Source organism: Pangasianodon hypophthalmus, chromosome 8 (genome assembly GCF_027358585.1).
Source record: "Pangasianodon hypophthalmus isolate fPanHyp1 chromosome 8, fPanHyp1.pri, whole genome shotgun sequence".
NCBI classification, from domain to species: Eukaryota; Metazoa; Chordata; class Actinopteri; order Siluriformes; family Pangasiidae; genus Pangasianodon; species Pangasianodon hypophthalmus.
Genome location: NC_069717.1, coordinates 5,906,754 through 5,967,689, shown reverse-complemented (window position 1 = coordinate 5,967,689; position 60,936 = coordinate 5,906,754). Strand labels below are relative to the sequence as shown.

Below are 60,936 nucleotides of genomic sequence, written 5' to 3'. Positions count from 1 at the left end.
TCTGTTGTGTTTTTTTCAGCAGGGGTTAACTCCAGAATTCAGCTGGAAAACAGTCCAGGAGTATAACCACTAACAAACAAAAATTTATAGTTTTTTTTCCTTCATGTGAACAATAACTAATGTGTAAAAGCAGTGCCCTAAAGTTAATATGAACTCATTTTCAGCAGTGACAGAAAAGGCATCACATACAAGCACCTAAACCGGAAACTGAAGTGTACTTTAATATTTTTCACTGACTGGCTAATATAAAAATGATATTTCTCGAATACTGTATACTATACAACCTAGTACTGCAATGATAGCATGTAGTGTGCATAGTGTCTTATACTAGTGCAGCACAGTGTGGCTTTCCTCAGTCACTGGCTAAACAGCAGTACACCGGAAGTAGAATTAGCTCATTGCTAACAGCGCTACGAGAATGTAAACAAGAGCGGTTAAGCTAGCTGATAATTCACTTGCTATGCTGTTCTAATTAGAGCTTAATTATACGGATTTTTCTAAGTATGAAAAGAAGAAATGGACATACACACACGGCCAACGCTATTTAGTGAAATAGGTAAGATATCAACTAGGAAATTGGTTGATAGCTATAACAGCTACTAAGCTCAAACGCATGCGCACTCCACCATTAAAAAACAAATACTTGCCAGTACAGTCTGTTAATGTCATGGTTAGGAAGTTTGTCTGTTTGGATCTGACACCGTTTTGTGGTTATTATGAGCCTATAAAATATAATAAGACTACTTCATAAAGTTCCTGTACTCTGTATTCTGCGTGTTTATGGAGAGTATAGTATTGTAGGTACATCTAGCTTGGTTCTGCATTGTTCATTTCATACAGATGTGAATGTAAATAAAGGATGCAAGTATGATGATTATACACCTACCATGTAAACTTTAGAGCTCATCTATTACAATGCACAATTTGTCAACACCCTTTTTACCACATCCATCAATGGAAAGCAGAACCACAGGCTCACTGCTGAGCGGGTGTTATTTAAACAGTGGATCTTTCTCAGTACAGCAGTGACACACACATTGTAGTTTGTATGGTCCTGGGATGAATGAGTTCAGCTGATGCTGGCAAACACCTCAGTGTCACTTGCTGAGCTGAGAAACAGTCCACTAAAAAGGAACAAAAGACTTCAGGACATGGTGTTGTAGGATAATAATCAGTGACAAAGTTGCTGTTATCATTTACATTATAGCAGAAAAAGATATACGATTTTGTATGTTATATAAAAAGTTATTCCCTCACCAGCGTCATCTTTTTTCTCTCTCTTAAAGTTAACAATAAAAAAGGCATCTTGTCACGCTACCAAAAAAAGAAAGTGCAAAGTCTTCTGGCAGAAAACTGAAAGTTACACAAACTTTAAAGTTACAGCTTTACATTTGACTCCCAAATTTCCCCTCAGGGATCAGTAATGTCCAATCCATCCATCCATACATCCATTCATCTACACATTCAGCCATTTATCCATCCATCCACCCACACATCCATCTATCCACCCATCAAGCCATTCATCGATAAATCCATCCATCCACACATCCATACATCCATCAATCCACACACACATCCATCTATCCACCCATCATTCAGCCATTTATCCATCTGTCCACCCATCAAGCCATTCATCAATAAATCCTTCCATCCACATCCACCATACGTCCATCAATCCACACACACATGCATCCATACACCCACCCATTCATACACACACACATCCATCCATCCATCCGTCCATCCACACATCTAGCCACCCAGCCATACATCCATTTATCCATCCACCCACACATCCATCAATCCATCCACACATCTATCCATCCATCCATCCATCACTTCAGACTGTTACTAAGTGTTGACACTGGAGACTCCTTCCAAATTGCTAAATATGTCTCCTGACAGAAAACGTCACCATATCAACTATTATACTCTTGTATTTATTAAATAACAACACATTTTAAAATCTGTTTACTATTACTTATTATTACTATAGAAACAATAAAATATTAGAACCTGGGTATATGTTGGGCTTAAAGGAGCTAAAAGATACTTTGTCAATGATAACACTAGAATATGCTTAAAATTGTAACAGTCTTGTACTATGTATAGATGTGCTGATATTATCATGCTATGAAAATAAGTGAAGCCTCTTCACCTTTAGAGCATGCTTCACTGTCATCATGCATGACTTCAGTATGTGTGTTGCCTATCAAGCTGCACTGCATAACTAATAACTGCCACATGTCTAGTCATATGCATTATTTCAGGTGTTTTCTCTGTGTGTTTAGCACATGGCCTGGGCTTCTGGACGGACCGATCAGCAGTGCACGAAGCAGCAGCTCATGGACGAGCAGCAGAACTGCAGCAGCTCATTAAAAATGGAGCTTTGGTCAACATTGTGGCTGTGGACTCCATAACTCCACTGCATGAGGCTTGTGTTCAAGGCCAAACACAATGCGCCCAGCTGCTGCTGGAGGCTGGAGCTCATGTAAGCTTTATTTATATTGGACATGTAAAGACTGGTGATGGTTGATAAATTGCTTATCCTGTTTGTTGACTTGTTTCCAGGTAAACGCCCGTAACATAGACGGGAGCACGCCGTTATGTGATGCTTGTGCATCTGGTAATCTAGAGTGTGTGAAGCTGCTGCTGGAGTATGGAGCCATGGTAAACCCTCCTCTCTTCACTTTCTCTCCTCTTCATGAGGCCTGTATGGGGGGTAAGAGAACCTGTTTTTCTCTCAGTCTCTGTAGCTTGAATGTCCAAGTCCAAGTTGTCATCTAGACAAAATACGCAGGGTCTCCATTATTATGCTAGTTACCATGGCAAGTCTTGCAAAGTCTCTAATACATTTCTGTTCAACTAGAATATTCAACTGACATGCAGTACACACAGCACTGCTAAATTCTTGATTCTGATTGGTCATACGCAGTTTATTATTTATCTGTAACAGCAGCTCTGACAGTAGTGCTGGATGCAAATCACAGATTTATATTAATGTGCTCATTTTAATACGTTCCCTTATTTTCTATAGCTTCTATAGCAACAACTGACACAGGGACGTCTACGACGAGCACTCCAAATAATCTAAACCTAACAGTAAACTGATTTTAAAAGGAAAACCTTGTTTCCTGGATGTTCCACAACATTAAATGTAACTGTAAAAGGATACAAAATATGACATTTAGATGGAATAATTAATGAAAAGATTGTAATTGTAAAATAATGAACTTTGGGTGGTAACAGTGACTCATCTTGATTATTTTCCTATAACAGCATGCCACGTTGTGTTTTATTCCTGAGAGACCTACGAGTGTAGCTTCTTATTTGATATGTGTATGTATAACATGTACATAAATAGTGTAATATTTGTATTAAGGCAGCTTTTTAACAGAGGCGAGGTTTCTGATTGAATGCAAAACAAACGAATACGCTATGTTAATATGTATTTGTCTACCAGGTAACCCTGAGTGTGTGCGGCTCATGATAGCCGAAGGAGCGCTCATGGAGGCCCATGACTGCCACTTCGGGACTCCTCTTCACGTGGCTTGTGCCAGGCAGCATCTAGACTGTGTCAGGATTCTACTGAATGCAGGTAAAGACTTTGCCTTGAGCTGGTAGAATTATTCACTTTGGTCAATGATATCCTCACTATGTATGATTTACATGGTTTGTAGAAGTAGATGGTGTCGATTTTTTTTTTTTTTTTAAAGGTGCAAATGTAAATGCTGCAAAGATTCATGAGACGGCCCTCCACCATGCTGCTAAAGCGAGCAATCTGGAGATGATCGAGCTGTTGGTTGAGTTTGGGGGTAACGTGTTTGCCAGAGATAACCTCGGCAAAAAGCCGATCCATTACACCAGCCCTGGCTCGGCTGCAGCGCTCTGCCTCAAGTTCTACGAAAGTAAGCTTCACCATGTGTTTTACGTAAGGAATAAAATAAGACAGGCCATGCTGTTATAGGAAAATAATCAGTGATAGATTGGTGTGATGCAGCGGAGCTACTGTTGTTACCCTGATGCTGATTAATTTCCAATAACAGCACATTCCGAAGTGTTTTATTTCTTATTTTTATTTCTTATACCTCAGCAATTTGTCAGCATTTACAATGTTTTGTAAATTAAAGAACGGCACCTCATACTTTTGAAGCATTTATAGTTACATTTAATGTTGTGAACGGTCCACGGAAACAAGTTAGTTCCTTTTATCACTTATGTCATAGCAGCTATAAACTAGCAGTCTAACATCCTTCGTCCTGAAGACTCTCCTGGGTCTGAAAATGTAAATTTACAGCCTTACATCTGACTATTACGAAGTGCTGACACTGGATACTCCTTTAAAAATTTTAAATAAATATTAAATCTAAAACAATTCCCTCTGAATTAGCCATTACTACAGAAACAGTAACCTATTAGTATGAGCGTATTAATTTAAACTTTGCAGCCGGCACTTGTCAGAGCTGCTATTGTAGAAATTAAACAACACCTTCAGACCAATCAGAATTGATAATATAATTGAGAATAAGCTTTTTAAAATACCTAGTATTTAAAATACCATTTGGCAAGCAGCTTCATTCTGAATTTTGTTTATGTGTAAATATAGCCAGCATGACTGAATGTAGAATGAAGCTAGATTTGCAGTATTACAGGACTGTTAAGTTCTGTTTTTTGTTTGTGTATGTTTTGTGTGTGTGTGTTTGTGTAGCTGAACCACTTAGTCTTCAGCAGATAAGCAGGCTTGCACTCAGGAGTGCGTTGGGGAAACGAGCGCTGGAGGCGGTGCCACAGCTGGGTTTGCCCAATCGTATGATCTGCTACCTCACTTACATGCCCATTCCGCCTCCTGAGCTCCTGACCAGCGCACAAGCCGAGCTGACCGAATGAAGCAGACCGATTTCCCCAGTGCGCCAGGAGAATAAGGGAAACTACACAGTTAATCATATCTGGAAATGTATCTTGTCTTATTATTAAAACTGCAGTGTATAAATAAGGTGCAATTCATGTTCATATCTAAATTCAGCATGAGTTTTTCTTTTGAGCTGGCCAAACAAGAAACAAGTGTGTGATTGCTAAAGTCAGGTGACAGAGTACCAAAAAAAAAAACAGTCCTGTGTTTCATTCTCAGTCTGTGCAGCATTTATTTGTAAGATATATTTACATTCTCATTTGTATAAAATGTAGCGTATATTGTAAATTGCATATTTGTAATCCAGATTTCATCTTAATATGTATTGTACATATTCTGTTCACGAAATAAAAAGTTTATAAATAATTAAATATCACTCTGTATTTGTTTTAAAGTATCAAAATGTGCTCTAATCTTTTTTTAACAAGTCCAAGAGTGTCAGTGATGCCACGTATCATAAAACTGGTAGTGGAAAAACTTGAATAATGTTCAGTATCTTGAAATTTTTGTCTTAATTGTCTTCTTTAGAAGCGGTAATACTGATAAATTATGGAAATACTTGAATAAATCTGTGAAATCAGTTTTCAGCTTTCAGTTTTCAGAAAGCAAGAGACAGTAAATGTGTTGCCGAGTGCAAATACCCTGAGCTCCCTGGTTAACATTCACACCTTTATGCAAAGTGCACATTGTACAGTGCTGCTGATGGCGGTGCTCAGTACGCTTCTCTGCTTCCTGCACTGTGGCTGGAGGTGGAAGAGAAAATGCCTTTTAATTTAGGACCAAGTCTTCAGATTTGCAGGTATCAAAGTCATTGCAGTAGAATTTCTGGTTAATTTATGAAGTATTTGTATTGCTGCCTGTTTACTTACAAGTTCTGTGTGCCTGAATAAATAAATAAATGAATACATATATATATATATATATATATATATATATATATATAAACAGTTCAACAAGGACAGTAGTCAATTTGTCTACTTTTTACTTTCACAAATAATCTGGAACATATGTAGAACATGCTAAAAACCATATATTATACAGAGGCCTTAGCAAAAGTGTATTAAGTTACTCAGAAAGTCCAACTGGAAAAGTGACTTCTGGTCTGGAATACTTGTGTGTCTGGATGCATCTCTTGTCAGTCATTTTATAGACACTCTCCAGGCCTCTGTAGATCTTGGGGGCGGAGCTTCATGAACATGGGTGTGAATGGAGGAGTGGGCTCAAGGAGTAAAAAAAACAAACAAAAAAAACATTCAAATGTCAAACCCACCTAACCCTGCGATGAGTTGGCACCCTGTCCAGAGTGTCCCCAGCCTTGTGCCCCGACTCCCCTGGATTAGGCTCCAGGGTCCCCACAACCCTGCGTAGGATAAGCAATAAAGAAAATGGATGGATGGATGGATGGATGTCAAACCCACCTAGCTATTAGAGATCTACTCTTGAAAGAAAGAAAAAAATTACTCTTACCTAATGCACCTTTAAGAAGTGTTGAAATTGATGGACAGACTTTCTTTGACTAATAAAAATATTTTCATCAATACTGTTTATAACTTTATTTTTGTAATTATTGGTATTGATGTATTCTCAACAACAATAATGATAATAATAATAATAATAATAATAATAATAATAATAATAATAATAATAATAATAATAATCATAATAATAATACTCCAGCAGTATAGATGGCAGTCTTCTTAAAAGGTACTTTAAAGTAAACCATTAAAGTGGGCCATCAAACAGCCGAAGAAGAAGCAGGACCCACTACCAGGAAGTACAACCGAACATTTAAGGGATTCGGGTTTTGTGTTTTCCACCCGTATTTTTATGAATCCCCGCCTTCTGTTCTAGGATTGGCCAGTGTTAAGTAATTTCCTGCGCTACGATTGGCCAGTAGTTCACGCGCACCACCAGTCTCGACTTCGGGCCAATCGTAACGTGGGAGGCGGGGTTTGGTAAATATGGGTGTGAAAGAAAAACGCTGCTAGTTCTGGGTGAAACCTGACCAGCCAACTTTAAACTTACAAACGAGCTTATTATTTCTTATACATTTAAATCGGTACACTAGTCTGTTTCATAGTGACAGTTAATTTATTGTATTAACCATATTACAACTACAAAGTCCTGTTAGCTAAGTGGAGAAAGATGATTCTTTGTAAAAAGATTAATTAATTAGCATTTAGCAGCTAGCTAACAGCCGGGAGTGGGAGACCTGCAGGCTTCACTGGTGAGTTGATTTCTGGACGATTAATGTGTTCACTTAGCTTTAAAATAAAACTCCCAGTTTATGATTTCAGAAACATGAGATCTGTTCCATCAAATCAGCACATTTTATTTAGCATATCAGCGAGCTAATGTGGTTCAATCGATTAGCTAGTGATTCACCTAGATCAGTTTTTTGGCCTTTGGCTTGCACTGGGCATTACTTAATAACTCCGGGCTTAATAATTATTTTCAACTCAATGGCATTTTAAACTGACGTTTTGAGAACTGTTGTTATAAGAGTTAAACGCTAGCATAATATTACAGCGGCGTTACAAAGCTAAACAAGCTTAAAGAGTCTATTAGGGCTGGGAGCCGATCCAAATGAAGAGTCGATTCTCTGATCCAGTCCTCGGAACCTAAGAGTCGACTCTTACCCTGTGGAGTCGATTCTGTATATAAAGTGAGAAAGTAGGAGATTGGTTTGTCGCTGTCTGACAAATGTCTCTCTGCACATCACAGATGTAAGCAGTCTGGAAGTATTTTACAAAATTTTCGCCAAAATACATGTTTTATAATGGAACAGCATATAAAAAAAAGTCGCAAATGATGATTCATCTTAAAGCTACACACCCAAAGGAGCTAAGTTAATTTAGCTAGCATGAACTCCCCAAGTTAACGCTGCTAAATAAAATGGCAGTCGTTAATGAATAACTAAATGGTAGCATATTAAGTTTGTGAATGTATTAAAATCCCTTGGTATTCATACTATTTATCATAATAGTGTGTTATTTGTGTTTTCCTGCTTTGTGGGTTTGTTTTGGAATCGAAAAGTTGCGTAGAGTCGATTCCTAACAGAGTCGATTCCTAACAGAGTCGATTCCTAACAGAGTCGATTCCTAACAGAGTCGATTCCTAACACGTGGACTCGGAATCGGAGTCGATTCCTCATTGCTTTCTGGTTCGGTTCAGGCAGAAAGAAATGACACTCTCATGGTGCTCGTGGCTGCCACATAGCACCTTTTTTCTTACTCAATAAACATTTTACACTTTTGGGTGTGTTATGTATCTCAACAAGGTGCACAAAAATAGGTACAAGGCATTAAATATAACATTGACAAATTTGTATATATTTAGAAGAAAGAAATTTTGAATACATCACAATGTAAGATGTGGGCAAAAGTCTTATACTTTGTACTGATGATGCATGCACTGTATGACCAACAATATGATATATATGATATAATATCAGGTATTTGATGCTATACAGTTCTAGTCTGACTTTTGATTGATTGTTAACAATGAGCCATCTCTATTATGAAGTTTTTACTTCATCGCAGTTTTAGAACTACAGATAAAACCCAGCTTACACTCAGAAAAGTGTACCATGATGAAATATCTTATAGCACGCCTCGAGGCAACATGATTTTTATTCTAAGTGAGAAGTCTTAGAATAGTCAGAGCTTGGACTAGTCCTCATGTGTGTAACAGAGGAAAAGCACTGAATTCATTTTACAAATCATACCACACAAGATATGGGCTAAAGCCAGTAGGAAGGAACATTATACCTTATACTTTTACTGGTTTGGTTGTTGTTTATGTGAATAATTATATAACATTATGTAATCCTTCCAGACATTACATTACTGAGTTTGCTGACATCCAACTTGAGCGAAAGTGGACTGAAATTCTGCTCTTGTCTAATCCTGTGATCTGGTTTGGTAGTTGCAGTTTCAGTTTCATACTGACTCACAACACACTCTGTTGAGCATCATACTTTTAGGATTCTAATGCCTGCTTTCATTGTTTCATACAGATGGGTGGAATGGAGTTGGGTAGATGGAGATAGAGATGGAGATAGAGATGGAGATGAGTAGTTGAGACAGAAATGTTGATGGATGGAGATGAAGGGTTTGTAGGGATGAAAGGATGGATAGAGATAGAGAAGGGTGGATGGAGAGGGAGATTGAGAAGGTTGAATGGAGATGGTTGATGGAGATAGATATGAAGATAGAAACAGTGATGGATAGAGACGAATGGTTGGGTAGGGATGAAAGGATGGATGGAGATACAGAAAGGTGGAATGAGATGGAGATAGAGATGGGTGGATGTAGATGGAGACAGAGGGAGACAATGATGAATTGAGATAGAGGTGGGTGGCTGGAGATGGAGATGAGTAAATGGAGACAGAGATAGAGAATGATGAATTGAGAGAGGTGGGTGGATGGAGATAGAGATGAAGAAGGATGAGTGGATGGAGATAAAGATAGAGAAGGATGTATAGAGAGAGAAGGATAGGTGGAGATGGTGATACAGATGGGGAGATGGATACAGAGATGGTGATGGATGGATATAGATGAAGGATGGATTGATAGAGATGAATGACTGGATAAAGTCATAAAAATGGAGATGGATGGGTTGAGATGGATGGGTTGAGATGGAGGGATGTAGATGGATATAGAAGATATAGAAGATAGAGATTGAGATATTGATGGAAATAGAGATGGCTGAACAGATGGAGAATAGATGGAATTTTGCTCTGGTGTTTGGTGGGAAGGTTTAGCATTAATGTGTGTGTTGTAATTTGGCAAAATACCCAGCAGGCACTTTACTGCTTAACACGTTTGTTTTACATATGATGAGATATTAGAATTCTCCTGTAAACACAGCTGAGACCATCAGGTTTAGAGTTCTACCACTTTTGGACATTAAGTCTGATATAAGCACATGACTAAAGATGGTAGGAAGAACTCCATGACCTAAAATCTCCACCATAATTTATTTTCTTGGTGTTACTATTATATAAGGCTTGTCATATGTCGCAGTACAACCCTTATGTAATCGTCATTCCATTGCTGCTATTTTAATTTGATCTCCAGTGCTCGCTTTGCAAAGCAGATCAGTGTCAGAACCCCAGCCCCTCTTCCCTACCTCCTCTCTTTTACTGGGTACAGTCTGAGGGGATCATTTACATCTAAGATGGTCTACTGTAAATAGATTGATGGGACTTTATGATCAGCATGATTCATAACCAGTTTTGTGTCCTTGTTTGTCCAGGTGAGACGACGGCAGCAGAATGACTGAGTATAAGCTGGTGGTGGTGGGAGCAGGTGGTGTAGGGAAGAGTGCGCTTACCATCCAGCTCATCCAGAATCACTTTGTGGACGAATATGACCCCACCATAGAGGTACTGCAAAGCATGGAACATCATAAACCATGAATATCAGAACTCAAAAGCTGTGTAATGCACTTAAGTCTAATGAAGACTTTCAGTTCCCACCCACTGGCTAGCTCCGACCTATCAAACGACAGCTACTAATGTGGGATGAGTAGAAAGCCTAACGTGAGCATCTTCTGAAAAACATGATGCCACCACTGTGTCTCTGCGAACTATGCCGCTGAACACAGTCTCATAGGAAAGCGCTGTCTACCCTCTTCCACATACATGAGCTCATAGATTGGTTAGTGTCATTATGATTGACAAGGGAGAGGGTATTTCATCCCTCCCACCCAGAGAGCACATCCAGTGGTGGTCTCTAGGCAACATCGGGATCAGAACACGCAATCTCTTGATGATAGGGTGTTTTTCTGTCATGGGGTTCTGAAAGAGAGGAAAGTAAAAACCGAAATGTGCACTTCGTTAAGCGCTTAATAATTAGCCAGTCAGGTGTCTTATCAGTAGGGAAAACTACAAACTGCAGGGTAGGAGTTAAGAACCCCTGCTCTAGTGAATTCCAGTAAGCCACGTGTGTGAAAAGACATGATGATAAAACTTTTTAAGCGGTGTGTCTATACATTAGCAAACCCAGGCTGCAGTTAATTAGTTCATGAGTATATGGTCAGTCTACACAAAGCTCATTTTTCCTCATTCGTGCGTGAGTTAATTAAATGGCTGGATCTCTGTTTGTCCAGGACTCGTACCGGAAGCAGGTGGTGATCGACGGGGAGACGTGTTTGCTGGACATCCTGGACACAGCAGGACAGGAGGAGTACAGCGCCATGAGAGACCAGTACATGAGGACTGGCGAGGGCTTCCTCTGCGTGTTCGCCATCAACAACACCAAGTCTTTTGCAGATGTGCATTTGTACAGGTAGGTGATTAACGTGGCACAAGTACAGCAAATCAGTTTGAATTTTATACTAAAACATAGAAGTTATAGCAAATTAGTTGAGACTTTTACGTGTAAGAGTCTCTATGCGATAATTATTACACATACCTTTGGTCAGAAGCAGAATTTATAAGATTATATCACAGTGAAACCTGGTTGAGGAGTTTTCCTCAACATACCTTACTACACCTAGACATTGATCGATCTATTCCCATCCTGATTATCATTCTTCCTTATATAATTCATTCTTTCCTTACTTCTGTACTTCCTTTCCTTAATTATCTCTGTAATTACTTTCATACTTCCATCCTCCCTTCCTTATCAATCTCAGTACTTTCTTCTTTACTTAAATACTTCCTCCCTTCATTGCTTTCCTCCTGTCATACTTAATTATTTCTGTAATATAATACTTACTTTCTATTTTCCTTCCTTACTCCCTTATTTTACTTTATTTCATATATCCTTATATACTTCCTTGCTTACTTCTATATTTCATTACATACTTTCATACTTCCTTTTTTTACTTCCATATTTACCTACTTACTTTAACATTTCCTTCCATTATTTTACTTTCTTACTTGCACACTTACATACTTCCTTACTTTCTTCATTACTTACTAATTATCTTTTTGAACTAGCTTCTCTACGAACTAGCTTTCGTACTTCCCTTATTCCTTCCTTCCTTCCTTCCTCTATTTCTTTCATTCGTTTCAGGCTTATTTACTCATTCTTTCTTTCTGGACTTCCTTATTAATTGACTTCCATACTTTTTCTTCCTTTCTTAACTTGCTTACGTCCTTTCGTACTCATTTAATTAATTTCTTCTTTCATTACTTATATTTTCCTTATTTACTTCCTTACTTGCTTCCTTCGTTTAATTAATTTCTTCCTTCCAGGGAGCAGATTAAGCGAGTGAAGGACTCTGATGACGTGCCCATGGTCCTGGTCGGAAACAAATGTGATTTGGCCAGAACCGTCGACACCAAGCAGGCTCAGGAACTAGCCAGGAGCTACGGCATTGAATTTGTAGAAACTTCAGCCAAGACCAGACAGGTAAGCAAAAATGAACAGATTTTGGTGACTACTTGTTTTTTTCCTGTAAGTTTAAAGTAAAAGATTACACAGCTGAAGACATGTCTTGCACAGAGGTCACTCTTGAGTGCTGATTGTTGTGTTTTTTTGCTTGTTTTTTTCCTCCCCCACGCACAGGGAGTTGAGGATGCTTTTTACACCTTGGTCCGGGAGATCCGTCATTATCGCATGAAGAAACTCAACAGCAGGGAGGACAGGAAACAGGGTTGTCTTGGAGTCTCCTGTGAAGTCATGTGATCAGGAAAAGCACCACCTCTCCAGAGATTCCTTGCAAGTTCATTGGCCAGCAGCTATAAACTTTACACCCACTCACTTGTGACTGAAAAGCTTTGTGAAGTGGTCCAATTTTTTTCATCACCTTTTAATCATGTGGCCTGAAATCGGCCATGACAGTGGAGTTTTTCCGCATTGGGCCCCCTGCTGGCTAAAAGGGATCATTTCAACCCTGCTCACTGTGTGGACTGTATTGGCCTGCTGTGATGGAAAAGAGGAGATTGATAAGCCTCTGCATATATCTCATCAATAAGTCATTAAGCGATGAAACCTTGCATCTTTCCCTGTTAAAATTTGACCTGACTATAATTTGTAAGTTCAGTACTCAGGAATACAGTGAAGGCAAAAGTGCCTCGAATTTTTTTTTTTTTTTCTGGCCCATTTGCATACCCATTTCACATTAGATTTTTATTATCTGTATATTCCTGCTCCCACTTGTATTATTTTCCATCTTAGCTTGTTGTAGCATCTGTGGTGTCAATGGCATTTTATTTACGAGGGCATTTGACGTGTTTTAGCCATGAGTTTGAGGCAAGAACACTTTGAGAGAGCAGTGATTGAGCAGTAGAAAGGCAGCAATTGCTTCCAGAGGGGAAAAAAAAACGTGTGTATGCTGCTGCAGTGAAAGTCTACACTCTGCATAAAACACTGGAACACCAACAAAAAAAAAGGTTAACACATTTTTTTTTTGTTTTTAACTTGCGTGCCTTATTCTTTCATAAAGGTCAGTCAGATTTCATATAGACAGGACATATGGCTGATGATGGCATCTGTTTCTTTGAAAATCATGCCTTTTAATGCCTTTACTCATCTGTTGTTCTTTTGCTTGCTAACTTACCTCGATTAAGTTGCAGATTGCATTAAGGTTTGAGAATGTTGTGGGTTTGGTATTCAGCAATGTTTAGAAAGAAGTATTTGAGGAAGTTAAAGACTTGCGGTTATGTGCCCTAATGCGCTCACTGTATTTCTGTTTGTGTTTAAATTTGGCCAAAAGTATGCGCTGCCTTTAGAAGTTTCCCACGGGACATTTTTCTAGGAATATGATCCTCATTTGTTTTCAGATTGTGGTGCCAGTGATGACTTTGTCTTACTACAAAGACTCAACAGCTTCATCTGATCATTGCCTGGTGCTAAAACAACTGTTTTATTCCCAAGAATGTATTTCAACATCAGTTTTCTTTCCCAAAACGGATTTCTTGTTTACTGGAATTTTTTTCTCAACCTTTGCTGATGCTTGATCTTTTATTCTGTGATTTTTTCATCATGGCTTCAATCAAGAAATCTATAAATGAACATTTTATGCCACAACAATGACCATTTGAGTTGTTTAAAAGATGTTTCATGTGCCACCGTATTCTTTTCATAGTAAATTAATTGTAAACAGCGATCAGCGTTAATCAAATTTGTCCTCATTTTTTGTCCCATTTTGTGTGTGTGATTCCTCCAATGCCCTCTTTATATAATGCCAGTCTCTCCCCTTCTCCCGTGTCTTGGCGTGCTTGCCAGTCAAGCCTTAGCTGTCAGAACGAGACCAAAATAGAGCTTTGAACCTCCTGCACTCCTATCCAGTGTGGGTACATGGCTCTGGTTTCACGCGCCAGCCGATGTTCTTATTGCAGCTGAACACGGGTGTGCCGCACACTTCCCCGCTGCCGGCGCACGGTGTGTGTGTGTGTGTGTGCGTGTGTGTGTGAGCAGCTCTGTCTTTCTACAGGGAGAAGGTGCTAGTGTTAGCGACACACTGCCAACATGCCTAAGGTTCAATTGCCAGGTGAGTGTCTGACAGCACCACCTAGAAAACTGTTTATAAGTTTTGCAACACAGTTGTGTGACTTTTTCATTTCTAAAATTGGGTCCATGAATCTCCAGACATCTCTGATGTGTAATGCGGGGGTCTGTGGGTCTAATATTTTATTTAATTTATTTATTTATTTTTTTAATATCTTCAAGATCAGCTACTATCGAAGCTGTTACAGTTAAAAGTCTATTACATCACTTGAGTTAAATGGGTTTTATCTACAGGCAAATAACTTTAAGGTTTCAGCTTGAACCCAACTGTGATTTTTAATAAAATTGGAGAAAGTGCTATTAACAGGATATGAACTGTTTTGAATCTGCATTTTAACACAGTGTTAACTAGTTTGGGTTCTGTAGGTGCAAACATAAAAGGAGCTGTGCAATTTCTTTTCTTTTTTTTAAATACTGAAAGGGTTTACCAGGGTAAAACACTTCCTAACCACAAACATTTTGATATTTTGAGAACCCCTAATCTAGAACAGTGCAGACCATAATGCAGAAAAGTACTCATTCCCAGTGTGAGCTGTATTTAATGACTATGACTAACTGCACATTAAACGAAATGTTTAGTATGTGATTTAAATCCTGGACACCTGCTCCTGTCCCTGCTCTGCTGCATCTGACATGATTAATGGCTGACGATAGGTAGAAGCCAGGTTACTGTTTCAGACCTCCAGGTTACTGTTTCACCCTCCAGTCTGGTTAAGTAACATAAAACATATAATCAACTTGTTATATATGCTTCTGGACTTCCATGGGCCAAAGGATTTAGGTGATCTTTATTTTTAGAGTTGGTCATGGTGCCAGAATAGATAGCTATTTCATATGGACTTCAGCACTAGGCACTTAGTTCATGGGTCAGCAATTCCATACCTATTTGGCGATTTCCCTGCTTAAAGATATCTAATGCAATTCACCAGTTAATTGCCACGATTAACCTGTGTTTGAACAGGTAAATCACTAAACTGTGCTGGATTCAGGACTTGGAATGATGACCTTTGCTTTAGTGTTTTCCTTGCTCTAAAAATCTGACCTGACTCAGCTAATCATTAACCGTTTGTTGCCATTTTTAGGCAAGGAAAAGAGCGCAGGGGTTTTCCAGGACTGGAACCGAGAACCACTGCTTCTCAATTTACCTGTTTTAGAACATGCAGAAAGGGTTACTCATTATACATCTGTATTAAGGTGATCACTTTAGACCTGTAGAGCAGTAGTTTAATTTAAAATCCTGAGGAAACCCCATACTCTGCACACATTTTTCTGATTTAACTCACCTTGTTGAGTTGTTTATAAGCTGATTCAGTTGTGGTAGAGGGGAAACGTTGTCCACAGGGTTGGAACTGAGAACCTGGTCGGCACAACGGAGCAGCAGGTAGCGTTGCTGTCTCACAGCTCCAGGGTCACCAGTTCTATCCTGACCTTGGGTTACTGACAAGTTCTCCATATGTCTGCATTGGGTTTCTTCTGGGTTCTCCAGTTTCCTCCTGCCTCCCAAAACAAAATTGCTCCTATGTGCAAATATTGTGAGAATGTGTGTGTGTCCAGTGGACTGGCATCCCATCCGGAGTTCCTGGGATAGGCTCTGGATCCACGGCTACCTTAATTATGATAAAGAAGTAGCTAAATAAAGAATGCATTAAAGAATGATATAAATAAAGCTTCAACCACTATACCCTTAGAGAACACGGGTTCCTCAAAGATGGTTAAGGGGTCTATCATCCTGAAAAGGTTCTACTCAGAACCTTAAAGACATAATAAAGACTTAAAATCTACTCAGAACCTTTTCTGAAACAGAAAGGCTCATTTGGATTCTACATAGAACCTTTCTTCCAGAAACCAAACCAAAGAACCCTTAATCATCATTGAAGAACCATTGTTCTTTAAGCATATAGTGGTTGAAGCTTTACCTTTGATTATTAATTCATCCTTCTTCAGTGATGGTTAAGGGTTCTAACTCACTGAAATGCTTCATTTGAAACCTTTTTTTAAAAATAAGTGTTGAAAGGTTCTACATATAGACCCCTTTCTCCCAGAAAAGGATGTTCAATAGGACTTTTGTTGTAGAAGTGTAGCCTGTATTCATATCTAGCCACATCAGAATATTTGGGTGAAGTTTTCTCCCTTGCATTACCATTGCATTAGCATTGCATTAGGTGCACAGTATTTGAATTAAGTCCGTGTTCAAGTCTGTAGAGGCCTCTTTTAACAGCATGGTTCCACCAAGAGCCAGTGTCTTCTTTGTTATAGAGATTGACCAGAAGAGCAGCTGGATGTGTTCCCCTACTCGTGCCAGCTAAAGATAATCACAGTTCAAACAGCCAATTGACGAGAATAATTCAGTCATTGATGTCACCAGGGTTTTTTGTAGGATCAAAAAATAGAAACACTTCGGCTGAGAGAAATCTGAAGTGGCTTGGCATTCGGGGGCCTCCACCAGACAAACCTCCCATATAGTACACTGTAAAAACAAATTACCTTCTAAATGTACAGTATTTTACTACCAGCAGATAGTTACTGTAATTATTATTTACAGCATTGTTATTGTAGTATTTAGTGGCAGTACTGGCACATTGTACTGAATTTTCTAATTACACATTAATAGCCATATATTACTGTAAAACCCCGGTTATATCATGAGCTCAGGTTATTGTCTGTGCTAAGTTCTGTGCATGTTCTCCTCTGGGTTCCCTCCAACATGCAGGTAGGTGGATTGGCTAAACTAAATTGTGAATGGGTGTGCATGGTGCCCTGCCAAGGACTGGCGTCCCATTCAGGGTGTATTCCCACCTCATGCCCAGTGTTCCCACGATAGGTTCTGCATCCTCCGTGACTCTGACCATGACAAAAGCAATTACTGAATCTGAATGAATGAATGAAAACCTTTGTCTTTCTAGGAGGAACCAGGGCTGGGACTAAATTTCACTTTATATACACTACAGATCTTGGTAAATCTGGTTCCATGCTTTACATTTCTTTTTCATTTGCCCTTTCTCCATGCTCTCTGACCCTGTGTGATTTGGGACATTTACTACCTCAGAGGAGGGACAGCGTAAGTAACGGGGGATGCAAATTTGAATGAATGAAAATTCAAAAATTAAAATTTGAGCATGTACTGCTAGATACATCCACTTTACTATGCACCAAACTCTGAAAATTGAGAACTGTAGAATGGGAATAATGGATAAAGATGGATAGGACTTTGCGGGTACAGATCGAGTTGGTGACTAAGGAGTGGCTTGTGTCCTGTAGTGGAAGAGTGTGCTTTCTCTTTATTTACTGTTCACCATTTACATATAATGGGCTCAATCCAAAATACTATACATTGTGTTGTGCTATATTTTATGTTTTTTCCAATTAATCTCATTTTGTGCTAATTTCGAATTATTCTAGCTATTAGTTTTGGTTATTACTATTGGTGACATTGGCTGAGCCCATTGTGGGGGTGAACAGATAAATGGACTGAAACTAAACTGGACAGAACTTCATATAAACAAATTATATAAACAAATTCATCACTCTTTTTCTCCTACCCACATTTTTCTTTTCTTTAAAACATATTCTATTTGCCTAATGATTGTATCATAATCATTCTGTAGTAAGCAGTAAGGCAAGGTAAGTGCATATGGGGTATAATCTTGTCTGGTAGAGTGTGTGTGTGTGTGTGTGTGTGTGTGTGTGTGTGTGTGTGTGTTTGTCTTCATCATTACCTGATGAAGCTCGTTATTAGACTTATTATTACTAGGTAATTGGATGACTGAAATCCTTCTCAGGCACCGTGGGGCCCTATTGTTACTTCCAGAAGGGTTAGCGTTCCTGGAACACCTACAGTGCCACATTTTGTAGTGTTACAACCTGAAACACTAAGAGAGGGCAATATAGTGTGCAAAATAATTGAAACATAAAATTTTAAAAAAGGTTTTCGCACCTGTTTGTCACATAATGAGTTGAATGGAGTCGACCTGTTCTTGAAGAAACAGCATCCTGAAAAAAGGATCTTTTCAATTAAGTCCATTTCAGTTCCAGGTTTCTACACTACAAAATGTTCAAGGGGGTGAACACTTATGCAAGGCACTGTACAACGACTCAGGATGCATGCATTAACTTAACTGAAGACAATTTATAATGCACTTGGGATAACATTTCTGTTTTCATAAATGTAAAAGTGGTAGTGTGAGATAAACATGCCTTTCATCAGTCTAATCTACTGCCTCCCTTTCTCTTCATCCTGGCTGATGGATCCTGCATGTTTGTTTCTGGGCAAACACATTTTCAGCTAAGAGTAAGTATAATAAAGCACCTCGCTTTGTGCTTGACCTAGCCTTTTTATGCATTTAATTCACCAGAGACTTGAGCAATTAGAAGGGAACCACCCTTCTGTCCATTTTATTCATTTGCTCATTTGCTATTTGTAAAATAATTACATGACAAATGAATAAACTACATTTCCTTTCTGTCGTTTGGGCCATTACATGTATAGCTGAAGTGCATGAGAATTTCATTGAGGTTTTATGCTATTTTAATAGACTGTAGTTTCAATTGGAGTGAGTGGCTTGAAGCTGTAAATAGGTGTACATACCGTTGTGTAAATCTCTGCATGGTTATGATGAATGGTTGGTTTCTCTGCCAGTACCAGCTGTCGATGCTTCATTGAGGTGTCATATTGCACCATCATCTGCTTTGCGCACGTGCCTGAGATTAAATAGTATTTTAAACGGTCCCAAAATATAGATTGGTACACACTGTGCACTGTATGCATTTTGCTAGCAAAATGTTTTCTGCATACATGAATCATGTCTGAAATTAAAATGAATATACATATAGTATAAGCAAAATGAATAGCATGTTTTTTAGTTGCACAGGAACATAAGAGGTGATACTTTGAAGAACAATCATGTCTTCAGCTTCTCCTTTATCCATCATCATCACCTGTGCTGATTACACCGATCAATTTTGAGTGTTTGTGGTCTAGCACACAAGTCATGACAGTAAAAGGTGTATGCATATTTTTTTTCGTTAGAAACAGACGAACACTTGCGTGCATTCGCTGAGAAGGTGTTCGCCTCTGAAACCAAGGATGAAGACGTCCGTGAGGAGATCTCCCTGTTCGGAGTGGCTGAGTGCCCCATTCTCAATGAGGAACTGGCTCACCACATAACCATGGATGATGATATCGAGAGACGGTGAGGAAAAACAACATGTAACAACAATAAAGCATGCCTTGCCAGGGGTATATTCTTTCATTAAAAGACACTGCATGGCCAAAGGGTTGTGGACAACTGACCATCAGACCCATACGTGGTTCTTCCTCAAACTGCTGTCACCAAGTTGGAAGCACACAATTGTATATGATGCCTTTGTATGCCGTACCATTACAATTTGGCTTCACTAGAGCTAAGGGGACCCAAGCCTGTTCCAGCATGGCAATGCCCCTGTGCACAAAGACATAGTTTGCCAAGGTTGGACTGGAAGAACTTGAATGGCCCACACAGATCCGTGACCCCCTCTACATATCCCCTTTATCTGTGCTGTGTTAGCAAATGTCCTGATAGTACAGCATTCTGTAGCTAGCTAGATGTCTAGCTAATATCGGGAAGCCACTACCGAATGATCATTATGATCTAACATATTGTGATGTTTATTAGTTAGCTAAGAAAATCCAGGTTCATCTGTTCTAGCAGTCGTATCAATGTAATTGTAGCCTGTTCAGTTTGCAAGCTATAATAGCCAGCTTGGCTGAATTAACAAGCACACATTAGCTTTCAGTTGCAGTGTCATTATTAAACTACCTAGCTAGTAGCAGCTAGCAAACCTCTTTGGAAGATGACACTGCACTGAAGGATATACAGTATGAGGAATATGAGGGATAATTCTCAAGTCTTGTCTTTCTTTTCTCTGCACCTGTTCCAAGCATATAACAAGCTTAATATAACCTGCAACAATGCAATTAATGACAATATCGGGATGGGATGTTGTCATTAATTGACAATAACTTTGACATTACCTCTGACCTTACCTCTGATTTTAACTCTCTCACAGCAAGAAGCACTTCCTTCGCTCCCAACAGTTGGAAGAAACACCAACCTATCTCGAGGTGCCTCACTTCCAGAGGGTGACCATCACAGGAGACTATGCCTCTGGGGTACGTTTACATCTGCAACCTTTATGTCCGTTTACTCTTGAGTCCAAGCAGGAGTCCAAGCAGGAATCCAAGCAGGAATGTTCCATAAATTTCTGGTTCCTTGAAAGTTTTTTAGCTAGGTTCTTGACCAAGAAGTCATGTGTAGTCAGTTTCACTATTCTCCTCACTGCACCTGAAACCAAACCATGTGGTATACAGCATCATGTTTTTACATGAAATATGCACATGACAACCACCCGTACATCACTGACCAGTGTTTTCCTTTGGAACAGGAGTAGATCAAACAGAATAAGAATATGTACTTTGGAGCTAGAGGTTAGACTGAGATTGGGTTTCAGAAACCTAGCCATGACATTTAAAATTGTTATGTAGGGGAGGGACACAAGCATGGAACCTGATTTGGCATCATGCAATTTTAAATGTCATCTCTGTCTATTCATCAGTATGGTGAATATTTACTGATTTTGCCTTACCTTCTAACCTGCAACGTTATGCATTTTCTCTCTAAAATCATTTGTGCAAGTATTTGTAACTAGCCGATTTTACCAGCTGCAACTTTAATACCTGCAAATTATAATTGCTTGATTAAATACTGTATATTAAAGCACTCAATCCATAACAATCTGTTTTTGTTTCAGGTAACAATGGATGACTTTGAGGTGGCCTGCAAGGGTCTGTACCGTGCTTTGAACATCAGGGAAAAGTACATGAGGCTGGCTCTTCAGAGATACCCCCAAACCGTGTCTCAATACCTGTGCGAGATCGAGGGGGAGAAGTGGAAACCAGACGATCAGGTGCAGCCAGGTAGGAAACAAACCAACCTAGTACTCAGGATCGAACATAGTGTGAAGTGTAGTTGATTGGAAGATTGTTCACTCTATTGGGTGCATGTTATATATGATTTATGCCACATCGCTGTTGAATTCTCGATTCTGATTGGTCAGAAGGTGTTGATTAATCTTCTGTAACAGCATAGTTCTGTCCGCAAGGCAAATCACAGGTTTATATTAGTGTGCTCATTTCTGTAGTAACAACTTACACAGGGATTTTTAGATAAGAATTATGAAATGTTGTTCTTTAATAACTGAAATATTGTCACCATTGGGAAATCTACTGGAGATGCACACGCCCAGAGCTTTTTATACCTTACACAAATCAATGCAACGTACAGGCGAATCTACTGTTTCTGAGAAGTCTATATATTTAACACAGTGCTTATTTCTGCTCAATAAAACACAGAACATGAGTGTATAACTGTCTGTGTTGTGTGTGGCAGTCTTCACTTCACCTCCTAAAGGAGGAGAGGATCCTTTCAACACCAAGTCTCTGGCTGCTAAAACTGGCTACGTGGCTCGCATGCGGGATGGTGTCATCTATGTCTACAAAGATGCAGCAGCTGCAGACAAACACCAGCCTTTGCCCTTGCCTGTTCCTGACTACACCACCTTCATTGATGACATGAACTTCCTCATTGCCCTCATTGCCCAGGGCCCAACGTGAGTTCTCCAGAACATTTTTTTTTTTTACATGTTTATAGTACACAATAAAACGGAAAGACCAAGAACCTGAAGTCTGATGTAAATTGCTGATAGTCTACAGTATCAGTAAATAATACAAAGCCTCAAAATCACAATAATTACAGTGGCTCTAGAGTTATTTGCTAAGGATAGTGAAATTGTATTGAATAATTATAGATGTAGTTGTTTCCATGAATGTTACAAGTGTATTTCGTTGGGACTTTTTAGAAAGACGTACACTCACCGTCGTCTGAGGTTCCTCATGTCCAAGTTTAACGTGCATGAGATGCTGAATGAAATGGAGGAGATGAAGGAGCTCAAGAAAAACCCCCACAGGGACTTCTACAACTGCAGGAAGGTACTGCAGATCTAAAGATCTAATTCTCATTAGCTTTTATATACTGGCAGCTAAGCTTGCATTTTAAGAAGGTTATTTTTTCTGCGTTTTAGTTCCACATTTCTCCTTTGTCTGTAGGTCGACACTCACATTCATGCTGCTGCCTGCATGAACCAGAAGCATCTTCTGCGCTTCATCAAGAAGTCCTACCGAGTAGATGCTGACCGAGTGGTGCACAATATCAAGGGCAAGGACATGACCCTGAAGGATCTCTTCGCCCACCTCAATCTGCATCCCTATGACCTGACCGTGGATTCACTGGATGTGCATGCTGTAGGTTCTACTCTCATACCAATGGAATCCATATGACTGATTTAGTCTAACACTGCAATTTTAAAAAAAGCTATTAAATCCCAGATGAACCGTCTACACCTCTGGTCATTTAAATGGTTCTAAGACTTTGATAACAAAAATGTATCACCCCGGGTGATAACTTGTGAGACCGGTATGTTTACACCTCTGACTTTTACATTGTCATCTGATCCTCAGTTCTGTTCTTGCAGGGTAGACAAACCTTCCAGCGCTTTGATAAGTTCAATGCCAAGTACAACCCTGTGGGGGCCAGTGAGCTGCGTGACCTTTATCTGAAGACTGAGAACCAAATTGGAGGAGAATACTTCGCCACCATCATTAAGGTGAGGAGTTGAAGGTACGCAGTAAAACTGCCAAATCATATAAGGTTAACATCACCATTTGGACGTTCTCCATTGTTTAACTATCCTTCATTTGTGTTTGGAAAAATTGGGGTTTTCATAAAAACTTTAGTAATATCTAATCACATTAGTGGATTTAATAGTCGATCAACCAATCAGGTTGGATCTTTTTGACACAGGAAGTGGCCAGTGACCTCGAGGATGCTAAGTACCAGTATGCCGAGCCTCGTTTGTCCATCTATGGCTGCAGTCCCAGTGAGTGGACAAAACTCTCCAGCTGGTTCAACAAAAACAGGGTGTTTTCCCCTAACTTCAAGTGGATGATTCAAGTACCTAGAATCTAGTACGTTCTGATGATGTTTTAAACATTATACAAGTAGAACCTGTATATCTCCATATACATTTGTCCTGGAATCCTATGAAATATGGTAGAATTGTATGTCTTTAAAAGGTTTCATTAATTACATGCATGGAGTATTGACAGCATTTACAGCCAACAAGTTTGAATTTGTTTAACACTTTTCTTGGTTGCTATATATTTTTATGTGTGTCTTCATAGTTATTTTTAAATAGTAAATAGTACAAGTAAAAAAACTTTTATGAGCACGCGTGCCCCAAAATCTGACTGGTAAACTATTAAAATGCATGTTACACACTATAGTCCACCCTATAGCTCCTCTGCCAAGGACACCTACCTCATATTTTTATCCATATCTGACATTTTTGCAGTCACTAATGGATTTAAAATGGCATGTAAGTCATTCTGATTCTGCTGTCTCCTTATCCAGTGACATTTTCAGAGCCAGGAACTTCGTGCCTCACTTTGGGAAGATGCTGGAGAATATCTTCATGCCCATTTTCCAGGCCACCATTGACCCCCAGTCCAACCCTGAACTGAGCATCTTCCTGCAATACGTAAGTGACTCAGAGAGAGCGACAGACAACCTAAAGTCATTTATACATACAGTATACAAATAAAGTCACAAAATAAATAATAAAGACCGAAATCCTAGTTGTGTTATACAACCTCCTCTCTTCAGTCTAGAGGTTTTATTTCTACAGTGTATCCTGAAATAAGTTAATAATCCAAAAAAAGGCAAAATTCAATAATATTTTGACACTCTCTGGCTCAGAGGAAGGTTGTACATGACAGATATGTCAGAAGTGTCCTGAAGAATGGGCAAAGATTGGCCAAGCATTCTGACAGTGTTAGAACAGATATGTCAGGATGAATGATTGGAGGATTGTGGGTGAACCCAAAAGCTATACAGAGGAAAGACAGAAGGATAGGTTGGAGGCAGTTATTAGAGAATATTTATAACACATTCAGAAAGAATGTGTTGCAGTGTGCTGCAAAATGTTAACATTTGTTCATTACTAATACAGTATGTTAACATAATTAAATTGACTATCATGTTATTTGTTATAACAATGGACCATCTGTAAAATCTATCATGAATTAAATTTCTTTGTCACCTCCACTAACGATATGCTTTATATCTAGCTTTATGCTATAACTTTTTCACTCAACTGTCTGTCCTACTATCTGAATAGTCTATGAGTACATCTTTCCTTTCTTTATCGTGCCCACAGGTCACCGGCTTTGACAGTGTGGACGACGAATCCAAGCACAGCGGTCACATGTTCTCCACCAAGAGCCCTAAGCCAAACGAGTGGGACATTGTGAAGAACCCATCTTACACTTACTACATCTACTACATGTATGCCAACATTGCCGTGCTCAACCAGCTGCGCAAGTAAGTGTCCACAAAACAGGAAGTGGAGCTTGAAAAATATCACCCAAGTCCCTTCAGTGCTATGCAGTTAATGAGCTCGCTTTGGGTAGAGAAACCTGTTGTATGCAGTTTAGCCCAGCAGAGGTCCTGGAGACATAATAAAGCTGATTCAACTCATCAGCTGGCTAGACAACTCTAAATTTTATAGCACTGTGAAACTCTGGGACTAAATTTGGGCATCCTGGTCATTTGTATATAGATTTTAAGACATTTCTAGGTAAGGTTATGTATATTTGTATTTTCCCAGGGAGAGAGGAATGAACACGTTCCTGTTCAGGCCACACTGTGGAGAGGCAGGAGCTATCACCCACCTGCTGGCCTGTTTCATGACAGCTGACAACATTTCTCACGGCCTCAACCTCAAGAAGGTCAGTGTGTTACCTGTCTGTATTAACAGGTGGCGCTAGTTGCAGCTGTATTCATTCTGAGAACTGATGTATTGATTGGTCAGAAGTTAACATTCTGTGCTAGTCACCAGAAGGGTTTCAGGCTGCTAGGATTGCCAGAGAACCACTGCTGGGACTGTTAAGCATGGTCGTTAACAATCTAAAGCCCTTCTCTATGCTTATATAGGATTATATTCTCTTTACCCATAAATTGCTTTGAATAAAGGTATCTGCTAAATAAATATAAATAGATTTAAAATGATTATAAGGCAAGATCTAGGGTACAAAAAGCATATATTCATAACCAGACTATGAAACATACATATGCATTTACAGACACATGGTTATATATAAATGAAGACAGAGTAAAACACCAACTCTAATGCAGTCTTAACTCTAGCCCTAACCAGCAATTTAGTATATTTATGCCTGAATACCCAAGCACATTGCAGACTGTCACTAATCTTCCTTCACAGTCTAATACATCAGGAATAAAACACTTGCTGTTTTAAGAAAATCACTGATGGGGTTGGGTGATGTGGGTGATGTGGCCAAATACGAAGGGAAGTTACTGTTACCTCGCCAAAGTTGATTATTTTCCTATAAAAGTACATTTCAAAGTGTTTTATTCTTCTTGTACCACAGCAAATTAAAAACTTAAAAGGAACCCTTGACTTTATCCTTGACTTTTACAAAGCACTCACACTGGACCCTTCTTTCAAAAATACCAAATAAGTATCTCCTCACAGAAAACATTCAACAATTATACACAATTTTTTAAATCCATTTATATGGAGTCCCTGTGTAGATTGCTACTATAGAAACGGCAACATGAGAATGAGTGCTTTAATATTAACCAGTGGTTTGTCTTGCAGCCATAACTACTGCCTAAGGTGGTGTTATAGAAAATTAATTCGATGAGCTTTGAATTGGGGAAAAAAAGGTCTGTGAGGTTCACCATGATCCATGTGTCACATCCCACTACATGGCATTCAAAACCAGTGGCCTCTTGAAAGAAAACCAGTGACCTTGTGAAAGAAAGTTCTTAGCCATGTTGAGTGATGAAAACTACCAGACTCAGTATAAGACAGGTTTGGAAGTCATCCAAGTCATACAATGTGTTCTGTATATCTCTCTGTCCCACAGAGCCCGGTCCTGCAGTATCTGTACTTCCTGGCCCAGGTCCCGATTGCCATGTCTCCTCTTAGCAACAACAGTCTCTTCCTGGAGTATAACAAGAATCCACTGCTGGAGTTCCAGAAGAAGGGCCTGATGGTGTCTCTGTCCACTGATGACCCCATGCAATTCCACTACACCAAGGTAAGAGATGACTGGGCCAGGAAAAAAGTTATCCTGATACATACTGCAAATCACGTACAGTCATTATGTATATACACCCAAGTCCATCAAAACCAATGATGAAATAATGCCTACAAAAATTGTCCCCTCAACTTGGAATTCCTTCCCCATGTTCAGCATATGACAGCATAATACTTTAAATAAGATTATAGTGGTATTTGCAGCATAATAATATAAGTGAACATAATGACTGGGGCACTAATGGTTATAGAATGGTGCAGGGTAAAATTGGAAAGTAAATGTCCTTCTGTTCTTCAGGAACCCTTGATGGAGGAATATGCCATCGCAGCTCAGGTGTTCAAGCTCAGCACCTGTGACATGTGCGAAATCGCAAGGAATAGCGTGCTGCAGAGTGGCTTGTCACATGAGGTACGGTCTGTTGGTTTATTATATTGAATATAGCTTTTATGGCACACTGACTTGACCGACTGCCACATGACTGAGTCCAAGTGAATAACACCTGCTCAAAGTTAGTGAAGAAAATGCAATTACTTTATAGACATTTCTTATGTTCGTCTTTATCTATTGTAGATTAAAAGTCATTACAAGTCCTTTATGAAGGACTATGCTTTATTTATATTTGGAAATCCTTAAGGTTTATAAGGTTTATGTTGTAGTTTAATTGACATATAATGTACAAAAATACAACTATGTACACCTGTGTGTGATTCAGAGTAAAAAATTAATTTGCTATATTTCTCTTTCTATCTTTAACGATGTATACCAACTATTTAATTCGTCCCCTAACAGGAGAAGGTTCAGTTCCTGGGTGCTAATTATTTGAAGGAAGGTCCAGAAGGCAACGATATACGCAAGACAAACGTGGCTCAGATCCGTATGGCCTATCGCTACGAGACTCTGTGCTATGAGCTCAACCTCATTAAAGAAGGCGTCATGGGTGAATAAATTGTTATAAACTCATGTTCTCTAACTCACACAAATACACACAGGTTTCTGCCTTAATCTGTAGCACATAACCATATTTTAGACCCATTGATAAACAACTGGTTATGTTAAAAAACCAAAGTTAATGTTGTGTATACAGAATAAAATGAGATTTTTTTGAACAGCTCACTGTGGATTTTCTACTGAACAAACTTGTCAAGCTCTAAATAGCACTCATGCCATGCAAGCTCTTTTACTATTGTATAACTTAAGATTGTGTAAATCACAATCATCCCTTATCAAATTATTTATAGTTCTTATAATTATTATTTAATCAAAAACAAGTATACATGCTGTCATGTTAAATGATTCTAAATTTTAACTCTGTGGAAAGTATGAACCCTGGCTCATAAATATATGATACTAATAATATTCAATATTTTGGAATTTATGTTCATAAAATAAACCTGGGAAAACTGGGATCCTCTGATGTGAGAGCAGGTCTGTTTTCTGTGAATGGACTCTGGATGTCACTGTTGGAAGCCTTCAGAAATAGTCAATAAGTTCTACTGAAATAAATAAGTGATGATGTTGTGTTTCATTCTTTTTGTCATGTTTTTGCTAAGACTGGGTGAAATGCATTATTACAACCCAGTGCATTTCCCATTTAGATCAGCAGGAGAGGATGGAGTGTTGTATGGTCACAGCCCAGCTGCTGAGCCACTGAGGGGAAAGTTTGCTCAGATGGCAAACTGACAGCAGGACACGGAGCTCACAGGACTAACGCCGAAACCTAGTCTGGTTTAAAGTGTTTTAAAGTTTTTATCGACTCAACAGAAGAATGAAATTGGCGTCTTTTGAAAACAAATAATTCGTTTTTCTTGCCGAAGAGGACTCTGAAACCTGAGAGAGTGAGACAGAGAGGGGAGAATGAATAGGAGAGAGCTAACAGGCTAATTAGCAGCGTTAGCTTCCATTTCCATGACAAGCCTGCGCCGCGGATATGTCACATTTTTAAACGGCCAAAATCGGGTTTAGTGTCGTTTATCTTTTTAAAAAAATATTCTTACAATAACAAAACGCTTGGAAGAAAGTTCACTGACAGAGTCTGTGTAATGGTTTTGTTTAAAAACACACAAAAAGCGTCTTAAAATGCCGAGCTGAGTGGAAATCTTCGCTTTTTTTTAAAGTTGTTATTCTGAAATTCATCAGAGGTGAGTGTTTGTTTTCTTTTTTTCTTTCTTTCTTTCTTTCTTTCTTTTTTTTAAAGACTCCTGCATCCTTATTATCGTTTCATTTTTCATTTAACTTGACCTCAGTTACTCAGACTTAACAATATATCATAATTTATCTGGGCAAACACCGGTTTATGTGCTGGTTATAAGTTAGAAATTATAAATTGCTGTTGATTCTGTTTTATATTTCAGTATGAACATCATCTCAGTCTCTGTATCTCAGTGTCCAGGTCTAGTTGCATTAATATTGTCTAGTTTAATGAATATTATCCAAAGAATCAGTATTATACACATTGAGTTGAGGTGTTTAGATGGTTTTTCATAACGGTTTGCACTCCATCCATGAACTGAGCTCATCCATGTTTATCCATGTCTAACTATTTCCCAAAATCCAAGCCATCTATGGCAAGTTCCCTCATGTGAAACTTCACCCAAAGTCTTTTTCAGTGCCAATCAGCCTTATTTAGGACTATGTGGGATAATTAAGGGTTGTTTTAATACTAATGTCTCATTTATGCTCACGTGTAGGTGTAGCTCAGTTCTCCTCTGAAAGCACAAGCAGTCATTTGGAGCTCCAGTTGTGTTGTGGGTAAGCAGGTGGCTCAGACAACAAAGCGACTGCTTTATCCCGGGTCTGAGGCAGCCGTTTTATCTTAATGTCTCCGCTTTAGCCCTCTCCCACAAATGAAAGCTTTCTTGGTTTTCTTTTTTCCTTAATTTAGTCACCTCCGTTTCTCACCCCTGCTGAAGCATCCAGCTTGGTCTGACCAGCGAGCAGCTGCCAAAACACAGACCGAGCTGGTCAAACTGGTAGACCATCTTTACCAGTTGTTTTCCAGCTTCCTTATTACTCGAAAAAAATCTGTCAGTACATGTTTCAAATTGCCTTGTGTTATTTTTCATTCCTTCATTGATCTTCAGTAACCGCTTTATCCCGGGCAGGGTCACATGGAGGTCTGGAGCCTTTCCCGGGAACACTGTGCATCCCGGAATGGGACGCCAGTTCTTTGCATACACACACTCGCACACTCATTCACACCTACAGGCAATGTTAGTGTAGCCAGTCCACCTACTGGCATGTTGTTGGACAGTGACTGGAAATCAGAGAACCCAGAGGAAACCCATGCAAACTTGGGGGAGAAAAACATGTGAAATTCAGCACAGACTATAACTTGAGCTCAGGATCAAACTCAGGACCTTGGAGCTATGAAGAGGCAACGCTAGCCACTGTGCCACCGTGCTGCTCTGTTGTGTTATTTCCTTAAAAATAACTTATGTGATTTTTAGCAGTAATTCAGAAACTCTTTTCTTTCTATTCGCACTTACCAGCAGCTTTTGCCGTTTTGGCAGCTGTTCGTCTGAGGGAAACCCTTAGACTCATCCTGTACCTCGTATCAACGTGGTGTCAGCCTGGAGGACTAGTCATCCTTCTTCTGAAATGTGTGATGTGATGTCTGCCACCCAGCACTGCCTCGGGTCATTTAGCATAATGTACTCATGATGCATGGTTGAACACCACCACAAGTACCTCTGATGTGAAAGCTACCAGCTGTTTTCCTTCTGGACCGCCACATACTGATGGCGCATTTTTACAAGAACAGATAATGTTGAACTTCTAGGTAGTGTTGGTAGTGACCTATTTGTAAGTGAGCTTGAAAACACATCGGTTGTCAAAACAGATCTTTTGTGTGTTTTAACCGGGTCCTTTGATTCATGCTCTCGGAAACAATAAGAGTATACAAAAACAGAACTGCAAAATGGGATAATCTATTTTAAACTCAGGGTAATGGATGGCAGATGACTTTTTTTTTTTTTTTTTGCCATGCCATGTTTTTTGTTTGTTTGTTTGTTTTTTTGGTTTTTTTGGGTATAAGACATTGTGATACTATACTTGTATAGAAATCAAAACCTTCTAGAGCTCATGCTGCACCTATAGATTGTATTTTAACATCCCAGAGCTAAGGAATTAAGGGAAAAGTCTGAGTAATGAACATGAAACTCAGATTATTTAAATGTGCCAAGCATCTTTGTCATTAAATTATGGTTTGGTATCCTCTTAAGCCCCTCACACAGTCTGGAAAAAGCACAGGGTCTTACATAATGGCACTTCAGAAAAGACCAAAAACATTTAACAAAGTTTTTAAGTAAACCTACAAAATGAGTTATACCGAGTCATGTGGTTTGTTTGCACCAGAATGACATTGTTTGTGACAAACCCTTGACCCTGCAGCCAAAATATTGTGGCCAGAAAATGCAAGAGCTATAAAACTCAGCCTGCAGAATTAGACTATATCCAGGCTCAAATTAAACATCTTTCCCAAAAAAAAAAAAAGGCTGGAATGCACCACGATGACAAACCATCATTATGGACTTTCTGCTGATCCTTGTTTCCTGCATCTCAGGAAGCAAACGGGAAATCTTCCTGCAAAACACACAGACTGACAGACCCACACACATACACACGCTTACATGTGCACACAAGTGGGTCATTCGGTTGATGTTGTGCGCTGATCCAGGGGGCAGGGTTTTGGCTCTGATCTTGCATGGATTCCAGCACATAATTATTTTAGGTCAACCAGCATAAAGGCACCATATGTGTCCATGTCTAACGGAATGTAGCACATAAAATGAGTATTATTATTGTTGTAATACTCTGGATGCTCGATACTGAAGAATTTCAGTCACATCTTCCCGTATGAGCACTTTTCAGTCTCCTCAGCGCAATGTGCAACGTGTCCAATACACTTTGGCTGTGGATGAGGCGCTCGTGTTACGGCTGCCAGGTTCCATCCCAGCTCCAGCAAAGGCCTGAGAGACAGAATCCCTGAAAGTATTTCGAGTGGTCTTTACTCAAGTTCAGCTTGTTCCACAGACACCAGCTTACTAACATGCATGAAAAGCTGCATATTTAATTTTTTATTTTTTTGATCGAAAATGCCCGAGGGTCCTCAAAGGCTGCTCTTGTGCTCTGACAAAAGGCTGTCTATTATGTGAGTATGGACGTAAAAATACTTGAAATGCCTGTCCTTTTCGTGCAATGCTGAAAGGGCCGTTTTCTCAGGGAGTGAAATTGAATTACATTATTCTAGAGTGTGTTAATGTGTGGTGGTATTCGGGGACACCCAGCTAGAGAGGGAAATGCGACGAGGGGGTGGGGGGAAATAGTCTAGTTGCTGTGGGTGATGGGCCTCCGCAGATGACCTGCACAATGCCTCCAGTTCCTGCCGTTGTCTCTGTCATTCTCTGTTTTTGATTATTTTTGGCCACACTGCTGACCTTGACAAAGACAGTCCTTCGCTGCTTCCTCCCTTTATTTACATCCATGCAATGGGCTGCTGTAGCTTCTGTTGTTGGCATTCTGCCAAATTTGTCCAATAGTCTTACGTTTGGACTCAGTTTAGCTTCTTGCATATCAATTTACTTTTTTATGTTTATTTTGTAGGAGGCAGTTTGATTGAATAATGCTGCGGGAACTAGGAATTGGAAACATCAATGCCTGTTACTACAAAGCAGCAACAGTGAACCCTGTTAACTTGTCCTGAGGGTGGGGACATTCATCCTGAATAGATTCACCTTTCTGCTGAGTAATTTATCCTGTCCAACAATGGCAGACAGATGCATGGGCTTCCTGCAGTGATGTCTGTGCAGTGAGGACTGGCTTGCTCTGTGGCCTGCTCGCCATGCTGGCCCTGGGAGTAGACTATGGCAAACCAGGTGGAAGAGGAGGAGGAAGCGCAGCAACTGCATGCCAATTGCCTGTTTCAGGGAGAATGTTGGCACGGGAGTCTGGCATCAACATCAAGCAGAAGATCTCACAGTGGGAGGGGCTCAGCCAGCAGGAGGACGCACATGGAGGGAAGCCCAGGGCCCAGGGCACCCCTGTCTCACGCACTCGTTCTGGGGATGTGAGAAATGGCGTTCTCTTGGACACTAAAACTGATGGACTGCATGGAAAAGATAAACTGTCTAAAGCCAAAAGCCTGGGTTTGGATTTCAGGGAAAACCAGACTAGTCTCGGACATTTCACAGGGGGACGTAAATCTGAACCCGAGCACAACCGATCATTTGTAAACGAAGGTGTACTCTCGACTCTTAGGACTAAGTCATCACCAGGCCCGATACGAGCAAAGCATCCTGTAAACAAACGGGATGATTCAAAGCAGAAAAGTGATAGCGATGCCACTGACCATGTCATGGACGATGATATCGCATCTCTTCCTGAGGGTGATGAAGATCCTGATGACTCGCTGCCCCCTGGTAACTTCTACACCTCTCGGGGCTTTTGGAGGAGACTGGAGGGTGAGGATTCTCCCTGGAAGAGGGAGAAAGATCCCTCACCCGTGTCTAAGCATCTCACCTCAGGGGGCGCTGAACCGAACTCCCAGAATCCTATCACACCACCACCTAAACCACAACGCACATTCCAGTACCAAGGAGCCAGCAACCCACCTGCATATTCCGCCCAATGGGAGAAGACAACGTCTCCTGTGAGCCAACCAAAACAGCTCAGAAACCGCAACGTCATATACCCACCCAGTGTCCCGCCTCCACCGTGTCCTGTCACCACCAGCAATGGCATTTCCAGGAACAGAAAGAACAGGTGAGTGAATGAGGATAAGACAACTGGTGTAGGTTTTTTTTCTTTTTTTTTTTCTTTTCTTTTCTTTTTTTTTTTTTGCCTCAGGTGAACATGGCATAGCTAAAACAAGATACAGATATCTAAATTTAGATATTTTTTAAGTTTGCTGTCCGTTATGTAAGGAATAAAACAAGATGGGATGTGGTGTTAGAGAAAAATAATTAATGAAGGGATGGTGTGACAATAACAGCAAATATCAAGACAACAGCACAAACACCTATTATACCTCAGCGATTTGCTAATGATTGCAATTTTTATTTATTAAAGAACAATGCATTATTCATGTCGTGGAATGCCTGTGAAATATGTTAGTCCTTATTATCACTTACACTGTAGCAGCTGTTATAACAGTCGTTCCCTTAGGGTTTCTTGAAGTTAATAAGACAAATATAAAATGGAGCTAGCTACCAAGAATCGGCAAAATGTAACATCGTATGTTTTTAGACTTTCTTGTTGTAGAAAACTTTGTTACAGCTTCACCTCTGACTGTTACAAAGTGCTGACACTGGATACTCCTTCCGTGTTAAATGTTAAATAAATGTCTTCCTGCAGAAAACTTCAGTGAGCAGCGATTATGCTAATCTGACATAATTAGGCACACACTGACTAGCTAAATTAAATCTAGGAGATTAATGAGTTGGCTAGCTATTAATGTTAATGTCCAAGAGCGGATGCATTCTACACATCATTTAAACACATTTTCCTTTTTATTAAAGCACATTATAATACTGGTTACAAGTTTTTTGATAATTGTACTTTGTTTTTATCTTTTGTTGGTCTTTCAGGCTCTATTTGGCTATGCAATTTAAAAAAAAAAAAAAAAAAAAAACACCCTAGCTACTCATCTCAAAAATAATTTTTTGGAAGACTCATTGTGACTTTGCTGTAAAATGGACATGTGAATAAAAAAAAACATGGTAAAGATAAGCAGCAAGACTCAGTTAAACATATTACAACACAGCATTTTTAACTCTGTTGATCTCTATTCAAGCACTAAAGCCTCTAGTCTCCATGTTCCCACCCTGTTACATGTTTTGGGCCTTTGTGTTTGGGGGGTTCTCTGTCTCTATTCAGTATCTAATGTAACAAATTATATATGTCCTTTCTTATTATTCATCTAATGACGGCATGGCTTTTTATGACACTGGGACTCCAACCAAAACTTGCTAATGACAAAGTCTGTCTTGTTTGTGGTTTAGCAAAGAAACAGATGTCAGCTAATCAAATATCCAGATACTTGCTTTATAAAAGACTTTAGCAACGTGGGTACAAAATCTAATTTTCTAATTTGCTGTGTGCATCAAGAGTTTGGGTATATCACAGGCTCACTGTCAAGCTTGCTTGTTGTTTCAAGGAAACAGCCTGTATGTCACTTTTTTTTTAAATTATTATTATTCTGCCATCAAACGCACAAATTTTCTCACTTACACACCATATGCAAATCATTACATTAACATGAAGTGTAAATCTGAGAGACTGAAACCTGGGCTGTACGTTCCGCTTCTGACATCCTCTCTGTCAGTTTCGCTTGACGAAGTTTAGGAGCTAGAAGCGGGAGAGGGTGAGAATGTAGCCGTCTTGGCTCCATTCCAGCTGTGATGTCAGGTTTTCTCTGTGAGAGTCTGGGCCTATTGTCTTCACTTGGCCTAGTTCTCTCAGAGCCAACAGTCCAGAGGTCAAATAGGGCCTTTTTTTTTTTTTTAAACATTTTCACACGCTCTTGTGTTTAAAAATCTTTTTTAAGTCATTTTTTCACCTTTCTCTTGGTCAGTACAGTCTGTTTCTGCTCTTTTTTTTGTAACTGGGTGTGTGGTTTAGAATTCCAGCTGTTCTGTAACACATTCCCACTAATGACTGTAATGAGACATGGAGACGGGATGTCACCTGCCCCAATTATCACATTTCCTCTAACCTTAAGTGACCTCGTTATAGTTTAATATGTGGGCTTACACGCACAAAGTGAACTTTGTACTATTGACTCAGATGATTGCACTTTCAGCATACATGTACTGTAAAAAAAAAAAAAAAAAAAACAGATAGAGATCAGAAGTTGCATAAAAGTGTGATTTTACACATCATCTACTGTGTCACTCAACAGGAAGTCATTTGAATTCGAGGACGTGGTGCGTTGGACGGCTCAGCAGGGGTCCAGAGAGACGGAGTCACGCCGCTCAGGGCTGTACCACGCCCGGTCTCAAGACAGCGTTTACGAAGACATCATCTGTGAGTCTTGACTCAGACTCATGGACTCAGAATAAGAGGAAGCCAAAACACATGCGTAACCGAAAAGCTATGATGATGAAACACAGAGTGCGAAATGACAGGTTTTTGGACAAGAATGGGACAGAACAGCTGCAGCTAAGCAAAAGTTAAACACACAGTATGCAGGCATGCTGGGAAATCTGGAATATGAGAGACCAGTTACTGCTTCAGGGAACACAGAATAGGCAGTGAAAGCATGAAACTTCATCAAACCTGACAGAATGTTTAATCATAATGTGTGTTTAACAGATGGTTTAATTCACACTAATAACAGGATTATGTTCTGATTTTGCCAGTTACAGGATTACTCAAGCGGTCACCTAAACAGCACAATATGGTATCTGTATCAAGTTTTCAGGAAATCTGATAAAGTCATGTTAGCCATTTTAGCCTAATAATTGTGTTATACAGTTATACATTTAATTTAGACATTTGCACAAACAAACCGAAAAGAGGTGAAAAACTTTTTTACAGATCTAGAAGGTGCACTACAATGTGCAATTAGCAGCCTTAAAAACTTAAAATAAATATTTAACCTAGCGGAGAAGTGATTCGAGAGTGGACTCGTTAGCAGTAAATACTCCGGAATTGGAAATACATAATGGATTAAGTAAGGGATAACTGTTACTTGAAGTTGACTGTTACTAGGCTAAATAAATGTCTTCTCACAGAAAACTTCGCCATATCAGCAATGCACCGTACAAGTCCCTGTGTAAGTTGTTATTATGGAAACAATAACGTATTAAAAGGAGAGCAATAATATAAACCTGAGATTCGCCTTGCAGTTGGAAGTATTGTCTGAGCTGCTGTTATAGAAAATTAATCACCGCTTTCTGACAAATCAGAATCGAGAATTCGGCAGCACATTGCTACTGGAAAATGTCATTAAACTAATATCTTCGCTAATTGTAGAGAGACTATTAAAACAAATCTGATTATTAACTGACTCCTGTAAACCCAGATTTTTTTTTTCTGCATAATCAGATTACTTGAATATATGTAAAGCCATTGGTAAAAAAAAAAAAGAATTGCCAGCTATCAGATTATTATTATTAAACTGTAAAGATCTAGATTTAAGCTTCTAGTTTAAAGCTTTGCACCTTTACATTACATTAATGTAATACTCTACATTAAGCGAAGTATGATGCAAGTGTGTCTCATGATGGAAACTGCTCACGCCCTGTGTGTCTCAACTCTTCATGTGTAGCGGAAGTGTTAAGGGAGAACCCATATGAAGACATCAAACTGTCTCCTATGTGTCTTCCTATCACACGGTCCCGAAACTGGACTGTTGCACAGAGACGGCCACCGTGCCCACCAAAGGTGATTCTCAGTAACTACTTCAGTTCTCCAATTAACAAACACAGATATTTTAGTTTAATACTAAAACAATTTGGTCACGTGTCCCAGGCTCACTCTTGGTCCCAAAAAAACAGATTTATTTCAGCAGTATTTCCGATCTTACTGTGCTGATTTGAATGTGTCTTTCAGTGTTGTGTTGTTCTGCTGTACAGTTTCCCCTTTTTGACTTCCTCTGTGTGTTTTCTCTCACTGTAGCTGCCTCAGAAACCCCTCACACTACGAGCCGATGCTGACAGACTGCACGAGGTCTACAAGCAGCCTGTGACGTCACAGCTTCAAACTTCTAATCCGAGCACACCTAAGCCATCAGCAACAAAACGGGCTACCGCCTACAGAGCACAGCACCAGCCTCAGGTAATCCCACATGCGAAAACCTGATTCACCAGTTGTTGCATAACATTATATTCATGCTTGAATAGGTCATACTAATGTGCTCCTTGTGTTCAGATGTTTGTGAAAGCAAAAACCTAATGATCAGATGAAAGTCCAGGGTAAAAAAAAAAAAAAAAAAGAAAGAAAGAAAACCACCACATAAGCGGGAATGTCAGGAAATGATGAGGAGATGCATGGAAGAGGCAGGAAATAAATAAAAAACTTTTAAGACGTAGAGCGTTATCATCCGTCACATTGCCTCTTACTACCAAATTTTGACTAACTAGCTATAAATGGACGTGTGTTCCTGTAGGATAGAGTCAGTCTTGAACAGCTGGTGACAGCAGATACATTCAGAGTGATTCATGTTCTAACAGTTTAAATGATGCACTTGAGGCAGTTTCAGCACACACAAACACATGAAGCTAATGGAGGGAAGCTGCTTTCCTGATGCTAGAGAGGCAAGTGTAGAGGTAAGAGTCACCCTCAAATACTGTTCACACGTTAACCCCGAGGCTAATCTCCTCAAACTACTGTCAGTATAAATGAAAATGGCTGTTTTTTTTCTCCCTAATGTTGATATATGATATAGATATCACCATTAATTGTGCAGAATAATGCACTATCTGAGGGTATCGTCATTTTAACACTTTTTATAACACTGTTCACTAACTCCACTGTTACTCAGAGTAATAAGTAGATGAGTAGAGGTTAAAATTTCGATTTATACATCAGATAGTTTCGGCACTGTAATCTGATTGGCTGAACTGTGTTCAACAGCATCATAAAATCCTCAATATAGTCTCACCCGTGACCGCATCATCATTAGTTAAGGTTGCTGGTTTGTTATATCATTGTATATCAAACTACTTGTCTGAAATGTAACACCTACTGTGCTACAGAGGAATATCTACTATGATAACCTGAAGAATCTGAAGAATAACTTGGTTTGTGACTTATCAATAATGTAGAAGGACATGTAGGAGTGATGAAGCTAATGATGTAGAAAGGAGAGTATTTTTCATGTTTATTTTGAGCTACATTGACTATGCTGTTAATGCATAATCACAAATAGTCTCATCTCTGAAGAAATAATGCAAGTGATTGCCCCAACAACTAACCTTAGACTTCCATTACAAGTGATTTTGCAGTAAACAGGTTCAGAGTTACTTTCTCAGCACAAGCAAATGTACTGTCTGTGTGTCACTTGCTCATACGGTACAGATGTGGTAAATAGAGAGTAGGTTCAGAAATGCTAGAGTTTTCCATTAAAGACTTGTTTTATCTCATTACGTACTTTAGTCATTAGCTTTGCTAATTACTTTGGTAATGGCTTAAATTGTGTCCTCGGGCAGCTACAGGTTATACACCACTGCTTTAAAGAATTAAGTCTACACTAGAATGATAAACTTTATTACACTTATATTTTAAATTCATTCAGCATCATCACTAAAAAGGGACTGCGTCTTATCAGAGGAAGAGCAGAAGACATTTTTCCCCCCACTTCTTCCTACTCAGCTGTCATACTGTCTGTAGTGTAAGATTGGGTGGGCGGCATGTTACCCTGGCTATAAAAAACCTTGACCGACTTGTTTCCTCTCTCACAGTATGAAAAAAGAAATGTCTTTGTCTTACTCATGAAAAAAGACACTCTTAATTACACAGTGCACATTCATATTGTGTCATGCATTTTTTAATAAGGGAATCAGCAGGTTAAGCTGTAGCTAAATGAAAACCCTGTGACCTGTATGCTTATTGTGCAGTATGTGAGCAGGATCCAAGAGATCTTCCAGGCCAAGAGAGGGAAAAAGAGAGTGAAAAGCCAGACAAGTGCCAGCAGAGGTATGGACATAATCTTGGCAGTTTCATATTGGTAATTATGGACATTAACAAGACTGTGATTTTTGCAGCCCATTTAGGAAATACATTAATGAGTATATTCCACCTGTTAATGTTTGCTTTCTTTGTCTTGTTACTCTTTCTCTCTTGATGTTCAGATGAATTGAGTGGAACAGAGAGCGATCCAGAAGAGAGCACTAAAAAAGGTTTGTTACTGTACAAGTTCTTGGACTGCACCTGCATTTCAATTCTTTTTCTAGCACTAAAATTTAAGTTAAAATTAAGTTAGATTCAGCTGAATCAACTGTAGAATATAGAAGGTGCACAACTAAGCTGAAGGGTTTTTGGGCTTGATTCCCGGAACCTGAGACACATTTCCACCAGAGGAAAGCGCCAATTTCAGTTCACTGTAGTAGTTCCAGAAAGCTTTTTAGTTCCTGCTCCAGAGTAGGTGTTTTTCTGTGGACCAGGAGTTATTGGGTTAGACCTTGGCATACTGAATCAATCAGTGATTGGTCAAATACAAGCTTTACAGAATAACCTGCCATCTTAAAAAAAAAAAAAAAAAAAAACCACACATGCCAGCTTACTGATAACTGTAAACACTTGGTGATATTAGAGACATTTGAAATTAGAGACAACAGGGCTGGTAAAGCAGAATGCTTTTTAAGTGGCCAGTAAGACATCTTGGGAGGGAATTTTTTAACAAGCAACTAGCAAATTGCACCGTTTGCTGTGCAATTTAAAAAGCTACATTAATGTTAATATAATATTTGTGCAAATAAGCGAAAACAATATAGATCAACAGAACTTCAACCTGCTCTTTGCATCCCTTCTGTTATTTTCAATCATCATCACAGTCACTTTACTGTGGTGGGAACTTAAAACCGGGAACCCCTGTAAGATCTAAGTAGTTCTTGTATTGGATAGTCCCAGAAATTCATGATATACTGGGAATAATTTTTATAATTTTAACAGTGTGCTGATAACAAGTCCTCTAAACTCTTCTCGACCTGTATTTATTTTCGTACTCTGTTTGGATCAGGTGGCTCCCAGCGCCTGGTGTATGTGCAGTCCACTTTGAAGAGGAGACCAGGGTATCGCACCCTGGAGAGAGATCTCATCCAGCTGCAGCAGCAACAACTCTTCCAGCTGTTCGTTGTGGTGTCACTTAGAAAACGTTCCCCTGGAAATGCATACTACCCAGAGATCACGCAACAGTTCCCTACCAAGGTAGAGAACCGATGAGGAGCACTGATGAGTGCATACTCCTAACACTGGATTTGAGGTGCACGGTCAATTTAAATGTGCTCCGCTTGATTTTGTGTGCAGTTTGAGAAGACCTCACGGATGTCTCGTGAGACTGAGGATCGCTTGAAAGCCATTCCTAATTTCTGCTTCCCGGATGCTCAGGACTGGAGACCATCTGCAGACATCAACAGGTTAGATTACAAACCGCATTTCCGACTCATGACAAACCGCGTTTCTGAATCATGTTCTTGTGTTTTGCCGAGTTGCTGAGTCACACTTGAAAACAAGCTTGCAACTTAGTGAGTGTTTCTTGTGACCAGTCCCAGAATGGTTTGTTCTTCATATGACTCAAAGTTTTTATGGTGCCATAAAACATATTGTAGAGTTCTGAACTGAGTTCCTCAGCAATTCGAAGATTTTAAACAGCTTTTGTTTTTCATCCATAGTGAAACCTTTTCTTTTGTCCTAACTGGAGAAGACGGGACCCGATGGTTTGGTTATTGTCGGAAAATTTTGGTGAGTTAGATGCATGACACATGTAGTCAGCAGGAACATAATGAATATGTGTGATAGAACATTAATAGGTTGTGCTGGAGTTTGCTGCCATACTGCTGAGTCATCGTCACTTTGATGTGTGTGTTGGTTTGCCGCTGTGTCCTACAGCCCTGCGGAAAGGGGAAGAGGCTACCCGAGGTTCACTGCATCATCAGCCGGCTTGGTTGCTTCAATTTGTTTGCAAAGGTCAGGGGAATTTCCAGTGTTTATCTCAAGAGTGAATTCTGGTTGTAAACTGCAAACTGACTTAAGAAAAAGCTTAAATCTACGTGCGAGTTAGCATTGTCCTGTCTTTATCAGAAAAGAAAACCTTGCAGGAGTGATAAAACACTTTACACCCTATTGACCCTCATAAAACATCAACATGTGTGATGTAATGCTTATTTGTGATGTGACTTCAAAAGTTAATAGAAATATATGCCTGCGTGTGTAGATCCTGGAGGAGGTGGAGAGGAGGAGAGAGATCTCTCCTGCGCTGGTTCACCCGTTTATGCGCAGCGTCATGGAGGCGCCGTTTCCCGCTCCAGGACGCACCATCACTGTGAAGAGCTTTCTGCCCGGCTCTGGCAATGAGGTGAGGCCGTCCTCTGTGAACGTGTATTTTTCCAGATATGGCCAAAATTTCATGTCATTATAATCTCACTGTAGTGGTGTATATATACTGGTGTACACATTTTTGTGGAAACACAAACTAAAAATGACTCCTGAAAGACTCTCTTGACTTTCCAAATAGGTACATTTAAGTTAGTGGAGTCTTTTATTAACTTTTTTAATTTAAAAAGTCATGCCAAAGAGCAAGTTTATCAAAACCAGTCAAGACGCCTTCCATCACAAAACCAGTCTGGCAGCAGTGCAGGACAGAAAAAAAAACAAACAAACAATGTCATCATAAAACTTGCTCTTTGTTTTCATTTTCTTTGTCACATGGATTTAAGAGATATGTATATGAGAAATCTACACTGGCCCAAGGAAACACGTTCAAACTGGCATAATCATGGCACAACCTTTATAATCTTCACTTTTTTTAACAAGGGGACTATGCACCACTCTATTGTCCTTTGTGCAACACGCAGTGCAGAAGGCAGAAACCGGTTTTAAAGCTTATGTCAGTTTTGCCACAGAATGCCACATGACCTTAAGTGCAGGAGTTTTGCAACAGGTAATGTTTTTGTGGCAACAAGTCAGCTGCCTTTGAACAGTATTTAGATATTTTAATGATGGACAAATTTTCTCCTGCTTAGTGTCCAGTCTGAAAAGGACACCTATGGAAATCCAGAACATGTTTCTGATATCAAAATAAAAGGTCTTAGTGCATTGTGCCCTAATTCATTTCAGTCCATGTTTTCCCTTTATGATACAGTTAGTAACTTTTAAAAAAGTAACCATGAACTGAAAAACTGGACATTGAAAGTCTATAGTTATAGTTGAAAGATTTAAAAAAAAAAAAAAGGTTTCTGGAATTTCTTCATAAGCACAAGAACCCTGAGGAAAAATTAGAACACTGGTGTCTCCTGTTACTTAGACAAGCTGCTGTTAATTTTCACCCAGAGAGTACTATTTGAGAATCTATTGAATTCTTGCTTTGAAAAATCATTCATCTTTATTCATTCGTCTTCAGTAACCACTTTATCCTGGTCAGGGTCATGGTGCATCCGAAGCCTGTCCTGGGAGCACTGAGCTTGAGGTGGGAATACACCCTGGGATAATCAACAGTCCACCGCAGGGCACCATGCACACACACATTCACATACCCATTTACACCTGGGGCAATTTAGAGTAGCCAGTCCACCTTTTTTGGGAGGCAGGGAGAAGCTGGAGGAACTCATGTGGACGTGTAACAGCACTAAGTGTGAAACTACACAGACAGTAAACCAAGCTCACGGTCAAACCCGGGATCTGTGTTTCATCAACGCTACGTGCTGCGCCACCATGCTGAAGTTATAATAAGATCTTTTTGTGTGTGTAGGAGCTGACTCTGTGTCGCCCGGTGGACTCACGACTGGAGCACGTGGATTTTGAGAGTCTGCTGCAGTGTCTGAGTGTGAGCAGGCTGCTGCAGGTTTTCGCCTCTCTATTGCTGGAGAGGAGAGTCATCTTCATCGCAGATAAACTCAGGTACATTACTACACGATCTACCTTTAGTTAGGTCTGTCATTTGAAAGATTATTACACATTTGTTCATCGTATCAGCAGTCGCAATGAGAATGTGTCTCTCTCTTTCTTCCCTCCCAGCACCTTGTCTCGGTGTGCACACTCAGCTCTCGCTCTGCTCTACCCTTTCACATGGCAGCACACCTTCGTGCCCGTGCTGCCCGCCAACATGCTAGACATTAGCTGCTCTCCAACTCCCTTCGTCATGGGAGCGCTGTCTCCGTCCCTGGACCAGCTGTTGGATTTGCCCATTGAGGAGGTCAGTCACTTAAACCTACCTGGTCTAGAGAAAAAGGGGGAACCTGTACTGACCTTTACCTTGATCAAACGTTCTCATGGAACTGTGTTCAGTCGGCTCAAAACAAGAAGTGGGGAAGTCCCAAAGCAGTGTAATTGTGATTTGATTAACTGCTGGTATTGAGTGTTTTGATAATAGTTGAGGAATTTTTATTAGGTAGTGATCTGGAATGCTTTGAGCTCTGCTTTCTTTAATGAAATGATCATGTGATAAACCTTCACATGTTTCACATTTTTAGTTTATATAGTTCTGAATGCTGCAGACTTTCTTGAACTAAAATGTTTCTCCTTTGCATGTATCTCAACCACAAGTAAAGTTAGAGCATTTTACACTTCCGTTACCCCAAAAGTGAAGAGATAAAAATGCATTTTTTAAAACATTTCAATGTGACTGCAGTGCAGGAGCAGCTCAAGCATGTTGACAGCTGGAATCTGATTACAAACTGAACTGATTAGTTTTATGTCCATTTTCCCATTCGCTGTGTGAGAAAATCACACTTAGCTAGCAAGGTTTTAGACATCTTTATCTTTTTAGCACCACATATGTTAAACTGACTCAATACATCATAAGATCTTTGTGGGAAAACTATCCAAGACAGGATTAACAAGTAAACAAAAAACATTTCCATGTCTGTGAAATAATTAAAGTTTCTTACTCTGAGAGTGTTATAGACTTAAAAACTGAAGTTTGGCCAAAACCAGATCACAGCAGCATCTGATGGGTTTTCCCAGACCACCACACACATTGATTACAAATTGAGTATAAATCTGATGTAAATGTCCCAGGCATGTGGTTTAACATTTTTCAAGTCAACCGCAATGTGTGTAACTGCTTTGTTCAGATTCTTGTATGTATAACTGGTTTCTAATAGGTACAAAAATCATTTGCCATACTTTCTGATATTAAAGCATGAAAGTTAGTATTAATATTCACACAACACTTCACACTAAACCATCCCTATAGAGTTTATATTACTCTCGTTTCAGGTGCTTATTGTGGACCTGTGTGCAGACAAGTTCGTTGTGCAGGTGAGTGTCCTAGTGTGGCCTCTTTTCCAGTAGAGAGGTGTGTGGTTAAGGATATTGCTGTAAAACAGGTATGGAGCTTGTGTAAGAGTGGTGTGATCTGAGGTTCAAGTCCAGGCCTGTGTGTGTTCAACCAAATGATGTTTCTGATTTTAGATGTTCTCAGTCTTAAATTGTCTGAACTGAATACGTAAGTAATACACAACAGGGTGTGGTATTATGGGAAAATTACGATGAAGGTGCGGTGTGATGCAGCACAGCGTGAAGTGGAGTTGCTCTCTCTAGCACAAAGTTTATTATGTCCTTAAGTGTTTTTTTTCCCCCTATTATATCACAGCTATTTGCCAACAATTATAATTTTTTATTTATTATAGAATGGTACATCATCCATTTATACATTTATAGGTACAATTAATGTTATGGAGCGTCTGTGAGACAAGTTATCACTTATGACATTGTGACAATGTCCATTGTTAAAAGCGCTATACAAATAAAATTGAATTGAATTATAACAGCTATACAGTAAACAGTCATTCATTCACAGCTTATTGTTTTTCTCTCTCTTGAAGTTAGTAAAACAGAAAAGCCACTTGTCATGTTTCAGAGAAATCTGAACGCCCTCTGTTCTGAAGCCTTAACAGCTTGATTATTACAAAGTGCTGACACTAGAGACTCTTTCCATAAATGCTAAATAAACATCTTCTCAAAGAAAAGATCTCACCATATCAACAATTGCACAGTTTTTCTTCGGTTTATGTGCAGCGTCCACCATACAAGTGTGTGTGAGTTGTTACTATAGAAATGAATAATGTATGATAACAAGCACATTGATTTAAAAGCGTGATTCGCCTTGCAATCCAAACGAATGTCAGAACCGCCACTATAGAAAATTACACTATAGAAAATCACTTAACGACTAATTACTCTTAGGTCAGGTTATGTACATTTTTGATAACGCAGTACTAGTGTTTGGGTATAATACCGATGCATCCAGCCTCTAAGCGGTCTGAATCTACTTATTTTCCTCTATTACTGTTATCTTCTGCGTCTCACCCTTGTACATTCCTGCATGTCTGCCAGATGGGAGATGAAGACTGCATCCTCCCCAGTAAACTCCAAGCAGCCCTGCAGGAAGTCCTGGAGAGTCGGGAGGAGATGCTGGAGCACAGCAAAGAAGACAGGAAGGGAGGTGAGTACATGCATTTGGCATGTGTTTAAACAGATGAACATACAAAGGTCACACCTTTCAAATGGGCTATGCATTTTAAAGGTGTGCCCTGAACTCTATTTGTATTGAATGACTCATACAATTTTTAAATTTTTTTTTTAAAAACAAAGACCTTTGACTCATCACACACTTAATCTCAGTCAGACTGCTGATTGAAGATTTTAAAAAGCAAGACAAAACCTGACTAATACAAACAGCTGCCTTGAACATTTTCTTAATTTTTGAAGCTTTACCAGATGACTGAATTTAATTTGCAAATGGAAAACAAGACAAGTGCTGTGCTCTTAGTGAGAGTCATATTCACAAGCCTTATACACTGAGGTCATAACTATAACAAAGCTTATTTATTTATTTATTTATTTATTTAACTGTCATCATCATATACACCGATGGTTTAGCTGGCAGTAATGGCACCATAAAACCACTGATGGAAAGCTGATGACCTTCAGCATCAAATTAAACTAGCATTCAAGTTTATGATAATAAAATGGTGCTTATGGCAATGCTAGACTACTACAAGAGCACTATAAATATCAATTCAGTGACATTTTGTTTGTTTAGCACTTTTAACAATACATATTGTGACAAAGGAGCTTTACAGAAATCTCTGGATCATTAACATGCAAGGCAGACATGATAGTGGCAAGGGGAAAAAAATTCCTAGAGATGGTATGAGGAAGAAACCTCAAGAGGAACCAGACTGGAAAAAGGCGCAAGTGTCTCAGGATCAGGCGCTGGCACCACATTAGGCTGCCGGAGAGCACATACAGATTGACAGAGAGAGAACAGATTTTCACTATTTATAGTAGTATATGTGCTAAAAACTGATAAAATAGTCAAATGACCATTAGCTTCACACTGTCTACTCTTCCTGTAGATGTGATGCAGATATATACATGTCCTTTGTTGGCTGTAGCCTGAAGAGAGAGAGTGACTTGTTTTATCAAGTAATTTTGCTTGTTATATATTAATTTGCTTGTTATGTATTAACTTCTCCTTCCTTCTGTACAGAAGAGTGCAGCCTGAGTGCTCTGGTGTCCGAGGCGTTTGTGAGATTCTTCGTGGAGCTGGTGGGCCATTACCCGCTACACATCAACGAGACGGGATACAACGGCGCCCGCGAGCTCAACAGGGAAACGTTCAGGAAGTCTCATCCGTCCCGAGGCGTGCGCCAGTTCCTCCAGCTGTTCATGGACACGCAGATGTTCGCCGGCTTCATTCAGGACCGAGAGCTCCGCAAGGGGGGAGTCAAGGGTGAGTAAGGACTCTCACATACACACAGCCATCGGACCTGCGACTTCGTTTATAAAACATAAAGCAGGAGTTATGAAAACTGAAGCTGCCGTTCTTATTTGTGCACAAACTGAAAAGTGCTTCCTGATGGTGACCTTTGAGTGATTTAACTGAGGAGCAAATCTAATGATGATTATGAAAATGTAAGGGAACCTGAAGAATCAAACTATCCAAATGAGTCTATACTTACACACAGTTAGAGCTGACTAATGCTGAATTATGCGTAAAGCACATTTACTAAGCGTGATTACTCTTCTTAGCCATGGCTCATATAAATGGGCTAGCAAGGCTAACCCCTCCCTCTCTTTCAGGGAAAAAAATACATAAAAATAAGGCTTAATTTTGGCTTCTGTATCATCTTATTTGCTGTTTAATAAATGTGTTCAAGTGGATTTTTTTTTACATTTTGGAACCAGAATCTATAATGGTCGCAAGTTAAAAAAAAAAATCCTGAATGGTAAGAATTACAGACTGATTTGGTGGAACTGATTTCTTCTTAGCTCAGGCTTATCACTGAAAAGTCAATTCAAGTGATCATTTCTTGGAAAGCCTGCTAGATTTCATATTCATTGGGGCTAATTTATTGAAGTTTACATCGCTGGCACATCCAGAACAGATCAGTAGTGATTGAGAAGAAATAACTAAAAGTAACCAGACTAAGCAAACTGTGTCCATTTAAAGTACACATTACACAAAGGGACTAATGACAGAACTCTAGTTTTGTGTTGTTTGAATGAAATAGCTAACAGCAAGTGCAGCTTTACTCTGCCTGCTGTTCGGAAGAGATACGTCATGATTACTTACTTTCAAGGCTTGAAACACTTAAAAACAATAACAATCGTGAATAGTGTTTCACATCTGTCTTTCACTGAGTGTGTTTCTGTGTGTATGTGTAGTAGTTTTATGCCCATGACGAGACCCCATGTTCAAAGATGCAACCATAATGGTTTCATAATAGTATCATGGAGTTACTGATGGGTAGTACAAGTTTTTTGGCCCTTCAGTATTCTGACCAGATGATGTTGATGACTGGTTTGTTAGTGGCTATTGGCTACTGAGAGCAGAAGAAGGAAATTTACTGTGACTAATTACTTAAGCAGCCGTTAACATTGCTTGGGTTCCACCAAACAGGGATATCTGATGCTGTTCTGTAGAACACAGGTTCTCATACATTTTGCAGCCAGAGATCCATTTAACTGTAAGATAAATTACAGACCTCTCGGTATGGGTTTCTACTATATGGCCAAAAGTATGTGGACACCTGAGTATTGAACATCCCATTCCAAAACCATGGGCATTAATATTGAGTTGTTCCCTCTTTGCTGTTATAATAACCTCCACTCCTCTGGGAAGGCTTTCATCTAGATTTAGGAGCGAGGCTGTGAGGATTTGTGCTCATTCAGCCACGAGAGCATTAGTGAGGTCGGGCACTGATGTCAGGCGAGAAGGTCTGGGGTTGAGGTCAGGACTCTGTGACACTCGAGTTCTTCCACTCCAACCTTAACACACCATGTCTTCATGGAGCTCTCTTTGTGCACAGGGACATTGTCATGCTGGAACAGGTTTGAGCCTTTTAGTTTCAGTGAAGGGAAACTGTAATGCTACAGCATAAAAAGACATTCTGTACAATTGTGAGCTTCCAACTTTGTGGCAACAGTTTGGTGAAGGCCAAAATATGGATGTGATAGTCAGGTGTCCAGAAACTTTTGGCCATATAGTGTATATCACAAACTTAGTTCAACTATTCAGATATTAGGCTTATTATGTAAATGGGTGCCAACAAGCTTTTTGTTCCTGAACTTTCCACCGACAGAACACATTTAATTTTTTAAATTTTTATTAGATTCAACTTGACGTTATTTATAGGCCGACTTGTTTTTGAGTAAACACATTCAATTCAAGTGAAAAAAGCTAAAAACTAAATTATAAACGTAATAGCTTTGATAATAATAATTTTAACTGCTGTAACACAGTTTTAAAAATAATCACAGACCCCTGAGGGTCCCTGGACCTCACTTTGAGAACTGCTGCTCTAGAGGAGTCGAATGTGCTTATTTATGTACACATGATTTGAAGATCATTTGCAAATAATAAACAGGCCACGAATGGGAATGATTTAATGTGTGCATTGGTCTTCTTTGTCTCTCTTTACAGGCCTGTTTGAAGTGCGAACAGCAGAATATCTCGCCTCCTGTCCTGAGCCTGAACCCAGCGGAGTCAACAAATTTCTCAAGGGACTCGGTAAGCCGCTTGCTTCACCTCTACCAAAAAAGGGAATCATTTGTATTATCTGTTTTCTCACTGTGACAGTCTGTTGTGCTTTCAGGGAACAAAATGAAGTTCTTACAGAAAAAGTGAGGGATTGCCTAAGCAGAGGGGGAAGAAAACCAAATGTGGCGTGCCAAGCGAGATGGAACGCTGAGAGAAGAGCTGTGAGTCACTGCACCGATCGTTTGCCTCGGAGAAAACTGGACCGGCTGGGTGGAGACGAGCTCGAGCCTGGACTGGGCTCGTTTCACCCTGATGGGAGCGCCTGTGCAATGCTTTAAGATTAAAAAGTGGAAATTATTGTTATAAAGAAAAGAAAGACTGAATTAGAACTGGGAGAAAAGTGTCATGGCTACAGCTGAGGCTTCGGGCTTAATTACCGGAAGACGCAGGATAATGAAGTAGTTCTTTTTTACACTAATCCTGAACTTTTTAGTCTGTTCTGTAACTGTTGGAAGATAAAACTGTTCATTTTATAGTAAATGACAGGTCGGGAAAGTATTTTCTTTTTACGCTTAAATGCTTTCCAAACTGGAAAGTAGTATTTCAAAGAAATGCATTTGAAATGAAGAGGTGCTTTTCATCTCTGTCAGATTTGATGTATTTATAAATGTAATAATAATAATAATACCTCTGAGGCACACTGATCATGCTTCTTTTTATAAGTCCATAATTTTACTTTTATCTTTTCATACTCTTTTTTTTGTTGTTGTTGTTGTTGTTGTAATCTAAGTGTTTGTGAATAAAGTGTACAAAACCTTTTTAGATGATTTAACATTTTATATAGGTTTACATAATTACTTTGCATAATAACCATAGTGTTTTGCCATATGTTTAAATAAAATGCCTTCACAGAAAACCAGAAAACTGGATATTTTTATTTGAATTTATATTATTATTATTATTATTATTATTATTATTATTATTATTATTTCCCCTCTAGGGCTCTGCTTAGTTGCTCCGTCCTCCAGTGCACTAGGTGGCGCATGTTAACGTATTAAAACATAGGAAGAAAACAATTTCCCACCCCCATTTCGACAAGCCACGCCTCTAGTGCATGATTGGCTAGCCTTGTATTTTGTTCCGAAAAGCAGCCATACAATTGGTTAGTTTTTCTCCGAGCCCTATCTGATAACCAATGAGAGTGTAGGAGGCGGGATGTGTCGGAATATGGGTAGGAAACAAAGAACTCGATGTGATAGCGTGTTGTAGTAACGCTGTCTCAATATGGCTGGAGCTTCGTCGGTAGCCGGTGAAGTGTTTGTTGACGCTTTACCGTATTTTGACCAGGGCTATGATGCTCCCGGTGTCAGAGAAGCAGTAAGTACACAACATACTATTGTCAGAGTTTGATACAGACTTTAACAGTGCATGAAAATGTAAGCTAATGTTACTATAGCTAGGTAGCAAGCTATATAGCTAGCAGGCTAACGATAGCTAATTGAATGTATTGGTGCTGCTTGTAAGAGTTACATTCATTTAACTGGTTTAGAAATTGTATAGGAACAGATGGATTAGAGTCAGTAACTGTTTTCATAGGAACTGAGCCTGTATCATCTTTAATATGTGTCTTCAACTAACCTGATAAAGAGAAAAGAGAGATGTATACACTGCAATATTTCCATCAAATCAGTTTACACACTGAGGTCATGAGGCTAATTCTTCTATAAAGCATGAATAATAAAAGAACAGCCTATGATTTTATTGAGCTTTGGTTATCATCATGCAAAAGTGAGTAAAGTTGTTTGCTTTGTTAAATAAAATGCTTCAACCATTAATCTTCAGGTTATTTTACACCAGTGGTTCTCAAACCTTCAGTAGCCAGGGACCCCTGAATCCCTCTCTCTCTCTCTCTCTCTCTCTCTCTTTATATATATATATATATATATATATATATATATGTGTGTGTGTGTGTGTGTGTGTGTGTGTGTGTGTGTGTGTGTATTTGTACAGTGGATATAAAAAGTATACACACCCCTGATAAAATGGCAGGTTTCTGTGATGTAAAAAAATGAAACCAAGATAAATCATGTCAGAACTTTTTCCACCTGCAATGTGAAATTACAGCATATAAAAAATTTAGTGAAAAGCAATCAGACACATTGTTTTTTTTTTTTTTAGGGAAAAACAGGGGGATAAAACCATAACCTGGTTGCATACGTGTGCACACCCCTAAAGTAATACATTGTTGAAGCACCTTTTGATTTTTTTATTACACCACTCAGTCTTTTTGGCTAAGAGTCTATCAGCTCTTTCTTGCAAAAACATTCTAGATCCGTCAAATTGTCAGGGCATCTCCTGTGCACAGCCTGCTTCAGGTCACCCCACAGATTTTTAGCTGGATTCAGGTCTGGGCTCTGGCTAGGTCATTCAGAAACATTGATCTTCTTTTGGTTAAGCTATTCCTTTGTTGATTTGGATGTATGCTTTGGGTCATTGTCATGCTCAAAGGGGAAATTCCTTTTCATCTTCAGCTTACTAGCAGACGCTTGAAGGTTTTGCACTAAAATCGACTGATATTTGTAGCTCTTCATGATTCTGTCCATCTTGAAAAAAGCCCCAGTTCTGGTTGAATTGAAGAAAAGCAGCCCTAAAGCATGATGCTGCCACCACCATGCTTCATCATGGGTATGGTGTTCTTTTGGTGATGTGCTTTTTTTTTTTTTTTTTTTTTTTTTTTTTTTTTTTCCACCAAACATATGTTTTGAAATTATGGAATTATTTTACCTTTAGGAATTGGTCTTATCAGGCCATAACACATTCTGCCACATAGTTTGGGGTGATTTAGTTGAGCTTGGATGTTTTTTGCGAGAAATATATATTCCGACGAATCCAATTATTATGGATTTTTTTCATGAACCTTATTTAGATTGCTCAATACTATTACTTTGAGCCACAGAGCTTTCTCTTCCTGAATTTTCTACTGATGGAACATGGGTCTGAGTTGATCGATGCTTGGACCCCTAAATATAATATCTTTGATAATGTGGGTTGTGATTTCCACGACTGTACCAAGAAAATAAAAAAAATTCCCTGCTTATTCTTCACAGACCCCTTGGACCCCATTTTAAGAACCATTGTTGTATCCTATCCCGGTTACTTTTCATCACTTCTAGAAGATGTCCTTAACCACAGTCTGTTTTTTTCAGGCTGCTGCTTTGGTGGAGGAGGAAACACGGCGATACAGACCTACAAAAAATTACCTGAGTTACCTGTCAACGCCGGATTTCTCAGCTTTTGAAGTAGGTTCTATCAGAGTTCTAAAGTGGCATTATCTCCCTTATTGTCTGACGGATAAATTGACAGATAATTATTTGTATTCCTCACACAGACAGAGATCATGAAGAATGAGTTTGAGAGACTTGCTGCACGCCAGCCCATGGAGCTTCTCAGCATGAAGAGGTAAATCATTCAGGGATGCATTATCTGAGAGAACACACTGAAGATTTGTCAGATTTGTCGACTAAAACCCGTGTTCTGGCAAATTGTCCTACCAAGAGGTTCTGCGTATACACACTAAACTTTTGCACACACACAACTTCAAGTTTTTTCATATATATTTTAATGCTGGTGGATTTTTCTGATCATCTGACCTGTAGTAAGGTCACAGTAATAAAACAGACAAAATAGCATGAAATACTTGCAGTGTAGTTTTATGAAGACCTATAAATGTGCTCTCCGATAAAACAGTTTGATGAGGGAGGATAAATCAGTAGAATACTGGCTTCTTATAGTAACAACACCAGATTGTAATTTTGTAACTGCTCTAATTATTATGACAGTGAGGAGGTGAAAGAGGACCAGGATTTTAATGATGGCTTTCTGGGCTTTCTGTGGAGTCGTGGCAGCTACTTAAGTGGAGCGAAATTTCTGGAGGCACTAGATGTTCTGCTTACCAGTCTCTGACTTCATTCTTTTTCTGTGATTAATTCCTAACTGCATAGAAAGGAATTAATCACAGTTGAGTTGGATTAAAGCAAACTGTACCTATTAGATATCAGTTCCTCATTTAGAAGTGGTTTGGAATTAAGAACAACAGATTTAATAAGTTTAATTTTTGCTGTTCAAACTGTCGTGAAGTTTGTTTCACATTATGGGGTTGAAAATATAATTTAAAAAATTTTTTTTTTTGTAACTATTATTTGTTCTCCCTCAAATAGATTTGGACCAGCCCAAATCTTTTGCTAGTACGAACACAGCTTTAGGTTGAAGATATATTTTCAATTATCTTTGCATATACAAAATGGCTGCCGCACGTATCCTGTGTTTATTTGAAGTGCTAATTATCTAACTCCAAAAAAATGATCACAATGCGTGTGCGTGGTGCTATGCTAACATGGACGGCAGAGGCAGAGTGTGATGCGTCACTCTAAATAGTGTATCCATAGCAACCACGAGAAATATACTCTGTTATAATGACAAGATTTAAGATTTAATGCCTGATAATTTATCTACGTTGGCGCCATTACTGTTTCTGGCGTTTTCACAAGATACAAAAGAATATCCTTGATCACTGCCATCGACACTCTACTTCACTGTAGTGCAAAATCAGCTTTGGCTCTGACCTGCCCCCTAGTGGACAATGTGTTGAATAAAGATGTGTAAATGAACTGTGCTGCTTGCGTAGCTGGCGTTTATTCGTAGTCACTTCTCAGACATAACTCCGTTTTTAGTGCCTTTAGTAAAACCTCAGTTGGACGCCAAGAATCTGCCTACTTGATACGAGCTTTTATAGCAAAGGGCCATCTGTTTTACCTATAATGCACTGGAAATAGTTTAAACACTGCGAAATGGCAACACACAGCCAAATCTGATGTTTTCGTTGTCCTAAACTATGCTCTTTTTTTTTTTTTTTTTTTTTTTTTTTTTTTTTTTTTTTTTTAGATGACAAGCATTACTTTTTAGTCGTTTGTCATTGCTTCTTTGAAAGCACTCCAGTTAGTGCCTCTGAAATGCTACTATTTAAAATACAACCTCGCTTGATGCGTCTTGTTCTTTTGTAATGCAACACGCACATGCACGATTTCAGATACGAGCTGCCCGCCCCATCGTCAGGCCAGAAGAACGACATGACGGCGTGGCAGGATTGCGTGAATAACTCGATGGCCCAGCTGGAGCACCAGGCAGTGCGCATAGAGAACCTGGAACTCATGGCACAGTACGGCACCAATGCCTGGAAGGTGTCTAATGAGTACGTATCAGAACAGACTTGATAGTGTTTTCAGAAAAGTTTATTGTGCATCCTGCTTCTCATACTGAATTTATTTGTTTGTGTTAAATAGCAACTTCGCGTTCATGATCGAAAACGCACAGAAGGAGCTGCAGAAGGTTAGGTAAGTAACTTTTGATATGCATGTCAAAAGAAAAAAAAGAAGAATTTTCACAACCGGCAAGGATTTTTTTGTGAAAAAAAGTTAACTAAAATGATCTGAAAAGTGAAACGTCGATAAAAGTTGATAAAACCTGTAAATTCAGTTTCATGTAACAAATGTTTAATTACATATAAATTGGGGGAAAGCAATACAGCTGGACTGGGGAGAGGACAAGAACCTTTATTATTTAATTCTGTTTAGTTTATTTCTTTTTCTAAGACAATCTTGTTGCACATCATGTTTGTGCTCTCAACAAAGTCAGCAAGTAGTGAGCTGTAGTGTTTTTTTTTTTATTTATTTATTTATTTTGCTTTGCAAGTAAGTACATTATTAAAATCTTGTTAGCGCCTTTGTAAAACCAGAAACTTAAGTTTCTTTTCTTTCAGTGAAAATCAAACAATGAAATCGTAAATGAAGTAAGACTGAAAAGGGGTTTGTTTTTCTGAAACCTGTGGTTGTCACTGATAGGGTTGTATGTAGAAACCCAAAAACATGATGAGACAATGACTCACTGGGCGGCTCACTCACTGAGTGAATCAGTTTACATGCTCGACTCGCTGAGTGACTCACAGTGAATCAGTTTACATGCTCGACTCGCTGAGTGACTCACAGTGAATCAGTTTACATGGTTGACTAACTGAGTGACTCACAGTGAATCAGTTTACATGCTCGACTCGCTGAGTGACTCTCAGTGAATCAGTTTACATGCTCGACTCGCTGAGTGACTCACAGTGAATCAGTTTCAATGCTCGACTCGCTGAGTGACTCACAGTGAATCAGTTTACATGCTCGACTCGCTGAGTGACTCACAGTGAATCAGTTTACATGGTTGACTAACTGAGTGACTCACTGTGAATCAGTTTACCTGCTTGACTCACTGAGCAGTGAGAAGAGGCACAGTTTCCACCAATGCAACCTGAAATCGCTAGTCATTTGCCATGCATATAAAATTCCATGATCCTGTGTGGAGAACGGTTGAGCTGAGTAGTTTTGTCATGCTTGTTGGTTGTTGCTTTTAAATGTATTTGCAAATTCTGGTAATAAAAACAAAAAATATCATTTTTTTTTTTCATTTCTCTTGCCTGGATAATGAAACCACAATCAAATGACCATTCATGTTTTTTTTTTTTGTTTGTTTTTTTTTTTAAGTTTGGAAAATGAGTGCTATTTAGTGCATTTTATTGTTTCTGTTATATGTATAAAGTTGGAAACTTAGCTGTTGTAAATCACAGGGTAAGAAAAGGGAGAAATTTTACTTGATTCAAGTAAAGCTTGGCTAGGCTACATTGCCCCTGGCTGTGAATGAGTGTGTGAATGTGTGCATTGGGCCCATGATGGACAAGTGTCCCAACCAGTGTATATCCATGCCTCGTGCTCCGTGGTCCCGGAGTAGCTCCGGATCCACCACAACACTAACCAGGATAAAGTGGTTACTGAAGGTAGATGAATGAAAGAATGAATGAATGACTGACCTGTTGATTAGTATTATGAAGTTTCTGCAGGATTGATTCTTTACACATGGAAACATGCTTTAGTTCCTGTGGTTAATCTGGGCTCAATTTCTTAACACAATTTATTGCTGTTGTTACAGGAAGCACATTCAGGACTTAAACTGGCAGCGGAAGAACGATCAGCTCACTGGAGGGGCCAAACTGCGAGAACTGGAGTCCAAGTCTGTGTTTTGAATATAAAAGTTTTCTAATATTCGTCTTATTTAAACTCCATTTAGTTTGTAGACTATGACTGTGTGTTGTTTGTTAAATTTGACAGCTGGGTGTCCCTCGTGAGTAAGAACTACGAGATCGAGCGAGCCATCGTGCAGCTGGAGAACGACATCAGCCAGCTGAGGCAGCAGCAGGGAGAAGAGAACAAGGAGAACATCCGACAGGACTTCTAGTAAGTGACATGCCTGTCCAGCACAATCTGGAACAACAGATGGATGCACCGTCAAAAAATGATGCAAAGTCTGCAGAAAAGACATTTCTGAGAAGAGTGTGGAGATTTGTTTCCATACTGTGAAGTTAGCAGAGGAAGTGGTGTGGTATTTTTGAAAGCTTGCTACAATACAGTTCAGCAAGAATTCTTTGGATTGTAGGTTTTTTTTTTTTTTTTTTTTTTTTTTTTTTTTTGTGAATGTCAACCAATTCTTTAAACTCTGTATTTTTATACAATGCAATAAATAAAAAATTTTAAATAAAAAAAAATGGTTTAAGTTTAACATCATTTGAAACTTTCTAACTAACAGAAAAGACTTTGAAGAATGAAAAGATTATTAGCGAGTATTACATTTACTTATTTGGGTGACACTTAGAATGGAGAAAACATGATGAAGTGCCCTAATGGCTGCCCTTCAAATGGGGGAAAAAACCTGATGAAATGTCCTCTAGGGTGCTGCTATGTGCGAGAAACCGTGACCCTCCAGGGTGCCAGTCCAGTGGAGAATACGTGATGCAATACCCTGTACAGTTCCACTTTATGTGGGAAAACATGATGAAGTGCCCTCTAGGGAGCCTAACAGGCACTTTTTATTATATTTTTTGGTTCCTGCCTCTCAGACAGCCAGTGTCTTCACCTATTTAAGCTACTTACAGTTGAGGCAGAATACAGTTAAGCAGCTGAGAGTTGCTTGGAGCCTTGCTTAAGGACACAATATTGCATTGACAAAGTTGACATTTGAACTCACAACCTTCTGATCAGTAGCCCAAAGCTGAGCCACCATCAAGTGCCTGATGATAAGTGAAGGTTTAGAGTGGCTTATTAGCTGAGAAAATACTTTTATAGGACTGTTTTCGTCCAAGCTTGCTAATTAGATTTAACCAGAAGACCCGCCCAAAAGCTACATGGTATAGTAGCCAAAATTATATTACTTTTACAAAAGTAATCTCAATATTCTTTTAAGCTTTAACTTGTACAAATAGTCAATACTAAACACTGGATATCCAAACATGCATTTCCGCCTCAGAATTAACTAGCTAGCTTTATTTGCGGGATAAATTTCCTATAATATGTAGGTCAATTTTGACTGCTTTTAGCAACAGTGAAACTTGGCAGACTGCTGCCTGTTGTTTTCTTCACACAGGAAATATTGGTTCAAACTTTCTGTTCCTTTTTTTAAACAGTAATCTGAACCAGACTCTGAGACTGGAGGTTCTGTTACAGGTTTACTTTAATTAGTTTGTTGCTCTGTAAAATCTATTTAAATAAACTATTGGCAATAAAGTTAAGCTGAACGAACATTTTGTAGACAATGTTTAAACCCTTCATCAAGATTCTGAGGTCCGTTGTTTCAGACTGGTTTTATGATTGTTAGGGATTATGGTAAGCTCCGGTACCTTTTATTTTTATAAGCAAGAATGAACACCATGTGTACTGAGCTTAAATATACAGGGATGTCAAATAGTTGCTGTTTTCTTAAACAAACAAAATGGATCACTTCTCCATGCACAATCCACAATTTTGTACCCACAACAATTTGTGGAGGAGTATTTAGGAATAAAAGAAGGATCCATCTACCATCATGTTGTAACCTCTTGGCAGAGGCAACTCACTTTTCAGCTAAAATATCCTGGTACTTAAATTCATGCCATAAACCTACAAGGGCCTCTGTACCACCAGCCACAAAACAGCTCCCCAAATCCACCACCATTTTGTGAGTTGTTCTCTACATGGCTTATTGCTATGCACATGGTTTCTAATAGTTAGTGAAACCTTGGAATAATAAAATGCATCAGAGTGGATATTTAAGACGTGTGCTTCATGTGCAACAAAATCAACTACGAACTTGGACTATATTTTTCTGCCAATACCATGATTGCTATTGCCAGCCCTTGAAGACATTCCTGATTAGCTGCTGACCTGAAGCAGGTTTTTAATGAGCTCCAGTTTTGAAACAGAAATTGGGGTGCATGTCCTTAGAGGTCCAAGTTAGAAGCTCCAAAGGAGAGATGGAGGCAAGGTTGCAGATTTCTGATTTAAACCAGATCTTTCTCTTCAGTGGCACTCACCTCCAGATGTCAGGACTTTACAAAGCTCTGCATATTTGGCCAATATCCGTCCCCATTTTCAGCACAGCATATTTAGCTCTGAAATCCCCTACATGTTATGAATTGCTCAATCCACCACCACTTTGGAGAATGTGGTTTCCAGCCACTTTAGTGCTGTGGTAATAGCCACTTGCTGGCTCTTCAGCACATACACATATTTGGCTGCACGTTGTGGAGCAGCAATGCTTCTTGTCCTGTATCTTTCCAGAGATACCTTTTATTTCATCACGTGAATAACAGCCATATCATCTAGCAGTATCTTTTTACCCCAGTTGTCTCCCTAATTTGATCTTGGTTAATTCCAACCCACCAGCCTGCTCTCTCCTATCATATGACAGCCACCAACTGAGGAGGGTGAAGTCCAACACATGGTTCCTCCTAGACACGTGATGCCATCCAACATCGGATGCCATCGGATTGCTGATCATACTGCGTCACGGGGCAGCGTAACACACTCGGAGGAAAGCACTATCCGCCCTCTTCTGCATGCATGAGTTCGCAGATGCCCATGATTGGCTAGTGTTGCTGTAATCGACAGGGGAGAGAGAGTATGCCACCCCTCCTATCCAGAGAGCATGGACTTCTGGGTATGGATGGCCGGGCGATAGATTGAACATTTTTCTATTGTGCCAATCACAAGCTCATCCAGCAGTATTTTGAGGGACTATAACCACTTGCTCACATTATCTATCGGGTGGAAGATCTCAAACCAGACTCTTTTGCAAATCTGGAAGAGTGACTGGAATTCTCAAGCCTTGTAGTTCCATCTGTAGTGAATGTGTCTGTGCATGGTGCCCGGCAATGGACTGGTGTCCCATCTGGGGTGAATTCTCACGCCTTGCACCTGGTGTTCCTGGGATAAGCTCCAGATTCCCTGCGACGCTAACCAGGATAAAGGGATTACTGAAGATGACTGACTAAACAAATGAATAATTATGTCTATAATTATAATAATGAATAATTCTGCCTAAGACTTTTGCACAATACTGTATACTGAATATTTGAAGAAAAATCCAGAGTAACTCCAGTCTACTTCAGTGATAAAAGTAGAGGTAGTGAAAATTACAACATAGTACACAACGTTTCCAGAGAAACAGGATGTTTCAGACGAAAGTCATCACCTTCATCAGCTGTGCAAGCAAAGTGCATGTGAGGGTTTAGGAGGTGAAACCAGTTTATATTACAAATGGTCCATGATGTAATTTTGTTGCCAAAGCAACCAACATTCATTCCATGTGTTTCTTGAGAATGTGGATGAGGCCTTTTTCCTTAAGCTTCTCCACTTCAACAACTAGCAATGCAAACAGAGACGTCATTAACGTTCAGTCCATTACAGTTGAGGTGTCTCACCAGTCAGAAGGAGAAATCCTTATATATCCTTATATACACACAGCTTGAAATCTAGGGTGAAACTTTTTTTTTTTTTTTTCCCCACATAAAAGCTTTTGATTATAGAGAAATTCTCATAATTCAATAAAAGCAATTAGACACACAAAAGAAAGTACTTGAAAATAGAAGAGAACACTTGAACCTCAATTGTTCTAAGCACAGTTAGGAAGATTTTACTGTATTCTTCTTCATAAAAAAAATAAAGCACACAATGGAGACACAGACAGAGGACAAGCTTGAGTAAATAAATGCCACCCATGAAGATCTCCGTGTCTGAGGTTGGGCTCAGCACCAAAATCACCACTTCTCCTGTTTCCTCAGCTTTTCTAAAGATTAAGGTCTATTGCCTGTTTATTACACACAGTTATGTTTCACAGTGAAGATCATGACAGCCCTGTGTGACCTCTGCAATCAAGGCATTGCTAATACTCATTCATTCATTGCTAATACTCAGTACTCATGGGTTTGGAGTTTTGTGGTTCAGAATGTCGTCTCAGTCATGTAAGCATTCTGGTGAAGAGTTTAGTACCTGATTCCTCAGGGCTATGACCTACAACATACTGTAACATTCGGTAAGAATGAGTGTGTGTGCGTGTGAATGTGTGTGCGCATGGTGCCTTGTGATGACTCTGGATCCACCGCCTCCCAGACTGGTATAAAGCAGTTACTGAAGTTACTGAAGATGAATGAATAAATGATTGGATGGATTTGATGCATCATACATTTCATGCTGCACCCACTAGACACTGGTTGGATGTCTTGCCCCAAATAACAGAGAAATCCAGGCCAAAAAATTGTTGAGTTTAGGCACTTAAACAGTCTGTTAAAACAATGGCAAGT

At 39.4% G+C, this 60,936-nt stretch overlaps 5 protein-coding genes across 6 annotated transcripts; all 5 read left to right on the top strand.

Annotated features, from left to right (window-relative positions):
• The first annotated feature begins 350 nt into the window (after window positions 1–350).
• Window positions 351–5,280, top strand: asb13b (ankyrin repeat and SOCS box containing 13b). The gene is made up of 6 exons (XM_026927905.3): window positions 351–556; window positions 2,292–2,491; window positions 2,572–2,722; window positions 3,464–3,598; window positions 3,717–3,908; window positions 4,709–5,280. The coding sequence occupies exons 1-6, from the start codon at window positions 517–519 to the stop codon at window positions 4,885–4,887; spliced, it is 897 nt and encodes a 298-aa protein (XP_026783706.1). The 5' UTR covers window positions 351–516; the 3' UTR covers window positions 4,888–5,280.
• Window positions 5,281–6,760: 1,480 nt separating this feature from the next.
• Window positions 6,761–14,361, top strand: nras (NRAS proto-oncogene, GTPase). Its single transcript, XM_026928071.3, has 5 exons — window positions 6,761–7,136; window positions 10,169–10,298; window positions 11,024–11,202; window positions 12,117–12,273; window positions 12,430–14,361. The coding sequence occupies exons 2-5, from the start codon at window positions 10,188–10,190 to the stop codon at window positions 12,547–12,549; spliced, it is 567 nt and encodes a 188-aa protein (XP_026783872.1). The 5' UTR covers window positions 6,761–7,136; window positions 10,169–10,187; the 3' UTR covers window positions 12,550–14,361.
• On the top strand, window positions 14,193–27,698 carry ampd1 (adenosine monophosphate deaminase 1 (isoform M)). Of its 2 annotated transcripts, none has more exons than XM_026928069.3 (15): window positions 14,193–14,356; window positions 19,400–19,562; window positions 20,419–20,521; window positions 21,160–21,325; window positions 21,798–22,017; window positions 22,267–22,396; window positions 22,514–22,708; window positions 22,939–23,070; window positions 23,268–23,431; window positions 23,877–24,003; window positions 24,682–24,845; window positions 25,132–25,252; window positions 26,417–26,590; window positions 26,888–26,998; window positions 27,380–27,698. In XM_026928069.3, the coding sequence occupies exons 1-15, from the start codon at window positions 14,335–14,337 to the stop codon at window positions 27,533–27,535; spliced, it is 2,148 nt and encodes a 715-aa protein (XP_026783870.1). In that variant the 5' UTR covers window positions 14,193–14,334; the 3' UTR covers window positions 27,536–27,698. The 2 variants fall into 2 exon arrangements, with proteins under 2 accessions (XP_026783870.1, XP_053091801.1); XM_053235826.1 differs by having other exon boundaries at window positions 14,224–14,362.
• A 505-nt stretch (window positions 27,699–28,203) lies between these two features.
• Window positions 28,204–50,155, top strand: dennd2c (DENN/MADD domain containing 2C). Its single transcript, XM_026928141.3, has 19 exons — window positions 28,204–28,728; window positions 32,192–33,349; window positions 35,487–35,611; window positions 36,858–36,973; window positions 37,208–37,366; window positions 39,148–39,226; window positions 39,382–39,429; window positions 40,269–40,456; window positions 40,556–40,665; window positions 40,921–40,990; window positions 41,138–41,215; window positions 41,463–41,603; window positions 42,996–43,144; window positions 43,262–43,439; window positions 44,465–44,506; window positions 45,584–45,692; window positions 46,743–46,985; window positions 49,179–49,265; window positions 49,351–50,155. The coding sequence occupies exons 2-19, from the start codon at window positions 32,430–32,432 to the stop codon at window positions 49,380–49,382; spliced, it is 2,874 nt and encodes a 957-aa protein (XP_026783942.3). The 5' UTR covers window positions 28,204–28,728; window positions 32,192–32,429; the 3' UTR covers window positions 49,383–50,155.
• A 300-nt stretch (window positions 50,156–50,455) lies between these two features.
• Window positions 50,456–56,793, top strand: bcas2 (BCAS2 pre-mRNA processing factor). The gene is made up of 7 exons (XM_026927975.3): window positions 50,456–50,612; window positions 52,442–52,534; window positions 52,624–52,694; window positions 54,322–54,483; window positions 54,575–54,625; window positions 56,256–56,336; window positions 56,435–56,793. Exons 1-7 carry the CDS (start codon window positions 50,520–50,522, stop codon window positions 56,559–56,561), a joined length of 678 nt encoding a protein of 225 aa, XP_026783776.1. The 5' UTR covers window positions 50,456–50,519; the 3' UTR covers window positions 56,562–56,793.
• The last annotated feature ends 4,143 nt before the right edge of the window (window positions 56,794–60,936 follow it).

What these genes read in the sequence shown, in the direction of transcription:
- nras (XM_026928071.3), top strand. Translation starts at nt 10,188, where the DNA reads ATGACTGAGTATAAGCTGGTGGTGGTGGGAGCAGGTGGTGTAGGGAAG. An exon ending in AATATGACCCCACCATAGAG is followed by an intron (nt 10,299 to 11,023) that starts GTACTGCAAAGC and finishes CTGTTTGTCCAG; the next exon opens with GACTCGTACCGGAAGCAGGT. An exon ending in GCAGATGTGCATTTGTACAG is followed by an intron (nt 11,203 to 12,116) that starts GTAGGTGATTAA and finishes TCTTCCTTCCAG; the next exon opens with GGAGCAGATTAAGCGAGTGA.
- dennd2c (XM_026928141.3), top strand. Translation starts at nt 32,430, where the DNA reads ATGCTGGCCCTGGGAGTAGACTATGGCAAACCAGGTGGAAGAGGAGGA. An exon ending in CAGACAAGTTCGTTGTGCAG is followed by an intron (nt 44,507 to 45,583) that starts GTGAGTGTCCTA and finishes CATGTCTGCCAG; the next exon opens with ATGGGAGATGAAGACTGCAT. An exon ending in CCGCAAGGGGGGAGTCAAGG is followed by an intron (nt 46,986 to 49,178) that starts GTGAGTAAGGAC and finishes CTCTCTTTACAG; the next exon opens with GCCTGTTTGAAGTGCGAACA.
- asb13b (XM_026927905.3), top strand. Translation starts at nt 517, where the DNA reads ATGGACATACACACACGGCCAACGCTATTTAGTGAAATAG. An exon ending in TGCTGGAGGCTGGAGCTCAT is followed by an intron (nt 2,492 to 2,571) that starts GTAAGCTTTATT and finishes ACTTGTTTCCAG; the next exon opens with GTAAACGCCCGTAACATAGA. An exon ending in CAGGATTCTACTGAATGCAG is followed by an intron (nt 3,599 to 3,716) that starts GTAAAGACTTTG and finishes TTTTTTTTAAAG; the next exon opens with GTGCAAATGTAAATGCTGCA.
- ampd1 (XM_026928069.3), top strand. Translation starts at nt 14,335, where the DNA reads ATGCCTAAGGTTCAATTGCCAG. An exon ending in ACTTCGCCACCATCATTAAG is followed by an intron (nt 23,071 to 23,267) that starts GTGAGGAGTTGA and finishes TTTTTGACACAG; the next exon opens with GAAGTGGCCAGTGACCTCGA. An exon ending in GTGCTCAACCAGCTGCGCAA is followed by an intron (nt 24,846 to 25,131) that starts GTAAGTGTCCAC and finishes GTATTTTCCCAG; the next exon opens with GGAGAGAGGAATGAACACGT.
- bcas2 (XM_026927975.3), top strand. Translation starts at nt 50,520, where the DNA reads ATGGCTGGAGCTTCGTCGGTAGCCGGTGAAGTGTTTGTTGACGCTTTA. An exon ending in GAGCTTCTCAGCATGAAGAG is followed by an intron (nt 52,695 to 54,321) that starts GTAAATCATTCA and finishes GCACGATTTCAG; the next exon opens with ATACGAGCTGCCCGCCCCAT. An exon ending in CTGCGAGAACTGGAGTCCAA is followed by an intron (nt 56,337 to 56,434) that starts GTCTGTGTTTTG and finishes TAAATTTGACAG; the next exon opens with CTGGGTGTCCCTCGTGAGTA.